We start from the raw sequence: 72,089 nt of genomic DNA, 5'->3' as shown, positions 1-72,089 counted from the left end.
TTTCCAGCCCTTTTTCCAGTAACATTTTCTTTGTCAGTAGTCAGGTTTCTTCCAGGTGAAACACAAGCCCAGGCCTGATCCTGCAAGGACATCAGTGAATGAGCATTTAGAGATAATGTGCACCAAGCCCCAGGTTGACTCCTAAGAAAGCTCCCTGTAAAGACCGTAGGAATTTAGGAAGTAGGTTTGTTCATCAGCTGCACCAAGTTAACTTGATTTTTTGGCAGCTCATCAAAGTTTGCCTGCTCATAATTTGTATTTTTTGCTGAGACATCCAGCAAGGGAGACTATCCTGTTCTTGATTTGGTTGAACATTAAACAAGCTGTCATCATTAAGGATTATAAGGAAATTATCTGCACTGTACTTGGGTCTCACATAGGTGGGATGATCTGACTAAGGCAGCTAAACGGTCTCCTACGAGCAAAAGGAAGACTTTGGTTTGGATGATGGAGGTTGTTCTTAGTCATAATTACATCATTGACAGCCAAAGAGCGGTTAAATGGGTGCATTACCTGCATTATAAAGGCATAAAGGAAAAAGGATTTCACCCTGGAAAGCTTGGTCCTGTTCTGGTGCCCCTAAACCTTCAGGGAGGGTGCTGCAAGGCTGTGACCTGTAAAGCAGGTAAATGTGCCTGAAAAGCACTTCTCTCCCTCATTTCTGTGCTGCTATCCCAGCTGGTGGAGGGACCCTCGAAACGCACGGATGGCCTGACGGGGAGGTAATGGTCCATCTCCACGAGGCCACGCGGGGCTGCTGGTCCGCTCCTGCCCTCAGCCCATGGTAATGGAGTAATTAACGATGACGTTTTAGGAAAAATCTTCTCCGGGAGCCAACTGGTTTGGGAATAGCCAAATGACGGCTGGGGCTAATTCAGCCAAGAGATGTTTCTGAGCCAGCAGCAGAGTAATAGTCTTCTCCGATACCTTCCATGCAGAGGCTTTCCGGAGCCTCCAGCTCTTTCTTTGTCCGTGAATTATGGGAGATGTAGTAACACAGCTAGCAGTCACAGAGGAACTGGGCCAGGCTTGAGTTTAGGGCTGATAGCTTAAAGGAAGAATTCTGAAAATAAAGCGATACTGTTGGTGAGAGAAGTAAAACTCCACTCAAGGTATATACAATTACTGAAAAATGGAACCCCGTACTCCTTCACTTGTGTTTACGTGCTGGAGGCAGAGGTCGTGAAATCGCACCCTATATGTTGTCACCAGAAAGTGGAGCTGTCACTCAGTTTATGCAGAGCAGAGCCCTCTTCCTCATCCAGAAACTGCTACAATGCATTTTGGTTCAAAAATTCACATATCTGCTCTTCCCTAATTGAAATAAATCACACTTGACTAAACACACCGTCTGCTTCTCGTGCATACAGCAGCACGGGAGCTCTCAATTCCCTAAACTAGCAACTCCCGCAACTTGTGTCTTTTCTGTTTTTCTTTTGCTAAATTATTCAGTTAAAATAAATGTTCTCCCCCAGGTTATGTTTTTAAAATAAAATAAAATCATAGAATGATGCAGGCTGGAAGGGACCTCTGGCGGCGATCCAGTTTGATCCCTGCTCAGAGCAGGTCCAGCTACAGCAAGTTGCTCAGAGACACATCCCATCGACTGTCAAATATCTCCACGGATGGCAATTCTACAGTTTTTTTAGCAACCTGTACCAGTGTTTGGCCACCTTCAGGGTGAAATATTTTTCCATATACCTAAAAGAGTTCATGAAGTATTTTGCAGAAAAAAAAAAAAAAGGCAGTTGTTTATTAACAGTATAAAAGCTCCTGCACCAGAATAAGTCACACGTTAAAACAGGGAAAAGTTTGATAACCACCAGCAAATGGCTGCTGACAGTATATAGTAGAATAAATGTCAAGTAAATGGTAGTGAATCTGTTTTGAAGATTTTTGTAGTTATTTTTTTAACAAAGAAAAGAGTTTAACCATAGGCAGTCAATACACTTTTAAACTCAGGCTGGTAGTTTATCAAGGCACAAAAAAATCTCTGAATTCAGAATGATTATTTTAAAAGTTGAGGGATTCAAGGAAATAAACACATATTTATATACAGAGAGATATATATTAATAGAAAACCCCAGGCAACTCTCTAGAGCACTAACGCTGCTTCTCCATGTATACTAGACACATGGATCAGTAGCTAGAGAATATCCTTTTAACACGATCTCTCTCTTACAGCACCCCCAGTGAATTTAACACCAAAAAAATGCCATTAATTCCCATGGGAGCAAGTTATACTCATTTTTCTTTTGCCATTTCTCTTCCCTGGCGTAGATCTGCGGGTTACAGCTTTCATTTTGTTATGCCGAGGCGGGGGGTCAAGGCTACAAGAAGACCCTTGTGCTCCTTCACACCACGTTCCCCAAGCCCAGGGTCAGAAATGCTCAGCCCCACCGCAGGATTTGGGTGCCGTGCTGGGGGCAGAGGGATGCCCTGCGCATCCCCACCATCCTGCGTGATGCCGAGAGAGGAGCGGGATGCGGGGAGACGCGTGGTCGGAGCTCTGGCAAAGTCCTGCCCCACACGCTTACCTCCACCTGCCAGAGCTGGAGGTCCAGCAGGCAGCAACTGCTACCTCAAATTTCCAGAGTCTGGCAGCTCAGGGACTTAAAGTTGCTTAGGGACTTTTCAGGACACCACATCTCTAAGGAAGAAAGTGCGTTCTTGCATGTTTACCTCTCAGCACGTGCATTTTTGCGCATAAGTGCACATTCTGTAGCAAATTACATTTTTGGCTTGGTTTTGTTAGACCAGCTGTTGCTTTGGAGCTCGTTTTCTTGCAGTTAGTCTCTCCCTAAAGCATCGGTTGCAACATGAAAGTTTGTTCTGGTTTCTAAGAAAAAGTACTGAAAAGCTGCATGCTGCTCATGGCCAAGGGAGGAGATTTTAAAGGAAGGAATAAACACTTGGCAAGGATAAGTGGTAGCAAGTCATTTACAGAGCTTAAATTGGTCCTTGTGACCCATTCCTCATCTGCGGTACCAGTTCCTTGTAGGAGGCTTGTCCAATTTTACAAATTCAGAAAAATGACTAACTGTTAGAATAACTCATGCTAGCAACGTTCAAATCAGGGAATAATGCTTGATTGGTAATAATTGTAAACTCTGGTCACCCCCAGTAATTAGAAGCACTTGGAGAATTGTGTCCTCATCCAAAACCTCATCCATGGGCAACGTGCAGCTGTGTGTGCCTTTGTGTTTGACAGAGCCTGACCAAGATCAGTCGAGCTGTGACATTCTCCATGCCACCAACCATACCCCATGTCACCCAGGGGCCACATTCCTCTGGCTGTGACACTCACCAGAGGTGATGGCTTCCAGAAAGACCAACATGTCTTTGTGCATAACGTGCTGCCCTCTTCCATACCACGGCCGGTCGTTCCTGGCGGGGCTAGAAATGGAGCGTGGTTTTCAGCCGCCTGTAACCGAACTGGTGGTGCATCACTCAGCAAGATGTGTCCCTGCGACCACCGGCCTGTCCTGGACCAACTCTGACACAGAGTGGCTCAGGAAGGGCATTTCTGCCGGAAAAGTTGTGCCTGGCAAGCCACTTTTTCTTCCTCCCAAACATGCCGTTTTTCACTGGGCAGCAAGGAGTTTTACAGGCCAAAACTGCGCAACTTCTTTGGAAGCAGAAGAAACCAACGACTAACATTTTAATTTTATTGTTCTTGATTTGTTTGTTCTCCGTGTGGTTGAACAGGCTTAGTGAGACGTATCTGCTTGGAGATGCAGCAAGGGCTGCCTGCCTCCAAATTCTGCAATCTCTGGTTGTATCCTGTCCTGGGTTCTATATCCACATCGCAAAATAAGAGACGGTTAAAGCACCTAACGAGCTACAGCAGTGAATGATAGCTTATACCCTGGCTTTTTGGGGGACTACTCCAACTACCCCTTTCCAAGAGGAACCTGTAGATAGAGCTAGCTCTAAGCCAGAGTGGCCAAAACCCAAACCATGTCACTTAGTCTCAGGGCTAAGCGTTGGGGTTTGGCCCTTTATCATGTGGTTGTCTTGAGAAATGTCTGTCTGAGAAGTCCATCTCCTCATGAGGGAGCGAAGAAGATAAGGAGGTCTTTATAAATCCACAACGGCCTGTCAAGCAGGACAGTACATGCAGTTCCTAAGAGAAGACGTTCCCCACTGCGTGACATCTGGAAGAAGGAAGACTTCTTGGACAGCCAGATTGTGGCAATGGTTTCCAGGGAAGTGGGCAGAGTCAAAATGAAAGAAATGTCTGAGCTGAGAGCAAGGAAAATGAAGGGAAACTAATAGCTTTGGACTGAAGTAGGAATAGATAGCGTGGGTGTGTTTGTGTGTCCTGGAGTGGCAGAGATTAGATAGGGTTGAAAAACATCATAAAAAATGTAAACTGATGTTAAGTTAGAAGCTGTCAATTGAAGGGGATTGATAAATGCAGTAAAAAGAAATATCCGTGGCCGAGTGGTTCAGGGGCATAAGGAAGAGCATAGAAACAAAAGCACCCTAATAACATTGTAGGTTAGTAGCTAGTTTGTAGGAAAAAATTGTTGAAAATGATGCAGTGGTGGCACAAGCATCATTTTGTCCCAGAAATTACTTAATCTCTGGCTTGTTTGGTCTCAGTAATGTCGTCTGGTGACAGGACATACAGAAAAGATTTGTCATTTTACCATCCATCACAAGCCAGTTGTTTATCTGAATAGCACTGTGATTGGTCAGGAATGCAGCTCTGCGGCAGGGAGGGACAGGTCTTCAGGACAATCAAGGTGTCCCAAAACCAGGGTTTCAACACGCCTGGAGAAGTTGGCTCTTCCCTTGAACTAGGGAGAGCAGACCTAGTTACAAACATACGTGGTTGCTAATGGAATTTTTTATAGTGGGCATATTTATGTAAGTCTTCATTTAATCAAATATTGACCTTTTAATGAAGAATTCAAAACTAGAGATGAAGAACTAGGAAGAAGAAATCGACTTCACAAGAACAAGTCTTTGTTCTGGTTCCTTCTGCTTTGTAGATGAAATGGGGACTCAAGTAATGGCAATTTGACAAATTACAAGCCATTAATATGCCGTAACTGTGCATTTCCACGCTCATATCCTATCCCACGTGTGTTCAAATGTCTCACTAAGAGTGGTCTAGGCTAAGTTACCTTGTCTAGCAGTTGAGGAGGGCTAAGAGAGTGCGAAGAGGGGGGGGATTCATCTCCGTGGTCCCACAAGTGGAGTTGGGCTTGGATAGTTGAGTGCAGGTGGCTCCACGCGAGCTACCTGTTGAAATTCCCTTTACAGCCCTTGGAGACCCAGTCAGTCCGGCCAGCCCCAGCTGAAGGTTGCTTGGCTGGTCAGCAGCACTGAGCTGAATCATTCCTTGGTTTCCCTGCCTGCATTGAAGGGAGCTTGATTCAGGTCTGCTGTTCTACCCACCTTCCCAAACAAACGTCTGGGAGACCGCAATGGACCTCGGGTGGCATCAGGAACCTGTAGGTGGGCACACGATAAACACTACAGGCAGCGGAGCGGTGCAGGGCATGGCTGGATTGACTAGGCTGTAGGAGGAGGTCAGACACCCAGCTCATGTTCTACATCCACAAAACCAAGGTGTCCAAACCTGGAGCTGAATTTGGCCCCTTCCAACTGTTTCTGTGGTTTGACTGACTTAACCAAGCCACGGTGGCTGGATTGCGGGGCCAGATTGTCCGTGGTTGCTGCCAGCAGACATTTCCCCTGTTCTTTTTGTTTTTATCTTTCCCATCCACAGCAGGGCACTTGCCCCTACTCTCTTGCCTTGTTTTTATCTTGTAAGCTCTTTGTAGCACTTAAGGCAGAGGAGTAATACAGACTGTTAAAGATAAGATACAAACACCTCGTGCCACCCAGTCGTGGTTACAGCAGTCTCTGGTAACTGGCTTCTGCATGGACGTGACACAAATTCCAGCCTGATGTGAAAAGAGCTTAGGACTCGAGAATTTTTGGCCTGCTTGTAGCTTAATGCATGCATTTCATGCGAACAGCTCTATGTGGCAGTCACGTACAGCCTTCCCCCACCTCCTCCCCCGCTGCTGGTGTGTCAGGAGAAATAATTCTCGCTCTGTGGCTGCAAAAGATAACGAAAAAATCTCAGTAATGCATGAACCAGGCACCCCCTCATCATTTCAAGCTCAGCTATGCTGACAAGCCATGCCATCGTGCTGCAGGATGGTCTCACGCGTGACCTGGAACACCACCTGCCATATGGACCGCTGCTCCATCGCACAATTTCATAAGGATGCTCACAGGCATGATTAACGGGAGGCAGGGGTCGTTAGTGCTCTGCCAGTTGCAATCCCTGCTCAAGTGTGTATCAGGGATGTTGGGTTTTTTTCCTGCATGCTGGAGCCTGGAAGAAACAAGCTGTTTTCTGATTATAGGGATCTGAGCTACATGCATATTGTTCTCTGTTATGCAGTGTGTTTGATTACTAACATTTTGGAAATCGCAGGCTCTTCTTCTGGCAAAACCAATTCTTTTCTGCAATCTCACAGCATGAGCATCATTGTCACTCAAAAGTGACTTTTTCAGGATTGTGTTTTATACCACAGTGTTCTTCTTCCCTTAAATTAGCTTTCATCCGTGGTTTTCACAGATGCAGCTACAGCACATGCTGGAAAGCATCAGCCAGGGCATCATTCTGTTGCTTTCAGTATTAAGCATGTTCCTGTTAACGGTAACTGCTGTGACAGGCTGGAGCCCTGACTCTGGAGCAGGTTCCCACTGAGCCAGTGATTCCACAAACCCTGAACGTGATGAGCTACACCGTGGGAGTTTACAGCTGAAGTATATGTAATAGGTATATATGAAGTACATGAGCACAAGGAAGTCTATGTAATATGGTAAAGGAGGAAATAATACAAATAAAACAACCTTACTGAACATAGCAGAGAGTGTTGTCAGCATGTGAGCAGTCTAACATTTTTGTCAAGCTTTTTTAAGGGGAGCAAGGTCCTAGTGGGAAGGTAATATTGGTTGGTAAAGCTGTGCAAAAAGATGTGAGCTTTTTGGACATACTGACTTTTTTGTGCCTGTGCTGTGTAGCCGCAGTTGCTAACAAGTGGAAAGAGAAGCATGGAAGTAGCTCCATGGGTGGTAACAGGGAGCTTTCCTCCCGCGGGAAGGGCAGCAACGAGGAGGTAGATGGTTGAAGAGAGCTGGTATCTGAGTAACGGCTGCAGGATAATATTGAATATTATCCAATTTGGGGCTTCCCAGTTCAAAAGAGCTACAAAACAACTGGAGAAGGTCCAGCAGAGCATTACCAAGGTGGTCGAGACCTAGAGCATACAACCGAGGAGGAGAGCTTGAAGGACCTGAGCTGGTTTACTCTGTAGAAGGGGAGGCTAAAGGCTGGTTTAACAGCTGCCTAAAACTGCCTACAACTGCCCAAAGGGCTACCGTGAAGACCTTGGAGTCAAACTCTTCCTACTCATGCCAGACAATAAAAGCAGGAGCAACAGCCGCGAGTTGTTGCCTGGGAGTTTTAGGTAGGACATAAAAGGTTTACCAGAAGTGTAACCTTTTTGCCGGAGCAGTTACCCAGAGAGAAGAATCCCCATCCTTGGAGATTTTCAAGACTTTGCTAGACAATGCAAGGCTGGCCTGATCTAGCTTTAGTAACAGTCCTGCTCTGAGCAGGAGATTGGACCAGAGACCTCCAGAGGTCCCCTCCAGCCAACGTGTCCATAACTGCAGCCATGCTCTGCTTGCATCCAGAGCTTCAACATAACTTTGCTGTCAAAAAATGACCGGTATACAGCAGCATCTACTGCTCATGTAAGGTGTGATCTGCCTCATCATCCCCTTCCCAAAGGTTTAGGTTTTCCATCTTTTCTCTCCAATTAACTCCACCGCTAAATAAATGAAGGGTAGGGAGCGAGCCACCTTCACCACCCACTGCCCATCATGCTTTCCTGCAGCCGGTTCTGGTAGGATGCTGACCGAGCTTCACGGGCCACCGGCCACAGAAAACCCTACACTTCGAATGCCTCAGCTTGTCCAGGAGTCCTTGGAGTCTACATCTCCTGCCAACAGCTTCAGGGGAGAAGCCCAGGATGGTAAATCCCTTGGGTTCGTGGTGAACGTATCACAGTGCAAGTGCTCAGCATCGCTCCAACGCTGCAAAGAGCCTTTGGAAAGGAAAGGTGTGATGAACGCTACAGCGTGCATCCCTCGACTTCTAAATGTCTCTGCTGTGAAAAGGATTTGGCAAAGAGGAGCCAGGCAGCCAGACACGGAGCTGTCACTGGTGGTTTGGGAGAACCTAATTACCCAGTAATGTGGAAAAAACCACCCGTTTATGGCATGCTGAATTACATGGGTAGCTGTTCAGGTGGAAGGTAGAGCATAAGCCAGCCAAAACCATATCCAAGTGGCTGTGCAATTCAAACGTCAAATACTCCTTGCTACTGGCTCTGCAACAGGCAGCTCTGATCTGGCAGAGAAATCAAACCTTTCATCTTCATAGCGTGAGCTGCCCAAACCGAAGTTTGCGGCTCAGGCAAGTCATTCCCAAACAGCTGCCTCCACCAGCTGGGCCACAAGCCGACGGTGAACCCCACCAAGTGTGGAGCTGAGATAAAACTCTGTTTTTCCTGACTTAGCTCAGCCTCTAAGTGACGGAGGAGAAAATACAAGCATGTGTGGGTAGGAGGTAACACTGAGAAAGAGAAGTTGGGATGTTGAAACCTACAGGATTGCCTGAAGAAAAGAAAAGCTAATGGGATGCGAAACCTCTGGCAGCAGATGCAGATAGACAGGCGTAGGATAGACAATTAACTGGAGGAAATTTCTGTCCATGGATATTGGCTGACTAGGGCTGGTTCTCTGAGAGGACACGGGGACACGAACTGCTTCTTGCGGAATGACAATGCTGAGGCCGCGTGCAGGATCTGAGCATGCATGGCGTGAATAACAGATTTCCACAAGCCCAATCACTCTGAATAAAGAAATGCCGTCTCTCTCATCAGCCAATTATTTATTCACTTTCAGGAAAGCAGGATGGGGGGATAGAAGGAGACTAGCAGCAGATATTGATATTCAAGAGCAGAATTAGAATTTTAATCTATGTCTGCTACTCAGGAGGCAAAATTCTCAATATAAATGCTAAGTACTGCATGCTCTTATTATGATAGCTGCATGAATATGCATTGTCGCTGCTGGCGTGGGGAGCCTGTCTGGCCGTCCTTTGGCTTTGCCACAGTCTGGGCGTGCAAGGAAGGGATGTAAGGAAACCGGCCAGCGACTCCACCTGAGGGCATCAGCAAGAGAAGAAGCCAAGGCTGGGATGGCTACAACATGGGCTTAGAATAAAGTCAACCCTGGCTGAGATTTCCCAACGCAGGGGAGATTCCTCTCCCTTCCCATGCTCTGGGAAACATGAACCCAGGGCTCACTCCCTTCCTCTCCCCTCCCATGCAGCGGTGGGGACAAAAAGGATGAGATGCTGGGGACCCATCTAGAGATGGTCCCTAAGAGGAGCAGCAGCTCTCCGGTCACTCCGAGGGGTCTGTACAACCCCGCTGGGATTGCCGCTGGAAGGGGGAGAGCTGAGCAGACTTGCTTCACTTCCAGTATTGCCCCTCTTACCTCCCGCTCTCCTCAAGTCCCTTCCCAAAGTTTTCCTGTGCTTAATACGAACACCTCTGCTGCGGGCAGTCCGTTTGCTGCGCTCACACTATTCCCTCTCCCGCAGTGTCCAGTTCAGCAGTTAGACCCTGGCTCTCGGCTGTTTGTCCAGTGTCAACAGTACGACAGCACGGCTCTGGATCGATCCCTGGCTGATGCCTTCAGGAATACGTATACTGATAATGAAGCAAGTGCCGCTCTGTCCCATCGCTTACCGTCTCAGGATCTTGTTAATTACTGCTGCTCAAGGAGCATTATTTATGCAATAAATTATTGATGAATGCAGCTCGGTGAAAATTCGAAACTGTTGTCTGTCATTCTGCTGAATGAATAATGGTATGTGGAGCACTTGCAGCAAACACCGCGTCTCCCTGACCCGAAGAAAGGGAGGGGAAAAATAGACAAAAGCACTTTCCTTGGATGACTGCAAAGGTACAGAAAATATTTTGCTTCTCCATAACCATATTTGATTTTACTAGGAATTATATACAAATTAAGGAGTGTGGGGAGCTCCCAGCAGTTATGAGAAGACACTTAGCTTGCAGCGAGGAGACACCAGTGGATTAAAAATAGTGTGCTCCCTTCAAAGGTGGTGCTGAATCCTCATCGTTTCAGTAGGTACAGGAAAGATTTCTGTTTAGGCAATATGTATAAATGGGTTCTTGTTTGCATAGATACAGTAAATTTATCTAAGAAAATAATCTAAGAGGAAAAGAAGTGCCTGCTAACTAATTAACTCAGTCCTGCCCCTTCTAGAAGCATGCACTCCAGGCACCGAGACAATTCACGGCACAGCATTACTGTGAGCGTGACTAATAGCACTGGGGGTGACTTTTTTCTTTAACACCTGCTTTCTTTCGTTACTTTGCAACGAATGACTCTGGAAGAACTTCAGAGACTGACTTCTGTATTTCAGGTATGGGTTTGCCAGCGAAACGGTTATCTCTACACAAGCATGGGAACAAATGCCAAGGGCGAATTTCCCAGTGACTGGATCCACTGAGGCTGGTGGGACTGTGCCAAGGGGTTGGAAGAGGAGCGACCCCTTGGCCGGACACCTCTCCTTATCCAGCATGAAGTTTAGGTAGAGGAAGAAAAGGTTCCCGTAGCACAGAGCGATTTCCCAGCCTGTGTTTGCTGGCGGCGTGAGGGCTTTGCTGGCGATAAATTTACTCTCCTTCAGCGTGACGCCTGCTGTCTGGCTCTGGAGGAGGAAGCAGCTTAGGAAAAGGAAGGGAAAAGGGATCTGTGCTCTGGGATTAGTCCCCAGCCGCTTTGGGGAGCTTGTAGCAGGGAAGGAGCCAAGAGCTGTGAGAAGGGAAACATCTTTTCTGCTGGAGGAGGAAACCTGGCGCCTGCTTAGAAAGGCAGCCGGAGGTTGGGCAGCCTACACAAAGGGGGCTGCGGCACAGCGAAAGAGGCTTTGCTCACCCTCCAAAATGTTTGGAAGCAGGAAGGTAAATCCATCCCTTCTACTGCTGCTGTTCATGAGATGAGAGGCTAGAGTGGTGCCAGGAGGTGCTCAGCGGGTGGTGGGGACCAGGGACGACTGAGGTCTCTGCTTGGGCTCCCGGTTGTGCGCCAGCTCGGGATGCTGATCCAGCGTGGGAATTTGGGCAGTAACAAAAAGCACAGGTTTTTTTAGGTTGGCAAATTGCTTGCCGCGGAGTGAAGGGTCCAGCTGCAGAAGGAGGGGGGCTCTGCAGACGAAGGACCCTGCCAGCAGTGTAAAACTTCCCTGGGAAGTCCTGGGAATAGTGCTGCAACCCTTTAAATAATAAATGGACAGCCCTGGTTTCTAGATGACCTGATGTGATCACACCTCCCGAAATCGGCCCGCTGAGCCACGGCTCAGCCTGCCTTGATGGCCACAAGGGACAGCAAAGAAAAAAGGAGATGAGGGCTGTGTGAGGAGGGCAGGGGATGCGGGAAGGGGATGAGCACTCGCCTGGCTGTTCCACTTTTTTCCATGGGAATTGCTCTGTGGGCTGGACTCTGCAACAGGTTGACCCTCAGGAAAGAGAAGAGAGGGGAAATGACCTGAATGGGGGAAAAGTGGAACAGAGGGATCGGGGAAAGGAGCGAGCCCAAGCAGCCAGGGAAGAGGAATTGTCAGAGGCCAGGGAAGATGTGCGAGAAGGAAGAAAATCAGCCCAAATCAGACAGCAAGATTCAGAGATGGCAGGAGAAAGGATAAAGCGTGAAAAAGTTGTCCACTCTCAGGTTAGCGTCTCCCTGCAAGGACATTTTCACATTTGCAAATGTGGGGGGGGTCCTGCAGCGGAGCCGGGGCTGCAGTGGGGGCACTGGTCTGCACCCCCAGATATCTGGGGACTGCTCTCCACCTTCACCTCGCAAGCCAAAGGGGATACCCTCTCTCTGAAGAGTCTTCAGGGGAATTTCTGTCTTGCCACCCCATCCACTGCCCAGGCGGGTGGCAAACACCATCAGCCACATCCATCCCGGTCGGTCCCCTTTGCCATCCTCTGCTGCTCGGCCAGGACACCCAAACGCAGAATACCTTTCTCAAGACCAGGGAAGGGATGATCACCATGTCTTAATCCAACTCTATAGCAAAAATCTTGATCCTCCAGGCCTGAGCACTATTTGGGTACATCCACTCTGGCCCATCAGAATGGACTGATGGAGGTCTTCATTCTGGAGGCGCCAAAAGGACCGCTTTTGGGTGTCCGGGAAAAATTGCCCCACAGTTGTACTTGGTACACACAAGATCCGTAATTTAACCTGATCCATAATATTTTTAAAGCATTTTCCCATACTTACATAGAGTTCTCACAAGCTGCAAACTATGCTTTTCTCAGCAATATATTTCTAAGGAGCCTGAAATTACCATAATTTGTTTTGTAGTGCAGAGAAAGCCCTGGGCTTATTTCCTGGCTTTTGTTTTCCTACATTATTTAACAATAATTATACTACTGTATTCAGATGACTAAAAAGTAGCCAAACAGGTTTTCATTTTATTAAATAGTATAGCCAGGATGCAAAAAGCACGAGAGATTTCAGCCCAGTTGTCATTTGCTGGAGTCAGGTGGCAGGATCCATCCCAAGGTGCTCATGGAAAGCTAGGTTTTCTCAACTACTGGAATAATGAACTCATGCTGGATTTAAGAAAATTGCTGTATTTCTAGACAAAATTTTCCAGAAGTGTAGGCTCACATTAACACACTCGGTAATGAATGATCTTTAAGCAAATCAAATATAATCTTTCTCAGGAACGCTATGTTGTTTCTTCCACTCCCAGGAGATGGAAAAGAAGGGCTGCAAATCAATGCATGTAGAGAAGTTCAAGTGGGTAATGAAGAAGTGCACGAGTACACACAGTGTAGCACATGAACTACAATTTTAAAAAGCCTGAAAAGCAAGAACGTGTTTTGTCAAAGCATAGCTCTGCTCTGTGGACCCAATCCTGCAGTCAGGAGATCCTTCAGCAGCCTCTGTGCTGTTGTAGTTACGGAATTTCCCAGAATATTCTGAAACCCAGAATATTAGAAATTAAAAAATATGTAATATGGAAAAACTGTATTTTAAACATATAGTTTCTCATGTCCAGAGTGGTTACTTGTTTATGGTTATGGAAAGAGGGATGGAGAGTTGCTTTCCTTAAGTAAAAACTGTAGGACTGTAGGATAACTCTGCAAACAGAACTGAACAGTATTTAGGCCACATACATTTTCACTCAGTCATGACAAATTTGGCATTTTTATGTAAAAGGATCCCATAATTGGATTAATCTGATCCATATTTGGACAAATAGTTATTCCTCAAATTCCGATACTTGTCCAGAAACCAATATGGAAACCGAGAATGCAAAATGCTATTATCTCCAGCTGAGTAAAATTCTGTTATGAAAATAAAGCATACTAATTCAGTTGCTCTTCATATAACATGTTTGTCTCAAAGTCGTATCATACACACTTTTCAGAGTCATGAGCAAGCTGAAAAACTTCTCATGAAAAAAGTCTACGTTGCAGAAGAAGTCAGTGGGTGAATGTGCATGGGGGACAGCTTCGGGGTCTTCTAATTTGTTTTTTCTGACTTGGAAAGCAAGCCTTTCAGCCAAAACCAGGGGTAAGAACTGCAGCCTCAGGAGTTCATCAAGAGAGTTTAAGTCATGGTTCACGGTATATTAAAGAGAGGAAGTATTAAAATGGGACTCAAATTTTCACATTAAAATTCTTTTGTAAAATGCACTTCTTTTTGTTCTCTTTTAGATGACAGTTTGCTTGTTACAGGATCCAAGCTTCCTTCCTGGGTTTTGTACAAATTGAACAAGAAGTTGGGAAAACAATCCTAATATCCTAATCCTGCTCAAACTGACCCGAGGCAGCCTCCACACCGCTGTCCCCGCTCCTCTCCCCACTCCACACCCAAATGCGTCCATACGTTGTGAAGACATGAGGCAAGGGGCAGCCCCGCCGACAAAAAACGTGTGTTGTGGAATAATTGATTTGTCAGTGCTATAGGTGACGAGCCAGGGGCTCATCCTGGGTGGGATTGGATGGCACAGAGACCGGACCTGACAGCAGCACCTTATCTTCTCATGGAGCGTGGGGACGGCAACCTCCTTCTTTGCTTTTTCGGAGAAGGTCATCTAGGAGAAGCCTAAGGTGGGAGTTGAATTTCACTGTTGTCACACGGCGCAACAAATTCCTCCTGGGAAGAACAGGAGTGGTTCCTGCTTGCACCGTGAGATCCCTCTGGCCTTGACATCAGTCTCACGCGATGTTTCTCCACGGTGTCCCGTTGGGTGTACAAAACTGTACTGTTAAATAGGTCACTTTGTCTCTCTCCATTATAATCTTAATTTTATTACTTTACCCGCTACGTGCTTGGGTGTTTATTCGGCTTGAAGTCAGACATAAATGGTAGTATATGGGTGCACCCTGCCCTCGATGGTGAGTGAACGTGAAATGCAGCTAACCCCTGTTGAGGACATATATTTGGCACTAAGAAACGTTCGGTACAAGTGGGAGATGACACTGATTGACAGTGCCACGCAGTCGCCAGCTCAGGCAGTGACCCCGACGCTTCCTCATACCCAGCCATTCCCTGCTTCACACTGGGGATGGGGGAAAACGTATTACGTCCCCCAGAGAAAGGCATTTTGCCTTCCGCTGCAGCAGTTAGGGAGGAAAGCACTGGGTGAACAGGTTTAATCCTCCTCCCTTCCAAGTCACAAAAAGCAGGGTTGGACCCAATGCGACAAAACGTCCCTGTTAACTACTGTGTAGCGTAGCAAACAGCCTGCTGTTGCAATAAAATATTTATAACTAATCATTTTGTTAAATGAAACATGTACTTTAGGGCACCTTTTATAATTAACAAGCCATGTTCCAGTTAATTTTGCACAGGATGTTTCACAGTTTATTACCAAGCACTACAAGGATACATAATAAGTACCTACAAATAACTGCCCATATTAAGCCGTAGTATTGCAAACAAAAGCAATTAAGCTCCCGGGAAGCTTCGTATTATTTGTTTGTAAACAAGTATAAGGGTAGGACCTTTGCCAAGCAAAAGATTGGGTTGGTGGGGTGATAAAGCAATAAACCTTGCAGTGCATGAACATGTTATTGTGGAGCTACGGTAAGGGAGTAATGAGGATGTTTTAGCAGACACTTTAATGAAGCTGGATTTTGCTGACAGATAATGTTTAAAGACACTGGTAGGGTCAAGCTGTACTTAATGACGCATTAGATGACCTGAGTGCTGGCATTAGCATTGAAATAATGGCTTATGATCCGAGTAAGGCATTGTCGGTGGGTTATGGCCACAGGAACGTATCCAGCATTTACCATTAAGTTGTCTAATTTGCAGATTAGAGACCGAAAGAAGACATTCGAAGGGTTTGCGCTGAAGTGAAACCTCCAACACCTGCCATTCATCTTGTTCTCAACAAGGAACTGCGAGAGATTCATTCTAATCTAACCGGAGAGCCGAGATGTTGCTTCTTAGTTCGCCGACGCGATCGCAGCGATGCGGAGTGCTAAACCATCTCCTCTTTGTTTCTGCTGTGCCAGCACAGAACAACCACTACCACCAGTTCCCATGGACGTCTGGCAGGATGAACCCGGTCAGGAAAAGGTGACAGACCGGGTTTCATCTCCCAGCCAAAAGCAAGAGTAGGCTTAAATCACCTAAACACCAACATTTTCCTTTTGCAGGTGTAGGCTGAGGAGACAGCTCCAAATGCTCGTTGAAGCATCTCCCGAGAACGAATTCTCCCTTGGTTAGAGCTACCAAAATGGGTTTCTTGCCCCATTTATCGCTGCCTGGTGGAACAAGCGGGGTGTCCAGGCAGCTGAGCGGTGTGGGGACGAGGTTCCCTGGATGGCAGAAGCACTGGGTCGAGCCGAGGAAGGTCCGGGGTCTCCGCATGCCCACCACCGGCGACGTGGCACAGCCTTGGGCCCCAGCGCTGCAGGATTAGGCCTTCCCAAGAATTAACTGTGAACGTGGCATTTTTCTGCCTTACTCTGAATGCAAAAGGCTGGGGCTGGCCCTGCTGGTTATTTGGGAGCTGGCAGTTCTTACGTATTTGTTACTTTTATTGGTGCTGCGGGTTCGATTTTTGCAAACTGCCGAGCAGCTTCGCAAAGCCGATGTGTGCCTTCGGCTCTCGCTGGCTTAATCACCGGTCCTTTGGTAACCGACGTCTACAACATGAATTAGCCATCTGCAAAACGCTGCCCTGCTATATTTGTGCCAAATCCCCACATCCTTATTTGAGATCGGGGACTGAGGGCGGAAAAACGAGTCTGTGAGTACAGTTTTCTTGCAAAACATTTCTTGGCGGTTTCTTTTTTTAAGGCTGTGTCAATATTTGGCTCGTGTCCTCTGCAGAGGTAAGCATTTACGTTGCAAATACAATGCAAAACCAGGTGAGAAATGAAGGTCTTTAACGATGCTCAGTTTGAATGCTGACAAAGTTATTGTGAATTTTCCCTGCATTTAACTTTCTTCTTTTTGTCCTATATTATCTTGGTCGGTCTGCAGGATAACTGACGTTCCCCAGACAGTCCAGCTCTGGTTAGGAATACTCATCCCAGTTGCTCTGTTTTGATGTTGTTGCACCAGTTTCTCTGAGTTTGCCCTAAAACTGGAGGCAGAACAGCCGAAGAGACATGCAACCAGATGAAAAATACCTGGTTTCCTTTTTTCATGCTGAAGCCAGCAGATGGTGCTTACTGCCTTTACAGACTTCTCCGAGAAACCCTACACTATCTGCTAGTTTATTTATGGTATTTACCAGGGAACAGCTATAAGGCTCACAGCTGCTTGTCACTTTTCAGAGAGCTGAAGGATTGGGCTCTGAAAGCAGAACACATCCCACAGTGTTGAGAGCTTTAAGGGTTTCAAACCCCTACGAGTTTAGTTGTTTTCATGGACTGTTTTCTCAAAATGCTGCTTTGCTGCCATCGTAATAATTTCGGGGGTTTTTTTTCTTTAAAATTGGAAGGTGGGAGGAGGAGAGCAAGTTGTACCATCTCCTTGGACAGGTTTCAAAGTGGAGCCTGCAGAAGGAGCCTGTAAGAGACTGTTTTCGCTCCCAGTGTGACTTATATCCGCTGGAAGGTGCACAGAGACTGGGTTACACGGCTTTTAAAAAAATAAATAATAAAAAAATATATCAGAGCTGCTCTGTCGTTTGGTGATGGAGAGCTTGAGCAGCAGTGTGCTGAAGATAAAAGGCTCAGCTACACATTACACCGTACTCCCTGGCAAAGAGCTTAACTTGTTCTTATTTATTTACCTATGTATTTCTTTTCTACAGACAAAAAAACCCCAGAAACTGGCACAGCAGACTGCACCTTCCTGTGAGCACATCTTTTATTCAATATTATTCTCTTTCTCTCATTCTTGGTAGCTGAATTATCATGACTCCATTACAGCAGTGATTTCTACCTCCAGCCACGAGCGGACAGCTTTGGTAATAGGTAACAATTTTGCTTCTCTTTAAAACCAGTAGGAATTTCTTTCAAGATAATGTGTGTCCAACCAGCTCTCCCTGCCTCCAGTCCCACCAGAGCATCAGTGCTACCTGCATTTCTAGGAGGAGCTTGAGGTTTAAACTTTTCCTCTGATGATGGAAGCAGAAGCAGTATTTTCTTTGGGGGTTCTTTTCTTTGGTTTGGATTACCCGGTGTACAAGCACAGCTGGGTTTTCTACACGGGAGGACGATTTCTAAACCCATCAAGGCTAGTTAGAAAAGGCAGCAGCCTTGCAGCTGGGCTGGACTAATTTTCCAGCCGCTCTTACCAGTTTTGGCAGCTAACCCAGGGGAGCGAGGGCTGCGAGGAACCCGTGCTGCTTCGTCCTCTACCCCTGCAGTCCGGACTTGCACCCTCAGATTTTCTCCAGGCGACATTGTTTCTTCCTACCTGCATGTTTACACTGGAAACTTGGTGAAATCTCAGAAATATAGGTGTTTTCCTGAGACTGCCAACTAGTTCTTTTTATCTCAGGGGAAATTATGCAAGATAAAAATCTCTGATGATTAATATCTGTATGAGTTGATGGTATGTGGGTAGTGTGAATCAAAGATTTTCTAAATAATATAGGAGAAGAGTGTGTCTAGGCTTGGCAGGGGAATCGGGGGGTTCTGGGCCTGGGGGGGTCTGGCCCAGTTTGAACCCTTACTGGGGAATTAGTTTGTTTCACATGCTTGGAGCTGATATCCATGGCATTCACACTTTGCATTAATCAAGATAATAAAGTAGACATATGGAATAACTTTTTATTTTTCAGCTGTGTCTAGCAGTGCTGAGCACCTCCTTTTTAATCTAACTTTCTATCAAGAACTTAAAAAATGGATATTGAAAACAAATGTCAAGTGGTTACTGAGGTATTACAAAGCTACTTCATTTTGGGGTTATGTCACGTGCAGGCTGACTAACTTTGGTCCTTAAATAACCAATCTACAAGAAAAAGGCTTGCATATTCAGTGCACTTTCTGTCCTATTTCTGGGACCACGGTGCAAGCGCAGGTCTTGTTACTGAAGGCGAAAAGCGCTCAGCAGCTCGGCAGCCCCATTTCTGCGAAGCGCAGGCAGCTGCCAAACCCGGAGCTCGGCGGGAGACATGCAAATGCGCTTCCTTGCTTTGATGGAGTGAAGGCAGAGAAAGGTCTCTAAAACCTGCTTTGCTCCCAAAGAAGTCAACTGCAGAGCTCCTATCGATTTCAATGAGAGAAACCCCCTCTTTCAAGGGTAAGTAAATAAATGTATTTCACCGATACAGAGACCAGCGCTGGCACAGCTTTGAAACGTGAAATGCCGAGCATCTCTAGCATCGCAGCGAGCCCCGTGCTGCCTTGCTTCATCACCCAGCCCAGACCTTCCCCCTCCCCGGCTGCCTTCATCTGCCCACGGGAGCAGAGCGGAGGAGTCGTGTCTCCTCCAGGTCACCTTGGGTTTCCATAGTGACTATTTGAATGCGATTGTCTTATCAATCAGAACCTCCTTTACTCTCATAAGCAACTATAAAATATCTTCTGGTTTCTATAGCAACCATCTTTAACCCATATATTTGTTTTCTCTAGGCTTAGCTGAATTGTTGAAAATAGTGCAAATTAACTGCTGGTGCAATGTTTCTTATTTTTTTTCCCCTTAAGTGATCCTTTACTGTCATCCAGAACAACAGTTATGTTGCGGCTACTGTTCCTTTGTTTCGGTTACTTAGAGATCCTCTATTGCTGCCTAACCACATGAGCAATGACTCTTAAAAATCATCTTTTTCACGAGGAACATTGAAAACCTGAAACCTCTGGAGTTCAGCCTTTCCCTTCCCCATTCAGGCCCCTATATCATTCTGTCCCTGGGCACTTAGAAGAAAAAATGGTAGTGTTTTGTTACCCCAAATCACTTCTTGTAATAATATGCAAGAATAGCACCGTCTCCCCAGAAACCTCAATGCAAAGTACAATTGTTACTTAACAGCAACACTGGGAGTTAGTCAAATATTATTATCAGTGTAGTATGAAGAATGTGCACAAGGTTAATGGCCCATCTACACTGCAGACACAATAAATGTCGAGAAGGTGGTTTGGGGTTTTTTTTCCCCAGCCTAAATGTGGTAACAGCAGACAAGGCTGATATCACATTATCTATGCTTTCCTTTCACCAGAGAGCAGGCAGACATAAAGTTATCCAAAAGAGCTGACAGTGCCACAACCACAACTATGCGCTTCATGATCTGACTGTAAACGCACATCGCTTATCGGTCTCAAAGTCCATTTTTCCTGCGTAGATCATAAGCGGAGAATGTGCTTAATTCAAGGTTAGAAAGCTAGTAATAGACAATTATTCTGCTCTGAAACTCTGTGGCAGCGTTTTAGGGGATTCTCTCAGTAGCACCAGAGGGCAGAAACGCTGGCAAAGCTGCGGTCAGTCCACCCTGCTCCTTAGGAAAAGTGTTGCTGACAAACTGGGAGAAGTTCAAGGAAAGGTGAAAAATTAGCCAGCTGGCTGGGGTTGTGTTCACCTCTTAGGGAAGAGCAATTAACTCTGTGTCAGTTAGTGGGAAACTAACTGTCATCGAGGATTAGGAAATTTTATGGGTATGGGAGGAGGAATGCATCGAGATGATAAAAAGGAGAGGAGTTAACTACTCCTAAATTTTTTAAAAATAGGAGGAAAATGTACTGATTCAGGATCATAATGCTGAATTCACGAAAAGCGGTTGGTACTGCAGGGGCTTGGACCTCTTCCAGCTGCGGGAGGTTTCCGTGTTTTTGCAGGGCGCACCGCTGGTGCTACCCCTATTGAGCTGGGGGTGGAGGAGAAAAAAAGGGGCAGGGGGAAACCTCGAGGGGAAGGAGAGGGTGGCTGGATGTGGGAGCTCCTCCGAGGAGAGCCGGAGGGGACTGGACGGTGTTCAGGGTCCACGAGGGAGTAAAAAGTTGCTCTTGATGCTGCGATCCCTTTGCTCATAGAGACCCCAGAGGAAAATCACTTCTCTAAATAAATGCTTCGCAGAAACACAAACTGTTGGCAATGGGAGCTTGGCTGGAGCTCTTCCTCCTCCCTAAACTTTCAATCTCACAGCGGTTTCTGCCCAAACAGATGCCCCTCCAGATGAGCAGGGCATTCGGCTCTGCGCAGGGTCCTGCCACGTCGCTTTACGCCAATAAGGCTCTTGAAAACCTACTTGCAAATCTGCCGGGTACTGCTCAGAGAGGGAATGCCAGGAGCCCAGCTGACTTAAGAGTTTGCAGGGGAGACGGCAGCAGGCGGAGATGGGGCCCAGGGAAGCCGTGGAGCAATACTAACTAGCAGTAAAAGCTGCTTTCTTCAGGCAAACACCTCTGCCTGCCTTTCAGTGTAGGGTTGCTGTTGCTGGCTAAACCTTCCAGAGAAAATTCGCACAACTTCGCTCTCCAAAACACAAGCGTTAATAGATTTGGGCCCATTACGTTTGACTTGGCATAATAAGAAATTCACAGATGGAAACTGCTTAACATGGAGCTGTTTTTATCTAAATTTCAGCCAATCCACACACATACTCAGAAGCCACAGAGCACCAATCTTTTACCTTCACATAACTGAAGAAGGTGCTAAAATATTTTCTATATGTCCACTGTTGAGGTCTGTAGGAGCTACTGATACCATGCTCTCATTCTTTCTACACAAATTTGCTGAAATTGTCTGATTTCTGAACGTGTAACTCATAATCTGTGCAAAATAAGCATGTGCCCTTTGCTGGCATTAGAAGAACATTTACAAATCTGAGGTCAAATACTCAAGAACTGGGAAATGCCAGAGTTGAAGCTATCTCTGTAGTCAAGTCGTACCTTGGGTCCTTGCAGTGAAACACTCCGAAGAAGCAGAGCACTTCTTGCTCGACTTCCCACCGCCCTCCCCAGGCAGGCTGAGCTTTTCTTCCTTCTCTTTTCCCTGTGGATTTGGGATGCTGAGGACCAGAGCTGCTGGGTTTTGGCTTGCCCGAGGACAAACCAGGGGCGAGCTCTCTGCTTGCCTCTATGTACCCGGCATGCAACCCCTTTACGTTACTGCGGATACGTTTGCTCTTCTCTACCTAAAATTGAGGAAAGGGGCAGCTGGGGAGAAGGGGTGAGAAAGGGTGTTTTTCATTGTGGTTTTCTTCCCGAAGCCTGTGGTCGGGCGGGTGCGATGTCCGTGAGAGCACAGCTCAGACTAAAAGCCTCGTTCTCCCTTCCTTAGTTTTCAGAGCTGCTTAAGCCCCACATCTTTCTTTCCCCTGTGTGGCTGATGTATCAGGAGACCGATGCGGAGCAGCTCCGCGTGTTCCTGCCTTCCCTGGGGTTTGCACAGCCTTGTACTAACACCCCACTCTCTACTCAGTATGTAGCTGCACATCCCGGTTGTCTTCTCAGCAGCTGCCCCCAGGAACACGACTTTTTTATTTATGCTGCTCCCTCTCCCGCTCCCATCACGCCGCGTGGGTCCAGAGCCCGCGGTGGGTTTTCCCTTGGGTGAATGACTCAAGTGGCAACAAGATCCAGGAGCTGTGCTGGATACTGCCCCAGCAGTTTCCACTAGGTTAACCCTGGAGGGCAACCAGTAAGGTAGACCAGTACCAGGGCTTGGCACGCCGCTCACTGGGCTCTCACATCCCTGCGGGGTGGGCTAAGGCCCTTGCCCTGAGACCACTTAGCTTCCAGCCCTCCCCTGAACCATCTGAGCATCTCCCGCAAAAATCAGGAGCGGCTTCTGGCAGAGGGACTGTAGGTGATCACTGGATATTGGGTTAAAAACGCGGCTGGCAACGCTACCGTCTCCATCCCTCATTTGGAGAGGGTGGGATGTGCTCTGAGCACAGGCACGGGGCAGGTCCTGCGAACGAGGTGGGGGGTGTCTTCTCCTGGGACTCGCACCAGTGTGCAGGGGATGCAGCCCGGACCCGGGCAGCTGTGTGCCCACCCAGCAGCGGCTGCTTAAATGTAGCCTCTAGGCACCCAGATCCAAATTTGTTCCAAGGGACTTGAAGTACAAAAACCCACCCGAACTCATCCTCTGGCCCCCATTGCGAGATACTGGAGATCTCAGTAAAGGTGAGCCAAGGACATGCCTTTTCCATGCTCTTCAACGGGAAAGAAAGTTGGGGCACCAAGGTCGGGATGAGGAGCGGGAATTTAAGGGGAAAATTTGAGCTATTTTTTGGAGTTCAAACCTCCTTTGTCTTTTTTGTTTGTTTGTTTTCCTTTAAAAGCAGCTGAAGGGTGGGGGTTTGAAATGGGAAAGCAGTTATTTGAGTTCACTGACGCTCACAGAGAGGCAGCAATCACCTGTTTGACTTTTGATAGCAGTGGAAGAAGCTACATTTCTTTTTTATATCGATTATATCTCTGTAAGCATTATTGCTGGTGCCTGCAGCAAGGAATGCTGCTTTTGAGTCCTGTGCTGGGCCGGCTACAAGAGATAGAGATGGATGCCTGAAGATGGGGAGTTACAACATCAGACGTTGTCTGAGTGCTCTGAAGAGGGGTAAAGCAGTCTGCAAATTTGTGGAAGACTGGAAAACATTTAAAGGACGTAAATGAGAGTGGATTGAGCTTTTTTTTCCCCTGCAGAAGGAAAGTGTGATGAGATCTGCGACCGCACCTATGAGGAGGTGAACGGGAGCAAGTAAGGTCTTCCCCAATATTGGGTGAGCTTTGTCCCAGGGCCAGATGCATTGGGTGGGAGTTTATGCTGCAAGTAACTGCGCTTTTCTGGGGGAAGTTCCTCCCATGAGGCATTCCTGAGGGATTAGTCAGATTCGTATGCCTTTGAAAGAAACCCCTACTACAGCTTCTGGGAAGAAAAGAACAAAAATAAACCCAAGCAGAGCTGTAGTGCACGGAGATGAAGCTGCCCAGCCTGGCCAAGCAGGCTCAGGCTGTCCACGGCTGGGTCTGCACATCCACAGAGCGTGTGCAAGTCGGATGGTGCTCTAAAAAAGAATTTATCTGCGCCCTTGCTCTGCTACACCAGGCAACACACCGGTGCTATTTGTAATATAGCGTCACACACGAGCCAGAGCCTATCGCGCTAAGCGTAGGACCAAGTACCTCGATGAAAGGTTCTGTGGTTTCCACGAGGAATAGTAATTCCAGAACGGAAAATTATTGCTATTCCACCCTTTTGGAGACCGGTGGGTAAATTTCCCCATGTTTGAATATTTAAACTAACCCTGTGTAAATACCACATCTCCTTCTAATTTTGGAAAAGTGTGTTGATACATCAAAGACAACCTGAGCAGTGTCCTGAATGTTGTTCTAGGTATACTGTGGCTGTCGGGTGGGACAGAAGAATAAATGTGTCTTTTGTAAGTAGAAACACTGCATCTAAAAGAGATGATCTATAAGGATAAAATAACAGGATATTGATTTAAAAGAAAACCCAAAGTCAGTGTTTAGATCTCAGTAAAAAATAAAACAAAGCAAAAATCACTTTGCCACCACTAGAATCTGCTGTCTGGGCTTGAAACCAAAACTTGCCCAAGATACACAAATCCTTGGGGATCTTTCCACAGGGAAAGTGGTGTTACACTAGCTGGCCACCCCCGCTGCCCTCCTGGAAAAGCCCCTAGTTGCTTGGCTGTGGGCCGACTTTGGGAAGTGGGAGCAATTTTGCAGAATTCAGCTTGACTAAGCAGAGAGCCAGATACGTCCGTACTTCTGTGTAGAAGCACCACGAAGTTTTATCATCCTCCGAACACAGTCTTGGACTGTTTGTTGGGAAAAGAACCCCACCTCTGTGTAAAGCTGCATTTGCCACTGACCAGAGAAGCATCCAGCTGCCTTTTATTGGGTAGGCAAATGGTGGTGGCAACGGTCAAGGTTGGATTTAAAATGTAGAGAGGAAGCATGTTTGTTACTTCTGCTGACCTGAAGGATCTGCTCTTTTCTTACAAGGTCCAGGATTCCCTTCGGAGCCCCCAGGAAGCACCAGTGACATCTTCCCACAAAAGAGGGTTTCATCATCATCATCATAAAATGGTCATTTTGTTGTCCCAAAAGTGGGTTTCGGTACCCGGTATGCGATGAGCCAATCTCACACACGGAGACGAGATACTGTTCATTACAAAGTTGCTCAAGTTTGGGTGCTAGGTGGTAACTCCACAACAGCATTCTCCACACCTCAGTATCCTCCGGAGTTCCTTGTATATACATTATTATCAGTTGGTAGGCTTCTGCAGACTTCCCTCTACTACCGATGGGTTGGTAATTTGCATATGATTACACTAGCTCTATTCTTATTACTCATGCTCTATGAGTAAGGGTCTCTGCCTGGGCCAGGGTCTCCTGCCCAGTGGGTGCGATTTTTAGTATTATAATGAGGGGAGTTTGCTGAAGGACACAGTTCAGCTAACTATCCAAAATCAAGTATAAACATGATAATTATGTTCGTTAGTTGACATATTCTCCAGGATGTTTCTCCTTCAAGGACAGTCAGCTCCTGATTAGAAGTTCTCTAACTCATCGCTTCTAACAACTTCAAGGACAGTCATCCTTGATCCCAGACATTGTGTACGTATTTGGTTTTTTTAGTATGTGCAACATCTAACTTCACTAAATTCTTCATAAATTTTTAACCCTCTGCTTGCTTAGATAACAATTTGTTGGAACCAAATGGCTTCAACAAACTGGGCAAAGTTGGGAATGGGACTGAAAGGGAAAGAAAAAGCTTGTAATTATTTGCTGGCTATTCTGGGACACTCTTCTTGCTTGCTTCCTCTTTAAAAGAAAAAGTAGCTCATTTTATCCAACGTCGGGGAAAAAAAGTCAGAAACTTCTTTACCATCAGTGAAGTGGATTTCCCATTTTCTGGCCAGCTCATTTTGCCAGTAGGGCCGTGTAGCCCGCATAGCGCTGACCTTCCCGTCCCCCGAGCAGGGAGCACGTGTTGGGCCAAGGAGGACAAAACTCTTCTATCAGTGGCCAAACCAGCCTCTCCCTTGTCGGTCTCCTCGGTCCAGGAGTCAGTGGATGAGCTCCATCGTGCTCAGAAAGCTCAGCCTTTTGGCAGGATGACATAATAAGGATCCACCTTGAGTCCGTGTTTCAAATACATTATTTAATGAGGGCAGGAAGTTATTGCATAGTGTAAGTCAGCATGGCACAACAAATAAATAGCTGGTCCTGATTTAATTCAGGCAAATGAGATTTTCATGTTAAAATAAATTCAATTTTAGATTTGCATAGCCCTCGGTCACCAGTTTTCATAGGGTCTAGGAGGAGAAGTCAGAGACAGAGATAATCTGAACTTGGGGAGAGCCAGGCTGCGTGGCTGTGAACTGAGACGGGAGGTGGAAAGTGGGTCCCACCAAGCTTTTGGCAGGGTCGGGCTTATGCGAACGGACTGACAAAGGCGAAGAACCTGCTGAATGAAAGGGAAGGGTGAATGAACGCTTTTTCTTTCGTGGCTTTTCTCTGCTTCCACCCATCCCCGTGGCTACAAAGAAGATTTCCTGTGTGTTGTTAAAATAGATTGAAATGGTTGGCTTTGACTTTTATGGGGTTACTTCTGCCCCAGATTATTTACAGATTATAAACGTAATTTGAAGGGTTTTTCTAAAGGAAAACAAAACTGCTTTTGTTCTGAAAACGCTGAAACAGCCTCTTTTAGAGACTTGCTGGACTATGTTACTAAGGTGTCGCCCCAAAGTGAAACCTTAGTAAAAGCCGTCATTCAGCAGCCTGCTTTGCATTTCAGCAGACTCAAGTTTTCCAGTGTAAAATGTTTCCATCTTTCTTTGACTCGCTGTGCTGAAAGCCGTCAGTGGTGATACCTGATACCAATAGCAGCCTTGGGAGGCTGTGGAGGGGCAGCTCCTATAAACGCCGATCGGTACATTAGAACCGCTTCAGAAAAAGGCAAAGGTGGGGGTTTTATTACTATAATTTCAACACAGCAACAGGGAGGCATCTCGCTGCGTCAACATGATGTATTTTATTCATTTAACATCATTCATTACAGAAAAGTAATTCCGAATTGTGCAATTTAAGTAATTCTTAAATTCTTTCGCGTTTAAGCTGGCTTACAGTGAATGTACAAACATTTTTCTCCCTTTTGCTTTCCAAAGAAAAAGGGAGGAACACCCGAGCGGTATTTCTACAGCCTCGCATGGCTGGGCTGGGATCTGGAGCGGCAACTCTCATTCCCGGGGGGTGCTCCAGGCAGGAATTAGCACTGGGACATCACCCACATCCCAGCATGTGTCACAGCTCTGTGCTGTACAGGTTGGTAGTGTTTTGTTGTTTTTTTTTTTAATGACCTGTACGATGTTGTTTTTTAAAAAAAGACTATGCTTAGGTGTTTTTGGAGAACAGTGAACTAGTGGCGGAGGTGCAGCCCTCCCCGGGCCGCTCTGAGGTCTCAGGATAAGCCATGCACGATTTGGGAAAACCTCCCTTTGTGCTGTTACCTTGATTACAGGTACAGTGAATTTTGGGCATCAGGGACTCTTCAGCCATACCTTGCCATCTGCTGCCTGAATTGTCTATCAGAATGACTCAGCATGAATTGTGGCCAGAATGTAAAATAACGACTAAAGCAAATCATCTTGAGACCCTATGAATAGCGATCCAAGGGGAGACCTTTGGAGCTGTCTGGGATTGCAGTGGGATGCGTGAACCAGTGTCTCCCCCTGAGCTGGGACGGACGCTTTTTGGGTGGCTTTCACTAGGATTGAGAGATCGTCCATCGACAGTTTTGTGAGGACATAAAGGCCTGATTTCGCGAGGTTCGCTGACCAGCCGTTGATGAATGCCGGCACATAAAAGCGAGTAAAATTCACGAAACTCACAAAAGGGAAATTTTAAGCATAGGCTAACCTCTGGGTCTGGGGGTGTAAAATTTGGTTCAAAACTGTTTTATCTGCGCGCGTGTGTGATTTGATTGAACCTCCATCTGTGTGTGCAACCCTGCTGGAAGTTTCAGGTGATCCTTGCCATTTTCAAATCTTTAACTAAGTAAGTCGCAAATTTGATTGTAACAAATTCCATTGAATCACTCTGTTAAATTGGCTGATGATTAAGTCCTGTTAAAATTATACAACCTAATCTTGTGATCTATCTCAAAAATATTATAAATCCTAAATTGCTGCTAACCCAAAGCCATGTAACAAAATCTCATTTGTGACAGTTGTTTCTCAGTTTGTAGTCGTAACTAATCTTCCCTCACCCTCTGCTTTTAATCTGTGAGCATGTAGATGCAGAATACTGATTTTTCAGCACCTTAAAACAAATCCCTTAAGCTGATGATGGCACAACGTGCCTCTCTCCTGTGGGGTAAATTCTGCAGGACCTCTGGCCCTGGTACGACATGGTGACCCATCCTGTGGGAGAGCTCTGATTTTCCCTGATAGCAGGACTTGCTCTAATCTTTTTAAACTGTTTTGGGGTTGTTGGGTTTTCTTTCATTAAACGTGGATATTTTATCAATTCCTCCCTTTCTTTATGTTGTAGTTTTGAATGAAAGTAATCATTTGCTCAGAAGACAAATGCCCAGAGAATACTTGAGGTGAATAATAAAAATGAGAAAGCCGCTGTGTTACAGAGCACTAGTAAATAAATACCTTGCAGGCAAAAGATGCTCGGTGGAGGAAGGTTTGGGATCGCTGCTTCTAACTGCAATGTCATCCCCTGTGTCCTCCTCCCCCAGCACTCACATTCCACCGTCACCAAGAATTGGTTTTGCCATCACCGTTTGTTTTTCTCAGGGTTCTTTCTACTTCTGGAGCCCTGCTTGGCTTCGCACCCGTAAGCTCGCCGGCCGGCGCACCCGTACCACGCAGAGCCGAGCTCTCCCCTTCGGTGAAACCGCGGGCGAAGAGGAGGGAGGAAAATCACGTTCTCTCCGACGAGCTGCTGCTGGCGCGCATCCCCTCGCTGGGTTTGTTAGATGCCCCCCACGCGTGACGCAGTGTACAGCCATTAAAACAGCCCATGCTGTATTACCACAGACTGTAAATTACCGGTTAATGACAAAACCGGCCTGGATGTCCGTCTCGGTCTGGAGCACGGCGCTGGGTACGGGCATGCCGGCACCACCAAGGGTTATGCCCTTGGGAAACTGCAATGGAAGCCACCACGACATATGTGATACGGATTGTTCCCACCTAGATAAGCTGGGGAGTCGTACGTATGCGCGTGCATCTGAGCAAACACGACAAGAGAAAATAAAGATTTAAACGAGCAAAGCCCTGGCTATGATTTGTGACTGTATTAAAAAACCCCAAACCAAACCCAAACCAAACAAATCAAAATCCCCTCTCCTCCCCTGCCTTAATCTCTTTTCTTCTCTTGTACGTTCTCATAAATCTGTCCTTGGTTTTGCAGTGGCTTGTTTTCAGCACAGCTAAGTTTGCCCCTGTGTAGCATTTCAAGTAAAACAATTTAATGGCCCATTGGCTAAATGCTGACAAACCTACTTTGAATGCAGTAGGAGGTAAGGGCTGAGCAACATCTCATAGCATAGCATCCTACGACACTCAGTCCTTGCAGTTTAGTGGGAGCTATTTACCCACACGGGTCTGCTTCGTACCCTGCATGAAAACTGTTTTAACATTTTGTTGCATTGAAACAGCATTACTGAGGCAGGCGCTTCGTTTTCATGCGTTAGGCTTTGTGCTTGGCCCTGCACAAAGCGTGGCCTCTTTGCAATGTCATTCAGTGACACATTCTTCGCTGTTGACCTATACCTGTATTACTGCGAATTGTATGGGATATTACAGAATTATTCTTTATTTTCTTTAATATTAAATTATTCATATCTTTGCTGTAAATATGCATCACGTACAGTTTTAAGTACAGTCTTACGCAGCTCAGTTTGGGCTGTGGAAATATCCACAAAGTACACAGACCTATAGCCAGCTGCTTTTCAATGACAACGTGATTAGGTTACTTAATTACCATCCTCCCAGCAGAATGGGAAACCTCAGCTCTGCCTTCCACACCGTCCAGAGGTCACCAGCAGCGATCACTTCTCCAATCATGCTAAGTGCCATTTCATGGTGCTATTTCTACTTCAGCATCGTTTGGATGCTCCTCCCTGGAGCCTCAGTTTCTCAAAACGAGGGGCTGGGTTACAGCATCAGCATCAGGCACCGGTACCCTACATGCGGTCATTGCTCCTCGGTCGGAGAGGGCTGGTGCTCCTGGCCCCGCTGTAGCTCAATTCCTCAATTCCCTTCCTCAATCTCTCTTTGGGGGATCCTTCTCCTCCTCTCTTCCCACAGGAAGCCAACATGGCTTTTCCTAATTACCCTGCTGCTGGAGCCATGGGTGAGTGAGCCCCTACAGCATAGATACATGGACTGCATTTAGTATTTAGAACTACATTTTTTCCTGCCTTGCATCTTCATCTCTATTTTAAATCACTAGGGGCTACATTTAAGTGACAGGATGGGGTTTCTTCATTCCCCAGGGCATGCCTTTGGGCTTCTTCTATTTTCCCTGTATGCATCCTAGGTTCCAAGGAGGAAGAACATGGTCAAACAATATTTAAAGTTGACTTCCTTCAGCCAGAAGAACTAGAGGCCGGCTTTTAAGACACCTCAATATCTGAAAATGCAAATGTTAAAAGGTTTTATTATGCCTGTTATGCTTTTTTTAACAAATAAAAACAACTGTGGAAAGTTTATGCTTATTTTCTTCTAAGCAGTTTTGTCTCCTTCACCACTCTGAAAGTCAGTTGAAAACTATCTGCATTAACACCCGCTGAAATCAATATCAGTTCGGGGGACTGATCAAGGTCCATGGAATAAACATCTCACTTGGAAGGTTACATAAACATGTAATTTTGGAATATTTTTCCAAGAGCTGTGCTGTGGCTTATCATGGGGAGATACAAAATACAGAAATATATGCATAGGACACAAACATTATCTGTACCAGAGCAGTAGATACCATGGTAATCAGGTGCTCAGCTGTAACAGAGAAGTTAAAACCTCCACTCAAGTTTAGTAACTCCCCTGACAGTCCAGTATCCTCATCTACAGAATTTAGAGAACCAGTAGTCCTCATTCACATGAACAGAGAGCCAGAGCAGTCATAGCAATGCTTCCAAAGTCCCTTCTTCCTTATAGCTTATTTAAAACAGTGGCACTTTGTTCTGTTTGAGCCTTCTGTTACGTGTACGTTGTGATCCTGCTTTCTGCTCCTCCTCTCCCCAGAAGTTCGCCAGACTTCCTACCAGTTTACAACTAGTATCACCCCGAGCTTTGAGATGAGTCCTCCTTGTGCACTTTTTCAGAGGGTTACCATCCCTCCTGGACCCTTTGGCCAGTTTCCACTCCTGCCTCGGGGGAACACCCCTGGGTTCCCTATGAAATACTGATTAGAAAAAGCCCCCAAAAGCCCACCCGTTCACCCAGCGCTAGAAGGAGGATCCTGTGTCCTGCAAGTCCTCAACTCAGACCAGCAACCCAAAGCTCGGGGGAAGCCTGTGCCTGAGGTTTGTGGACAGGCAGCAGCTTTTCTTTGTGCAACGGGCAAGGTCCCCAGTGCCTGCACTGGACCTCCTCCAGTTAAAAAAAGAAAATAAAATGGAAACAAGATGGTGCACTTAAGACATGTCTTTGCATTTCCTACAACAGGCTAAGGAACAAAAGGATGAAATTCAGCGTGAGATGGATTAGACTACCTTCTGCTAAATGAAAACTTCATTATATATGCAGCAAATGTATTTGGTATTCCAGAGAGATTATCTTATTTTGGCTCCATCATTCTCATCACATTTTCATCATTTTCTTTCCATGAAGAAAGTAAAACCCATCGCAAAAATGGGAGAAGCGGTAAATAATAAAAGGAACATTTCACTAAGGAGCATGATACCTGACCAAGTGCTAAAATGCACAGTTTGAACTTTAGTCAGCCTATGCACTGTTAGTCCGTCAAAACATTCTAAATCAAACCTTTGCGAGAGAGGTTATACGGTAGATAAAAGTTTGAGATTTTACCTTTTCTATTATTTATTTTGTCCTTATCCTTTTGTGGTTCTAAGCTCTTAGTGGCTTAAAACACTTACAAATTTGATTTTTAAAAAATAATTTCTCAGACTGTGCATAATTTCATAACTTTTAGTTCCACTAAACCTTTCAAAATAAAAACCCAACCCATAATGGCAAAGTAAAATAGAACAGTTCTGGTAAGTCCCCTGCATTTTACATAAGTTTGAATCATCTAAGATTCAGAACTACAGAAAGATTGAATTTCAGGCAATTTGATGTGTTGTGAGCTTGTAAACTTTTATCTTAAAAAGAGAGTTAATTCACAATTCTCATGTTGGGAAAATAAAGGCAGTTAAGGAATGTTTATATGTGTAACTACGGTTAATAATGACCCAATAAGGCAGTCCGAGTAAGTGCTTTTTGAGCATTTTCCACTCACATCCTTAAACATTTTTAGTGGGGATTTGACCTCCTTGTATACTTCAGATAGATTTTTGGATAAGAAATAAATGTTTGTATTTATTAGCTGCTTTTCTAGGATCTTAGAAAGACGTAGAATCCAAAGAGTCTCAGAACACAGCTTGAGAAAACCATACCTCAACAATAAAAATACATTGAATGCTGATGTAAATTCTCCCTATTAGTAATGCTGCTATAGCAAAACAGTTGTAATGACAGGTAAAATTGGGAACTTAAAGCAGCGCATTGTTAAGTAAATGTGACAACTTAACACACGCTATCCAAAATACTCCATCAAAAGAATTTCAAAAGCTTGTTTTAGAGTAATCAAGTTGTTTTCTTTTGGAAGAAAAAAAAAAAAGAATCAAACCTTTGTGCAATATTTAGTCAGTAACACAGTAAGGCGACTACACCCCCGTGCCAGTAAGATTAACCAGGCCAGCAATCTATGCCTTGCACTGCTGGGTGTGCTGGTGTGGGGCAGCATGAAGGAAACTGCCATCCTGAACATCCTCACCGATGACTGATGCTGATCAAGGGGGAAACACACATGATTTTCACCTATCTGGTAAAAGCTAAATTAGAAAGCAAGAAATTAATTAAATTGAGGGGAAGGGAGAAGAGGAGCAGTTGAACCACTGATTTCTGCTTTCGTTTCCCCCCTCCTAGGTTGAAGCACAAGCACTGTAAGAATTTAAATAAGCCATTTAATCATAAGGCATCAGTCACTTACCATACTATTAGCTGCTATGAAATAGTTAAAAGTTCCAGAAATCTGGAAAAAAACCAACCCCACAAAACTCCAGATTTGTCTGTTCTCCATGCAGACTTCTTTTTTGAAGGTTCATTAGAGAAAAATTAGAGCAGTACCTTTTATAGAGGTAACTGAACACATCCATCACTCCAGGGCCAGCAGAGCTGCTTTTTTTCGTAGATCCAGGACTAGATGTTCCAACAGAACTCTGCTTCAAATGTCTTTACAGAGTTTTCCTCTCATCAGGTTAAGCTTCCTCCTATGGCATCCTACCGATTTTGCAATGTAAGTTTGTATCTTTTATGGTGCTAGAACAGTAATTTTTTGAAGTCTGGTCTAACTTCCTATTCTTTAGCTCTAGGAAAAGGATGGCAAGAAATCAAAGTATTGTGAGTGTTCCCTACTGTACACAACTCTCTAATGGTAGAGAACAGGCAGCTCAACTGCAGCCAGTAACAGTAATCCAGTTGCTCATAGTCAAAGCAGAAAAGTGAGCACTACCATGGGAAGCTGCACACACTCTAGTATTGCTCCTGCCCCTGGCTGTGAGAAGACTTAGGGTGCTGCTAAAAGCACCGACTAGAAGAAAAACACTTGCCATGAGTAGGATTAATTGGCCCTAGAAAGCACCGGTCCTCTGACCTTTAATCCCTCTTCAGTAGCACCAGTGCGACTAATTTCTCTTTTCTCCTTTTGGTTTTGTTGCTGCAGACAAAATACTGCTGGAGACACACTATTTAAAAAAACAACCCCAACACTCTGCATTTAGTGACACTGATCTTCCAGCACCTGGTGTCACATACTGATATATAGGGGTCTGTGCTCCAGTCCATCAGTAGAGATAACACCCTTTGGAATATGCTTCCAAGAAAAATCCTTCCCTCAGTACACTTCAGGTGCCCGATTCCCTAGTATAATTTGATATCTAAAGCAAAGGATACAAACAATTGTTCAGCATTCTCCCCTGCTCCAAGTACCTAAAAATAAGCTGCTTCAATAGGCTACAGAGATTTACTTTAGAGGAATTCTTAATTTTTAATACTTTTACCGAGGTGTAAGCAGAGCCACTGGCTCAGCAGAACAGGCTGAAATCTCATTTTACCATTTCTGTTTAGTCTCTGCAACAAAAGCCTGGCCTAAGCATTCAATCGGATTTTAACATCTTATTCTGAACTGCTGAACTTTTGTCCTATGCTGTAAATCTGCGAAGTCTTCAGGTTCTCAGGTGTGTACAACCCTCGGAGCATAGAAAAGAAAGAGGCATTAACTCATTAAGCAGCTGAGTTACTTTCAACTCACTGCACAACTGTTCTGTGCTAAGTGAGAGTTTTAAGCCTTTTTATGACTCTCGTGTACAGGAACACAAAGCAACGGCCTGTCACAAACTGTGAAAGAGGGCAACGCTTACACCAGAAATACTGAAAACAGGTAAACCCAACAAGTCAGGAGATACCAGTAAAATGAACTTTATTTTAAAGCTCATTAAAAAGCTTCACAATAACACTAACAGAATTAGCATTTCCTTCATTTTATGTACCCCACATGAAAAATGTATTGTTTAGCAAGAGATGAAACGTAAGCGTTTCTGCATGCTACTAACACATTTCACCATCTTATTATCTGATAAGTGCTTTGTACTGCAATAATCAAAAACCTTAGAACAGACGGATTTCTTCTGGAAAGTCCTTATGAACGGGACAGACACTGGCTTTTTACTGACATACCCAATAGATGCCCAGACGAAAGAAAACTACCTTGGAATCTACAAATGCCTACGAAGGTTTCGATTACAACCTTTTGAAGGAGCAGTATATTTCAGAGCAAGGGCTTCTTTTCATCTTTAGTGATGCAAATGGTTAAATACTGCACAGAAGCTTAGTATGAACTCACAATTCCACAGGAATCTGAAAGTTACCAAGGCAATTTTCCTTTTAGGATAGTCATGACCAACACTATTACTATTCTTCCTCCCATAACACAACATATCCCAGACAAGTCTTAAGAAAAAAATATAAATAGTTCCCAGAACAATGCATTCCCACCCCCCCATCACATACAACGGCAAAAATATCTTCTGTCATGGGATGAAATAACTTGCTGCAAGTGCAGTGGTTTAGTCCAAGTCCATGCTAATGGTGTTTTGATCACTTGGATGACATTCGCCATTTTGTTGAGGCATTTCAGAATTTTTCTCGTCTTCTCCCATGTCTTCAGGTTTAAAATCACTCCGTTCATTTAATGGGTTTTCTTCCTTAGGAGAGTCAACTTTCGGTTTTGGTTGTGTCACTACAGGCTCACAGACATTGTTTAGCTCCTAAAAGAAAGGGAAAAGATGTGGTCAGAGTCTATATTAAGGACCACCAGCTTCACTAGTGTGAAGAGTCATATGCCAAAAAGACTGTTTGAAACTTGCTTCTGTATTTGTTTCCCAAGTCCAACTGACAAGTATTTATTGTACTCTGAAATAAATTAATTGGTCTACTTTCTGAAGTTCTGAGGGCAAAGTTCTTCAACTTAATATTTTGGATTTCACATGGGGTTTTTTTCCAAGACTATTTTGTGCCTACAAGTAACACCAAAAGACTGCAAGACATAAAATGTCAATAAGCTCCACAGAATTGTATACAGTATAGTACAGCTCCTCTGCTTTCTACTGAATCTCTTCCTGTCCATACTTTCTAACTACCTTTTAAGAACACTGGAGCAGCAAGATGAAATTAGGGGAGAGGGAGGGGGACAGATATCGGTCTGGCTTTAGCACCAGCCTCTAAAATTAGTTTCTTATGGTACTTACCTGTAGCTTTGCCTTAATTTCACTTGAATGCACAGCCGGATCCTGATCTAAGCTCTTCTTAGCCTGTGCACTCACAGCATTATTCATCCACTCTACCACTTCACTAACACACTTCTCTACTTTCATCATTTCCATTTCATCAATATGGATGTATTTCTCATCCTGCCCAAATACAAATGTTTTGTATTAGTTGATAATGTCAAATTTTCTGTCATCAAGTTATGCCAAAAAGACTACCCCAATTATTTACAACTTATAATCTTTACTGGGTTTCAAAATAAATGAAAGTTGGCAACAAGCCAGATCTGCTACAGCAAGAGACAACAATAAATACAGATATCAAAATAAAGCTTCTTTTGCCCAATAATTAAACAAGAAATCTAGTTCACAGAGGGAACAGAGGCTTCACAAACAGGTCACAAAAAATATAACATTCTTAACAGGTCTAAAAAAACCATCCCCTTCCTCCTGGAGGGTCTTACATGGGCTCAAGGTAGTTTAGACTGTGATTCTGCTGTACAAAGACAGGGAAAGGATCAGAGTTGTTAGAAGCATTCCCTACAATGCCACAGTTACACAGTCAACTGATATCATGAGCAGGACCTACCCAGCAACACAAGCCATGATTTTAGTCAAGAATTCTAAATACAGATTCAAGTCTTAAATGCACTATTTCCAATGATGCTAATAATTTCAAGACTGTGTAATACTACTGAATAACTTAATGACAACTTTGTGATCTATAGCTGTGAAGACATAATTGTTTCTGAGGCAAGTCTCAATCTCAAAACTGAATTAGCTTGAATGTTGTGAGTTGCCCTATTAAAAGTCATTAAGTTGAAACTCAAGTAGTAAATTTTCAAAAGCAGGAATTCTTAATAAGAAAGTAATCTTCAAATACCAGTGACAAAAAGAACCCCAAACATCCATATATAATAAAGCTGGATGTTTTAGTTTATCCTGAGTAGCTTTACATTAATGCTTCTCACCATGGCACAGTTCTTGTTCCCAAAAGAACTGGAAGAGCAGCACACTTCTAAAAAAAGTCAGATTGGCCTTTAAAAGGTCAAGAATCAGACCACACTCTAACCCTGACTCTTTATAAAAATGTTCTTTTTGGCCTGAAAACATCCAGAAGTATCAAGTGACTGAAGATATGACACACTGAGCAAGATTTTTTGAGTACTGGGAAACATTTGCGGTGTTAAATTTGTGACCTATATATCAGTAGATTGCAGCTCATCTGAGAGTGAATTTGAAGCCTCTGCCAGCTGGTGAGCCTCAGTGAAACACTATGTGGTAAAAAGAAATGTACTTCAAGGCCACTTACTTTATTCCTGAATTCCCCAGCTATTGTAGCATAATATTGGAGCCTGTGTCCCAATTCTTCTAACAGCTTTGGTCGTTCTTCTGCTTCTTGATAGCGCGTTTCAATTGGAGTACCTAATTTCTAGAAAAAGCATTTCCTGTGTGTTATGTGATTCACTAATGTTCATTAACACTGTTGTGTGGTAGTTTGGAAATTTTGCATTTTGGGCATACTAACAGACCTACCTTTAAATCCTCTAATTTGTCTACATACACCTGCTTAGCTTCATCCTCACCCTCTTCATACAACCATCCTTCTGTCTCCGTTAGAAGTGCAGAGAATCCCTGCAGATCCTATGTGTCAATATAATTCAACATGTGAAACATCAAAATACACACCAATTGACTATGTTGGTCTTGCAGTAACAGGACACTGGTAAATATATACATTAATTCTTAGTCTCCTACATAAAAATTACTTTTCTACTACAGCTTTTGCCTAATTAAGTCACTTAAACCACACCAGCTTCTGAACTGAGAAACACACAGATCTACAACACCGGCAGCATTTACAGTCTTTCATCCTTGATTAGGCCAATGCTTGGGGTGCAGCTTTAATTCATGTTTTTGGTTATGGATACAGCAACACAGCTTCCCCTTCTAGTCACCAACTTTGTTTTGAAACAAAACTTTACTCCGTTTGTGAAAAAATTTATTTTCAGGGATATATACTATTTGCTAAGCCTGAACCTAATTCCAGATCAGTCCCAGCCACCATTCGAATGAGTTATGGTTTTCAGCTATTTCCAGGGTGGCTATGAGAAAGCTTGACCAAGGAACACAAAATAGATACTTGGTATCAGTATTTTCAGAGAAGCTCCTGAAACCACAACCTACCTTTTCACAAACAAACTTTTCATATGGTCCAGACAGCTTGTCCCTGAACTCATACACATACTCCTCCACTGCATTCTTGGCATCATTTCTTTCTTTCTCCAGTTTATCTTGCATAATCATCTTTCCCTGTATAACCATAGAAATATTTTAATTAAAAAATACCTATGTTCAAACAGCATTCTACAAAGCACAGCTCCTGTAAACACAGTAATCTCCCAGAGGCCTTGATTCACATAACTGTTGGAATTCATTGCTACGCACCTGAAGAAATGGGTTGCACTTCTCTAGATTACAACAGCTTGAACAAATCTCTGATGTCACTCCATGGATCAGTGCTCTGATACTATTGCTATAAACAACGCTTCAATCTTTCTTATTAACATTTGTCAATTATGTGTTAACGTTGGACTGTATATTAGCTCACTGTAAATTATTTGAGTCCACATTCCAGGGTTACGGTAAAAGGTCAAAGATTGCCTTAAAAAGCAGATGAATGGTTAATAACTGCAATCAAGACAGCAGTCTAAACCACATTAACTCACCTCTGTTTCAATATACATATTGAGGAGTTCTTTTCCTAACTCCCAAACCAAGTTAGCTTCAATAGGTAGGTCCACGTTCTTCACTTTTATCTTGGGTTTTTTAGCTTCTGGGGGCTGATCACCTTTCTTCTCATTTGTCTGAGTTGGAGAAAAGAAAAACAGGATAATTTTCCTGACTGCCTTCTGATGAAGTAGCACTATAATGAAAGAAACATTCACAGGAAGAACATGCAGAGATTTTCCCTGTTCTTTCAGAATCTTCCAATATATAATTGAGGCACTTTCCTTTCAGGGATTCCACCTCTTATCCTAGTCTCCTTACAGTCTAATTGATGGAAAGTAAGTACTGAACTACAGGAAGGACATTTCTCAGATATGTCGTATTCGCAGGTTTTCCAAAAGTGCCCATCTACAGCTTAGCACTTCACCAGTGATGCTAACAGTGGTAAGATTTTAAACTAAACCACTTCTCATCTTATACAGATGAAAGAGCACACTACTAGCAATATCGGGTAGACATATGTTTTTCACAAAGATTATTTCCTATTATGTTCGTAAATTCCTGATCCCAACTTCTCTCAGCAAGCCTAATAAGCTTGGCCTCTAACAGCTGTTAAAAAATGGAAATGTCTGCAACCCAAACAAATCAGCTGTACAACACTGCGTAAAGACAGAGCAGTGGTAAAGAGAGACTTCTTGCATGAATTCTTTTGTAAACTCCATATGAAAATCATCAAGACATACACATTATTTGTCACAATAGAAAAGGTATAAAATTTAAAAGGTTCTGAGCACCAAGTTCCTTACTTTTTCCTGGAATATGCTACCATTTAAAAAGGCACCATTATAGAGCATAACATTTTCAACATAGTTAAAGGGTCACTCACTTTCTTGACATCTGGGGTTTTGTTTTCTTCAGAGGGAGGTTCTGATGAAGGGGGAGGCTGTGATGTTTGCTGACCATCAGTTTGTACCTGGGACTGTGTTCCAGCCTCACTGTTCTCTTGCTGGATATTTTTCTGTAATGAAAGCCCAGGCACAAAGGATGTAGAAGGCATGTGCACTTGTATTTAGTAAAAGTTATAGGGCACTTCACTTCTGATGCACATACTGTACAGAGTGCCCTACAAAACATTCTGTGCACACGCAGAAACACACACACTTTAACTAACGGAGATACAGACTAGTGCAAGTTCAGAAGGACTTGTGAAAACACTACCAGTGCCAGGCTTGCAGCATAATACTCATGTGCATGTGTGTGCACGCTACCACCTTCTCTCACAAGAAGTGGCTTTTAAGCTATTGAGTCATAGCTTAAGTTTTTTTCCCCCCTCAGAAAACTATTAAAACATCAAGTACACCATAACAGTGCTGCATTATTCCCCAGTGTTCCCCTCCCCTTCAATGCTGTAGAAAACAATCCAGCTTTCTCTTTCACAAAAAGTTTGAAAAAAACTTTACTAATATGAAAGATTACACACAAATCCTTTTACACAGAGAGCATGGATGACTAATAATCCAAACCAAGTTTTCCTATTTGGAACAGTCTGATAACTATGGCAGCTGTAAACAACCCCACCCTCAAGAAACCCACCTGCTGCTATTTGGCACTTTGCTCAATAATTGATTTTGAAATCCACACACTTTCAAGTTACCACAATTTTTCTCCTGTTCTTATGAAGGCATATTTCCTGACAGCTATGCACATCTCAAAATTAACCTCACTTTGCTGTCTTCCTTTTCTTCCAGAGCATGTAACAGCAAGACACTTTCATCAGTAAAGGACATTCACACACAAGAAAGGTCAACTTACATCACTTGAGTTTTCAATAGGCCTCTGGTCCTGAGATTCTACTTCAGTCTCAACACTGACATCTTCACTCTCTTCACTTTTAACTGGTTCTACCATGGACGCAGTGGACACACTGAAAATGCCATGAGTATTGACACGGACTTTCACTTTAACTTTAGATTTCTCTCCATCTTTCTGGGCTGCCACATTCTGGATAATATACCTTCCTAAAAACCAAAAGAATCAATACTCACACAGTGGAATTAAATAGGTAACATTACAGAGCCAGGAAAACACCTCCCTTTTTCATAGGGGACACATTTTCTAAATATTTGGTGAAGCCTCTGTGCTCATCTCATGGTCCCCAAAATGAAATGAATACCAAAAAAAAAAAAAAAAAAAAAAAAAAAAAGCAGCAGCATACTGCTTTTCAGCCAACTTTACCTTACAAAAAGGAAGAATGTTTACTTTTGTCATCTAGGGTAGGTTCTCTTGCTGCTAGTAATACAGAGTAAATACAAAAAGTGAGAGCTCACTTCCCCTTACTTGTGCTATCTGTGATGCTACAGTGGGATGAAAGACTAGACAAAGACTTACTCTAAGGCCAATGTTAAGTAGTATGTCTTTTTAATAAGGTTACTGCCCAACATAGAAACAGTATTCCTAGAAGTTTTCTTTTCAGCTTGTGACATCCATGTAAGTCTAAGTCTGCCATTACCTTTTACTCTAGGACAGAATGCAATTGTTTTGTAACTCCTGTAGTACCTGAAACAAGCATTGTGAAACTAAACCACAGACAACTAGTTTAACAGTGAATGAAAAATCAGATCTCCTCGACATTAAAAGCAGACGTATTTTTCCTGCCTACTATGTGGTTATGTGTATATCATCAGAACGGTGACCTGGAGATTATGACACTTGTATAGCTGCAAAGTACAAGTTCACCGATTTCATCACAGGCTGGATATACACCCACACACACACCCCCCATTCCTTCATTAATAGATCTAAACCACATGCATACAAGCTTTTACCTACTTACTTTACAGGCTAAAGAATGTAATCCCCCCTTCTCTTATCCAATAATACTAGAGCTGAGACTACCAGAAGAGAGGACAGTTCACATCAGAACTACTTACTCACCCATTAGGGCTACTAACAATTCTGTTCTGAGCAGAGTTAATCAGTGAGTGCGCTGAAGTCACTCTGATTTTCAGTTCTGTTCTTACCAGTTTACAGAACAGCAGTTAAACATCTTATTTGTTCAAGCCATATAAAATGAATGCTCACAAATCCCACTATCAGTCATTATGGTAAGAGTTAACATGAAAGGAAGTCTGCTGTTCCTGTAACTACAAAATAATGTGCTGGTTTCCAAGACATACGGTATTTGCACTTTGTGACTCTCAGTGAAACAACACATAATTTGGTTCAAAGTAGAGAAAATAACTGATGTTTCCTATTAGGATAATAGTTTTTGGTAACTTTGTAGTGCCTTAGGTATTAGCTGAAATATTAGTGAATCAGATGGAGATGTTTTTGCTCTATATATTCTCCCACCCATTTCAAGAATATTTATAAAGCTTATCTTTAACACTACAATTCTGGTGATAGTGTATTTTAAGTGCATTGTTACCAACAGGACAGCTGCATTGTCAAATAGTTAACCAAGATTAGTCATTTCTCCTACCACTCTGGAAAAAAGTTGAGCTTTCTAACAAAACCAAGCAATTACTTGACAGCTAGGAATAGCTTTATCTTAATTTTACATGCAAACATACAACATTTAATTGCATGCTTAGAAATCAAGAGCAATTATTTAATTGGCCTGTCTTTACCATCACAATCTTTTTCTAACCACATTGTAAACTCTGTGTCAACACTGTCAATGCTGTAATTTGTCAAAAAGGATGAAAGAACTGATTATAAATGTTACCTAGACAATTGCAATCACTGTAGTCTTGTAGCTGCCATTATTTCAGACTGTCTTGATTAAAACTTATTCAGCACTATGTCAAACCCAAAAAGTATAGGAAAAAACAACAACTAGTTACTCAAAACATGTTGAAGTTTTTTATATGCAGGAGATATCTCTCAAGTATTCCTAGCTTGCTTTAGTGATAAGCAGAAAAGAAGATTAAAAAAAGTTAAGAAGTTATCTTTCACAGTGAGAGTCCCATTCTAGCCCCGGGCATTCGGCTATAGTTTCCCCTACTTTCTTCAACAGACTGAAGCAACTATAGAAACTAGAAGAATAGAAGATCCAAATTCAGTTACCTATGGAATGGGAGAAATTAAAATTGAGTCCTTCAGACACAAAAACCTAAATATATACATCATATAACCATACTGTAACACAACACAGTTACAGAACCAATTTAAAACCGAACCGTGTGAGACAACACTATTTCCGGCACAATTACTTACCAATTTTTGACTCAGGATATGGGACTCCATTAGGATCAGAATAAAAAGCTTCTAACTCAAACGGACCTTTTCTGTAGAATGTAAGAACCTTAGAGAAAGGTGCTGCATGATTTCTACTGAAGACCTCATGAACCCTAGAATTAAAGAGAAAAATACCACTTTTAGCAGAAAGGCTTTGATCTAGGGTCAGAAATCTTCAGAGAAACATCACCATGTTTTGACACATTTGCCCTTCTGAGCAATTCCAAGAAAGATACTTCACTACTGTACCATAAGGAAAAAAATTATTGTTGTGTACTGTAATGGGAAATTGTCCTATTCCACTAATTTTTGAGTCTCAGAAGCAAAGAAGTTTAGATGTAGATGGCAATTCAGTGACAGACTATCAGCAGAACTCCAAAATTTGTTTCCTGCAAAAACTTGGAATAGCATAATTTAAATCATAATTTGCACCGTTCCTCAGTTAGTCTCAAAAAGCTAATTATAGTCCTGTTAATTCCTTTATCATTTACTTTCTGTGGCTCAGTTGAGAACCCTGACACCAGATTATTATTCATTCCTTGATATGACAGAAAGACAACCAGCTTTATTTTATGTTCTTCCTCTAGGGTCTGTCTGCTGTTATGCCAGTCTGATTCTAATTTCCATCTAAGTTTTGTCTCCTAACTATGGAAGGATCTCATCTAATAACCTAAATGTAACAAAATAAGAGCTTCACCTAGCATGTGAATCTGCAGGTTGCCCTCAAAAGTATGTGACAGAACAATTAAGTTCTGCATCTCCACACAAGACAGACAAAAAAAGGAAAGGCTGAATTACAAAGAACATGAGAAAGGTATGAACAGGTCCCTCAAACTCTAAACTTTCCAAAAGCTACACTCAGACCTCTTTACATCCTAGACAGCAACTGCATTTCCCACAGGTGTGGCATAGTTAATAGCAGAAAGGTCAGAGTCTTAAGACACTGCAATTGCAAGAAACTTCTTACAAAACCCTAAGAATTAAATCCTTGCTTCTGTTTTCAGCCAAACAGCATCTATGTAAGCTCACAATATTAGCATAATGCATAATGTTCCTACTAAAACAAGAATCCAGACAGGTGTTAGGAACACCTTGAGTTAAAAAAAAGCCAGGAAGGAAAGTGGGATCAGGATCCAGCAGTTATTCTAGTTCATTTTGTATTCCAAAACCTGACAACCAGTAAGGGCAATGCAACACAAGATACTGGTTGGTAGCTTAATCATAAAATTTTTTAATCACATTTGAGGAGTTACAGTTAAAATTTTAATGCATGCCTTTACACAGTCTCCACTATCAGCCATCTCTGGTACATGGCCTACAAGTTTTCTGCATCAGAATGCCAAGATCTTAATTTAAATGCAACCAAGAACATTATGCTTGAATTATGAAGGCCAAAAGCTTCACAAAAATGTAGTTTGAGCTACCTACCCTTCAGTGTCCTCTGCTTCTGTGTTCCACAACAGAGATATTGGGAATGGTGTAGCATCTGTCACAGAGAATTCTCTAACTTTAAAAGCTGGAGAAAGAATTGCACACTAAACAAAAAAGAGACATGCATTAAAGGTGGTTAACTGCTCTACTCCACCCGCCCCCAAGACAGCTAAACATCTTTAAACAAGAAAGAGAACTGTATTACTTTACTAAAACAGAGCTAGGCAAATTGCTTGATTTCAATGGAGTATGGTAAGAAAACAGAAGTTTCATACAGAAGTGTTTATACTCTTTCAGTTAGCAGCACTTTTGGCCTTATTCTTACTGTAGCTTGTGAAAAAAGGTAACAGTCTAAAACAGGAATGTAAAGAATGGCAGTCCTGCATTACTTAGTCCTAAAAGAAGTGGTGTTTATCTTATAAGTCCTGCTTCCCTCCCTGGAGAAAACTGATTGCTAGTGATGGAAAGCAATTAGTGAAATGGGGTAAAGAAACAAGTCAAAGAAGAGAGGGTGAGATAAGAGAATAAAGGAGAAAACAAAGAAGGGAGAATGAGTTGTTTGCTTGTAAAATATAGTTCAGTAGTTGGAAACTGTAAAAATTGGGGGGAAATAGAATAAAAGTCTGTTTCACATTGATGGAAAGTTGGATACCAGAAAAATGCAAGCTTGCAGTGTTTCGGGCGTACTTCTCATTAACTTTGCTGATTAAAAGTGTCTCTTCCCTCAGCTTGACAGCAACTTAAGTTTTTCTCATTAAAGATCCCTCGATCCTGTTCTTTTGAAGAGTGGACTGCTTACAGAATACACCCAGCATCAGCACTTTCAGTAAAGTACTGCACCACAGAGGAGTGCTCTGGACTTTTTAAAATAGCATTGTCCCATAGAAAGACCCGGTGAACGTGTATGTTCCTTTGCATACTTAAAAATGGACCACTTCTACCGTTTCTCGTAACTGCTTGGCTAATTCTTCACAGAAGTGCTCTCAAGAAATTTAACTTTTAAGTTTATCAAGCATTGCCAGAACTATACCTGCAGAGCACAGCCCCTAGCTATAGCTTCATCTGCATTCAGCGTTGTACTGACATCCTTGCCAAAGAATTTAGCAATCCTCTCTTTGACAGCAGGAATGCGGGTTGCTCCTCCCACAATCTCTACAGCAGTTACATCTTCCACTTTCAGTTGTGTTTGTTCCATTAATGAAAGCAGAGGCATCTCTATCCTTTGCAGCAGGTCAGCACACAATTCTTCAAATTGTGACCTAAGGAAGGAAATGGAATTAACCAAAGAATGCCTGTCCCACCACTAAGACTTCCTGGTATTCGTTTCCAAACTGATGCTGCCCAGGTTTGTTAACTACACTGCAAGGAGACTTAAAGCTAAACCCCTGTGAGTAGGCTGAAGTGACAACCATACATAAGGTAGTACATGAACAGCTGCTTACTGATTTTCCTATGCTGTTATCAATGTAGTTAAATAAGATAAAAGTATTGTTTGGGCAGGTGCTATATATTTCCCTACAGCAGAGGTTACAGATAAGAATACAAGAAAACATTAATGTAATTCCTTTACAATGAAAAACTGTTGCTGGAGGGAAGAAAAAAAACCCCACCACTCTTGGCAGCAGTTACAGGACTAACAGTGACTACAAATTAAGTTGTGCCTGTGAATGTGTGCAAAAGAGAGACAGACACACACAGACTTCATTTAGACTCGGGCCATAATCAAGTCATCCCCCATAAGCACTGTATCTGTCCTCCATTTCTCTGCCAATATCCAGAGTACAGTAAGAACAGAAAAAAAGGAACAAAGCTTCAATTGTTGCTATCTTAAGAGCAGTATGGGATCTAGGTTACCTAAAATACGCAGGAGGCCTACATATGCAGCCAACCCCCCTGGGTCTGGTTTGCATGCATCAATCCATGGTTTTAAGAACATGTCATTCTACAAAAAGAATCCAAGCTTCTTATGCATGCATTATTACACTGAAACATTGCTCAGGTAGCTGAACATTACATTTCACAGCCTTAGTTATTTTAGTATTACAAAAATGCCACAGCTATTCAGCACTCACGCTTCATTTTAGCACAGTAAGTTTCTTTCAAATATGGAAAGAAACACTTGTTTAAGAAATATGGTCACCAAAGCAACTGCCTGTCTTGTAGAGCACTCACCTGTTCATTTTTCCAGATACATCAGTATCATTCATGAAACACTCAATATTTAGGGGAATGTCTGTGCTATTTGAACTCATTAGTTTCTTCAGTTTCTCACATTCCTGATACAGACGAAGAAGAGCTCGAACTTTTGCTTTTGGATCCAGCTTATACTTTGATTTTATTTCTGCACAAAAGTAATCTACTAGCTTTCCATCAAAGTTTCTTCCACCTAGGAAAGGGTCAAATGCTGTGCCAAGTACCTGGTTTGAAAGAACACAATTATTTAATCTTACACTTAAGTAAAAATCAAATGGAATAGCAGCCTTCCAATACCAGCAAGCCTTTGCTTCAAAAAAGGCTGGGGACAAGTCAGCCTATTTTCCAATGCACAGGCTTAAGTACTTTAACCAACCACATCAGCCAAAAATTGCTCTTCACTTTTACAGTGGAGGTAAGACTAAATAACTCTGTGACAATCCTAAACGTTCACAATTTCAATCCACACACATGTTCATTTAGATAAAACAAACTAAATGACAGCAGTTGTGTTGTATATCTTACATTGGTGTATTGCAATGAATTTACAGCCTCCATTTGAAACCATCCTAATGAAATGAAGGACACTGATAAGAATCTTCACCTTTTGACTCACTGCCATCTCCCATACATTAAGTTATTTCAGAATTTTAAAAACAAGGGGCAGGTTTATAGTCTATGTGATTCTAATGTCTCATAAACCCTTTTATTTTCATTTCATCTTACTACCTTCAGTTTACTCTTGTTGAATGCACAGGCTGATACTTGAAATGCAGAATGTCCCATATCAACAAACACAACTATCCGTGGCTTCTCTTCAGGAGCTGGAAGGTCTTGTTTATAAATTCCATAATTCAGAGCCACTGCAAAACAAGTGTCAGATATTACCAATGCAATCTCTAGTAAGTCTCCAATTACATGCCTCCACATCCCTGTGAATATTAAGCTATCGATTGAAGAGCAGCAAAACAAATCCAGACATAAACCTATGCAAGGTCTTACCTACGTGGAAGCTTTATTCCATTAATACATGTTGTAGGACCTGAGAAGCAAAACATCCTCCCTCAGTCATTCTCTCTATGTGTTGAAGCATGCAAAACCAAAAAGCAACAACGCTGTTCAGGGGTTTTCTACTTTGATCTCTTTATTAACAACTTTTTTTTTTTTGCTTTGCATAGTTATCAAAAACACAGACCATCTTTACAACAAAACCCAAACCCAGCTTTGTATTTATAAGGAGTATCTCCCAGGCATGAAGGTTTTGCCTGAGAATGGTATAAATGGTCAGCAGAGGCTGCAAAAGGGAAGAATCTCAGTCCATACAGAGTATCAGGCAGGGACAGTTCACATGCTCTGAAGAGCAATGTTTTATAGTCACACCAACATTCTCTCACTTCAGGAGAAACAGACACTGACTCCCTCTCTCACATCAAAAGCAGTAGTTCCAGACCATCTGGAACAAGGACAGCCAAGTTTCCCACTGATCAGAGACTTGAAATTTATGGATTCTAGTGTCTAATAAAGTTCCCCTGCAGTTGGTACGCTCATTCTCATCTGTGTGGATTCTTTGGGGTCTGTGAAAACCCAGTAACAGCAGTCATTAATCCCTCCCACAAGCAGTTATTAAGAGGTAGTTAATTAAAAACAGGAACTCTATTTCACAAAATGTATCTGTTATAGCCCCAAGATCTAGATTTGACTGAAATTGTGTTTTGGTTTGTTCATTCACATAACATTCCTACTTCTGAGCAGACTGAACACATTGCCCTTGTTTCCAAGCTAAAAATAAATTTATGAACAGAACTTGTGAAACTTTATAAAAGTCACAGCATAATTTGCCTTTTCTTAAAAAACAAAACAAAACAAAAACCAAAAAAACAACCCCCTGCCAAAAAAAAAAACCCAAACAAAAAAACCCAAACCAAAACCACAAACGATTTTTCTTTTCTGCCCTATTATACCTGAGGACCCCTACCCCAAAGATACTATCAAAGATTCTTAGATTTAAAATATTAGAAAAACTTGGACGGTACTCATTAGCCTTGCAAGGTAAGAAAAATTAGAAATGCTATGTGCTACACCATAAAGAAAGGCTGCTGGTGCAATCAAGGGGATGAAAGAGCTACCTGCTTTTCCAGGGACTGTTCATCCCAATGGCAAAGCTTCCAAAGACCCTGGCTAAAAAGTCCTGAAAAGCAATCAAGGTTCTTGCACGGCCAAAGACTGGCCTGAGCTGTTCTGCCAAACAAACAAAAGGGAAGTGACAAAGCCTTTAGTTGGCTTATAACACCCCATCATGAGAGGTCATCTCTGAATCAGGTGTGAAGGATTACTTTTGCTTCAATACAGAAAGGGGTTGGAAAGGTACTGTTTTGACTGGTAAGGTTGAAAAACACTCCCCCCCCCGCCCTTTTTTCTTTTTTTTTTTCCTTCCTTTTTTTTGAGTACTAAACCAACCCTTTTTTTCTTTATGAATACAAAGTTTCTTCATAAACATTTTCAAAATGGAATTTGAAGGTTAAAAACAGAGGGCTGGATATTTGTACTTCCTCCTCCTCTCTCCGCAGTCACCCTAGAGGTGTACAAGCCCTGTAGCTCAAGAATCCAGGCATGTGGGACGAAGTGTCCTACTGTGGGGTCCACACTTACCCAGCTCAAGAATTCATGCTACCACACATTCTCTATGGCTTTTGCAACGATCCTGTCAGACTCACTCTTCATTAGGTGCAAATATAGTATTCAATGTAAAGAGCATAATACTGATGAAACAACTGTGTTTACTAGAAATTCTATGTATTACCATGTAAATACTCATCTGAAACCAATTCTGGAAAAACATTTTAAGATACCACTCCATCAGTGCATACTTAAGATTGCTTTACTCCTTAAAAAATATAAAAGAAAATATAAAATTCAAAAGTATGAATCCAGCTGATGTGCACCAAACATGCTTGCATGGAACATTCTCCCAAAGTAAACTCTTCCTTACTTATCTAACTAATGTGGGCAGTAGGAACAGAAAAGTAATTGTCTTCTGGTACAGAACTCCACTTCCCAATTCTTTTCCCAGGAAACAAGTGCTAGTCATTATGCCATTTAAAAACATGCAACAAATGCTCTCTCACCAAACACAAACAGAAAAATGCAGGAAGACAGGTTAAGAATGCTTGTTTTAAGAAAGACCAAATAAACTCGTCATTCTGCCAATGTGTTTTTAGAGTTCCAAACAGATTAGCAAAGGAGATTAATTGCCTTTTGTGTGTGTGTGTTTTAAAACCACAGTTACACTGACAAAAGCCTTGGAAATCACAAAGTGTTTGATGCTTAATCAAGAAACTTCCTTTACGAGTGCCTCAATCGCACAACTGCATCATGAGGTTTCTTCCATGAAATCTGGACGGTAAACTAAATGGACAAGTAGTCTAGGCACATGACTCCTAAGTACGTACTCAGGGAGATAACTGTCACTAAAGCTTCATCTCTTCTACCCCTTCACACAGAAGACATTAAAATGAGACTGTAAATCAAGAGAAGAGCAACAAGTTTTTAGAATGTCTCATTTCTGATTTTTCGAGTCAGCCTTCTTTCTTAGAGTAACTAAATGCACCCTCTATCACACCTTTCATTTGCAGAAATTGCTATTTTACTCTACTTACCTGCTGTCATGTCATTCATTAATCTAAGACAATTTAATCCAACAATCTGAGCTGCGTCCAGAAGGGACCTCCTTTCAGCATCTGTGAAAAATGATGGAACCTGAAGAAAACAGGTGAGAATGGAAAGTTAATTCCTGAAAATGAGATATCACATTGTTTATTTGAAAATATTCATTTAAAAATTGTATCTGTCCCTCCTCTTTGAGGAACACACTTGCTCACTGCAAGTCTTTTAATATGCAACTATTGTACTGAATCAAGACTTCAATACTCTATTCAATCACACTGAGCTGGAATTAAACGAGCACACGCTAGCATCAAACAAATGAGTTAGTTGTATACAAATGCTAGAAACCTTAATTACTGGTGCAAGATATGAAACTGGGTATTTATTGAGACAGAGACACGGAATAACCTTAATCAGAATTAGTTTATATACTCCTGTCCAAGAAAGTAAAGGGCAGGGGGGAGAAGTACAGCAATATTACAGATGAGAGATGCAAAGAAATAAGGGATAACAAATAAAGAGAATCTGTTTTGGCCAAAATTGCTTTGGGCAAGAAGTAGTAAGAAATACTGAAGGAATGTATTGTTGAAAATTTGTTACACATCTCCAGCATTGGCATTGGACAGTGACCTCTGATGTCCTCAGGGACAGAAACTACATCATTAGAAGATGCTAACTTTGCAGGTATCAACTGGAGAACAAATTCTTCTAATAACAGAACTAAATATTCCTAGATACAACATGAGACAGACTTGTTCAAAGAGTCATTGAGTACACAAAGGCAGATGTTATTTTATACTCAGGCTTTGCAATGGAATGACTGTTCTTCATCTGAGGTCATTTTCTGTGCAGTCATAAATTGAAAAAAAAATTAACTTACTGAGAGGATGAACATAAACAGGACAGAAACTAAAGTTTTCAGCTGCCAGAGGGCAAACTTTGATAAACAAAGGCACCTTTAATGAGTAATTAGTGCGCCTAGTCATAGAAACAAGCTGCAGAAGGGTATATATCAGATCCCAGAAGTGTTCTGGGTCCAAAAGTTCAGACATCACCAAGAGAATGAGTTCATGAATAGGGTCAGGGTCTAGAATACGGAAGCAGCCCTGGGATTTCTTTAAGTCAGAAGCTCTCAAGCTAGTTAGGATTAATCCTTTCGTAAGTGCTTATGCAGTGTTCTTTTTCACTCTACATGAATAGAAACAAAATGCCCTCAATAGTTGAAGACATAATGTTCCTGTACACTACAATTACTTACAGAAATAACACAGTCTGTTACTGGCTTTTTCAGGTTACTCTCTGCAGTCTCCTTTAATTTAGTCAATAACATAGCTGAAATCTGTTCTACACTGAAGATATGCTCCTCATCCATGTACATGACCTGGATAGAAGAAATACATACAATAATTACATTATTTCAACGGGAGGAAAAATTACTTACATTCAATGTTTTTGGATACACTGCTGACTAATAATACTTCATCAATCATGACATGCTTCATTATTTCATTACTGGTGCCTCACTAATGCACCAGTTCAAGGTATGGAGAAAAGCAGCAAACCAAACACACAGCCCTAAGCTAAGGTCTTCATTAGTGAAGCAGCATTGTTTGCTACACCAGCAAGGCTTCATTATCAGTATTTTTATATACTTCTGAAGATGAACACAATGTTATTAACTGCATCTATTCTAGGAAAAGCTGACATTGTATTAGCAAACTCCTTGAAACATAAGCAAGAGTCAAACCTGCAATGTGGTACAAACTGGTTTTGAACATTTCAAGTAACTTATATCAGGCAGTCCACTAAAGACAAACATGTCACTCATTTATAGCAATTATTCTAAAGAAGAGTTCCCTACTACTTTACAAGGAATTTGTAACCACATAATTAGACTGCTGCAATGCATTCCGCACAAGAGTGACAAAAAGGTTAACGCTTTGCAGTAAAACCGTATGACCTCATAATTATTTTAGCAGTTTTTCTGCCAGGACATTTCAGCTGAATGTGTAATTTGCCAACAGGGAAGCTCATATTTCAGCAATTATTTGCAAATAAACCTTAATTTGATAGTTAATATCCACTATTTAAAGATGAAGCTGTCTATTCATACAGAGCTCTAACAGAAAGGTTAAAGAAAACCTTTAGGGTAATTAAATGAAACCTGTATTTTCATGACTACGTGCTGAAATGTAAACTTTTAAATGTAGCTCTAAAACCCAAAAAGATACACTGGCAAATTTACCTTTACTCCAACTCCACCATTCTTCATAGGAACCAAATCATAGCTCAACTTTTCTTTTTCCTTCTGAACAAAAGGATCATTAAATGCACGGCCATGGAATCTCTTGAAGTTAGATACTGTGTTGTGGGCATGAGTAATTTGCTGTAAAGAAATACAGGATATTTAGAAATCCACTCTTGATTGACCTGCAATGTTCAGTGCTGTTCTGTGTGCCCCCAAGCATCAGTCAAGTTTTAAGACAACTGCTCACCCACTTGTCACATCTCTTTCTGTAACACCTGTAATTGCTATCTGGTACTTTCTATTAGCTCATTACTACAGAAGATTATATGAGTCAGTGACATAGATACTTACAGACCATTATACATTAAGTATTATAAGGATTATACAAGTCTCTCTAAAAACTTGAAGCAATCAGGTGAGCAGTAACAGGATCTATAGCTCCTACTACTTTAGTCACCTAATTTGGACAGAATTCAAACAATTAAAGATAGAAGCCAGCTTCACAAGTAGCTGCACTGCTTGTAAACTGGCCCTCCAATCCCAGCCACCTCACCTTCAGCTGTTCACTTTAAACCCCATTATATTAAGTGCAAACAACTGTTTCTGCAGTGACTAAGCCTCAAGCTGATAAGTCTCCCCACACACTTTAATAATTTTTTTTTTCCTCCGAGATACTTTTAAACCACTTCATTTCCCTGTTCATGTTCACCTAACAGCCATTCAAATTCTTGCACCAGACTAAAGAAGGATAAGAGTGCATAGACAACAGCAGGAAACATGAGACTCTCTTGTGGTAACGATGTCACCTTAAAGTATATGCTCAACTACAGTGCAAGCTCCCCACAGAACCAACTGACCAAGAAAAGCATTCTTTATCAGCAACGCAATGCAGAACAGGAATTAGACAACTAGACCAGCCTAAGAGATATACGGCAAGTATCTCGGGGTAGAATGAATCCTATTCTATTGGAGAGAAACTATAAAAGCGCATTGTTCTCTCCAGAATAGATTTAGGCAGGCACCAACATATTGCATGATAACAACTCAAATGACAAGCATACCGAGGAAGTTTTCTAGCATTCACTTCCCTCAAAGGGAAAGCATCAGTTTCTTACTGCCTGCAAAATTTTCCATCATGGAATTGAAGAATCTGAGCTACATCTTATATTAGAAAGCTATGCAACTATGACAGTTCTCCAACAGAAAAGCTCCCTGACAAAGCAGCAGGCCATACCCATAGTATTAAACAGTAACTTTCAGAAATCTCTCTGTGTGGAGAAAAAGATGTCACACCTGAATTCCCTACCAGGAATCATCCTTGGTTTATTCTAACCACCAAACAGTGCTCAGAGATTATTAGTAAGAGCACAAGTTAGTACAGGCCAAAAATCAGGCCAGGAACTATTCCAGTACTTTAATGCAAGAGAGTATTTAGGTTCTGTGTTCAAGATGGTTTTCCAGGATGGTTTCAGTTATTTGTATAGCCATAACTTCAGAGTACTTGAATGCTATGTAATTCACAGCTCTATTGGTGAAGAACATAGAAGCAAAAATTATTACCATGCAGCAGGCAGAGAAGCACAAACACTCTGGCAGCTTTTACAGCCTAATTTAGAATTAACCTCAGAGCCTTTTCTAAGAGAATAATCTTAAGATATTTTTAGAGTAATTGTATGCCATTAGGTCTGTAGCATGTTTTAATATCTTCCTGCTTAGTCACAATTAAGAAAGCTGAGAATTATGGTCTGTTAAGTAGCATACTGTTCTCATCTCCAATGCTACTAGACTTCAAAGAAACAGAAATTCTCTGAAAATTCACTCCAACAGCAGCTCCTCAAGTGTTAAAGAGAGCACCTCCGAGTATTACAAGCTCTCTCACACATAAACACATTGTTGAAGTCGCCAGTCAAAAACTGTTGTATTCTCCAACCCCCCCACCCCCCCCCCCCCCCCCCACCTTGTTTTGTGGTGGTTTTGGAGTTATTTTGTTGGTGTGGTAGGTTTCTGTTTTGGTTTTTTTTAAACTAAGAAACTCATTCAAATGAAAGAGATCATTTTACTCCTTAAGTAGCTACTATACCCCAGGACACTGGAAAATATAACTCTCAGTTGTCTGTGTCAAGAAACTTGCACATTTACAAAAGAAACACATTTTACATCTCAGTTGGTCAGCCACACTAGACTGCTTACAGCAAGAGAAATTAATGCTCTGACATCTTTTATCATTTTAAGTACCACATTCCTTTTTTTTTTTTTTCTTTTGGCAAAAATATCTAGTTTCAACTGCTAGGACAACCAAGCATGAAAGACTCACTATAGTAAGTCTGAAGGCAACTGAAGTCACAGGAGTTCATCACTGCAAATACATGCTTTTTAACGCAATTCAACGGACAAAATCTACTTCACTTTTAGCTTGCTTCACATTTTCAGCAGCGTTTACTGGAATAATCCAACAATACTGAAACACACTTGAGAGTACATAGGATTCATATCACTTGCAGTTTTGAATAACAACTCATTTCTGCACACTGATGAATCATACTAGTTCCCCAACTTGACACAGTAGAAGCAGTCAAATAAACAAAAGCAATGCTAAAATGAGATTTAAGAAAAAAAAACCACAAACACATATATATTTACTTTATTACTCCAAATGTTAACCTGTAACTGAAAGTGTATGTGTACTTATGAACACGTAACCTACTCTTATTTCCTTGGTTGTTCAAAATTAAGAGAGAAGCTATTACAAGTGGGGAAAAAAGTCTCCTTTAGTCCTCTCTCCATGGAAACCCACTGCAGTCCTTTTACTACACGAGAGATCTTCTGCACAGGCCAGCAGAGGCTGCACGCTTGGTCTCCACCAGCAGCAGTTATGTAACAACCTACAATGCAATACCTAAAGATTTTTTTAACCATTACATTTAGTTATTCTAAGATTTGTCAGAATTAAACTCTCCTAAATTGAAAAATACTACTTGGATGAAGAAAACATTCAATCTTTCAGAGCACCTCAATAAAAAAAAAAAACAAACTGAGGACTTACACCTTCAAAAACACAGGTATTTACCGTTCAGGGAAACCAAAGGTAGCAAGGTGCCTAAATAGCTTTAAGAATCTGAGCTGAGACTCTCCCTTTGCATCTAATTTTAAGAAACCGTACACAGCATTTAAAAGGTTTTCCAACAAGTGCAAGGAAAACCCTACATACAACCATTAGGAAAAAAAGCCTGATGGCCGTGAGTTGTCAGAAAAGGAACACGTTCAACTGGAAAATATTACCATTAACGAAAGAGAGAGCAGTAACATTCTAGCAAAAACATCCTGCATTTCTCTGAAGCTTTAAAGCATGGCAGAATAGCACAGCATTTTTAAAATAAAAGGCTTGACACGGAAAATAAAGTTTTTCATTTTAACTACAGCGAGCCAACTCTCTTTACACCCACTGGTACCTGAACGGTTTGCACTGGCTGATTTACTGTTACGCACAAATGCCAGGAAACGACCTACCCGACCTACCTGGTTTTTCGCGGAGACACCAATAGCTCTGTTTTTGGATCCAAACGAAACCACCGATCTGAAAAGAACCAACAGGCTAATTAACTCAGTACTGACAATAAACGCGGCCGAGGACCCGTCACAGATACGTTTTCTACGATTGCAAATAAACCACCCGAGTCTTTCTGTTGAAGTGGCATTCTTCCAGCTTGTGGTAAAACACAGTAAGACGGCTCTTATCCGTGTTAAGGACTTGGCTCCAACCCAGGACCTTTCACAACGGTTCATCCAGTTAAACACGACGATGGCAATTAAGAGCTCCCATTCCCGACTACACCCTACCCACCCGCGTTTGGCTGCTCGGTAACTTTACAACTAACTCCCGCTTTGAGCCTGAAGCTTTCTACACCTGACCTCAGACTAAAGGAGAACCGTTCTGGGGCAGTTTTAACAGTCTGCCCGACCCCAGAGAGAGAGAAAAAAAAAAAAAAAAAAAATAAAAGAGTGTGCCTGCGTGTGTCCCATTTAAACCGGCCTGCCCCGTCTGGCAGCTGCCGGCTTTCCCCGCCTGTCGCCCCATTAGCCGAGCAGCCCCCCCCCACACACACACCGCGGGCTGGTCTCCGTTTCCATCTCGGTGACCGCAGGACCCGCTCAGGACCCCCGGTCTCGGGGACGGGGGGGACACACGGGGGACGGGGGGGGGACACACAGACACGCACGCCGCCGTGTCCCCCCCCCCCTCCCCCGCAGCCTCTCGGGGGGTCCCTGACCGCCCTCCACGGCGGACACCCCCTTCCCCCCCCCCCCCCCTCACACAACCACCCCCCCCGGTGGCTTCCAGCACTTTTCAGCTCGGGCCCTCCGCCGGCCACTGACCGGCTCCTACCTGCCCTCCACCGCCCGGGAGGGACCGCGCTGTCCCGTCCCCCCCCCCTCCCCTCCTCAGCCTCCGTTCTCCTCACTCACGGCGTGCACCGGTCGCTGAACTCGTTGGCGACGGTCTCGATGCCGCCGGCCCGCGCCACGGCGATGTAGCAGCTCTGGAAACCCAGGTCAAAACCCACCACGGCCATGATCCCGCCGCAACGGGGAGAGCGGGGGGAAGGGAGGGGGAAAGGCTCCCAACCCTACCCCGGCTAACGATCCCGGCGCTGCGGCCGCCGGCCCCGGTACCGCGCCCGCGGCGGCTCCGTGCGCAGGCGGGAAGGGAGGGGAGCCGGCGCCGCCGCTTTAAATATGACAATGAGGCGAAGTTTCCAGAAACTGCGGCAACCACTCACCGGCTCCACGTGCGGCTTCCGCTTCCGCCTTCGGTGGCGTTCTCGAACAATTCCTACCAATCGGCGGCGCCGGGGAGCGGTGACGCGATAGGTGGGTGGGCCGTTCTCATGGCGACGGCGGACGCCGCCGCAACACCGCGAAAGGGGAAGAAGGCGGGGCGGGGATGCGCGGGGCGGGGCCGGGAGGGAAGGGGCGGGGTCGAGCAGGGAAGGGTCGTGGGCGGTGTCTCGCGCGCGCGCGCGCGGGCGGGCGGGCGGTTGGCGGCTGTTAAACGGCTTCTCCGCGCGCGCGGCGGATAGCGGGCCCTGGGGCCGTCTCCTCAGCGCTCTCCTCGCGTCTCCTCCGCTCTCTCCTCGTATCTCCTCGCCTTTTCTCTTCCCTGCCCTTCTGCTCGCCGCCTCCCCTTCGCTCCTCGGTTCGGCTTGCCCGGGAGCTGTCGCGGGAGCCGGGCGGTGCGGGCTGCCCGGTGTTTTATAAGCGCTGTAAATGGCGGTCCGCGTCTGCCGGCGTTTGGTTTTGTCGGCGGCGGGGCGGAACGAGCCTGGGTTTAGCCGGAGGGTGTGGGGGAAGGAAAGGCTGCCAGCCGTGGAGGCCTGGGTAGAGCGGCCCGGGAGGCGCTGGGCCTGCCGGCCACGGAACGAGCATGGTGGTGGGGGCTGTGTGAGGAAACTGTTGGGGTGCAGGTGAAGTGCAGCGGTGCTCGGCTGTCCCAGTGTGTGACTCGGCTCTGCTGCTCAGGGAACTCTGTATTTTGCTGAGCCTGTGTGTGGGGGAGAATGGGAGACAAGCGGCTATCTGTGACAATATCCTCACTCCTCTAATAAACTGGGAAACCTCTCTGTAGACTCAGCTATCACATTATTGCAAGTGTCTCCCCGCTATGCTGTTGGGGTGCTCTTAGGGCTAGCAAAAAGTAACAGCACAGGTTAAATAGAGTAATGTAACCAATCACTTGCTCTCCATAAGAGAGCTTTTGTGTCCAGTGCCATAATCCACTATACTATTAATCTCCTAGCTGTCCAGCTCTAGCTGTTTGTTCAGGACCCCATCCCTTTCTACAGGCTGGCCTTAGCCTCCTGCATTCCATATGGAGGCATGGCAGTTACACAGATCTTGATTTTGGTTGTCAGGGGTACATCTGTTAGATGCTGCCCTTCTAGTCCTGGCTGTTACGAAGGGTGCGGAGAGATGGTCGTGTTCGGAGTCCTGAGTGTCCCTGTGTGGAAGAGGCAAAATGTCAGTATTTTGCCCCTGTTCCCTTTCTAGATTCTGTGCTGCAGCAATGTTACCTCTGCTAAAGCTTCGCTTCAGAGTTGAGTAACATTCAGCTCTGTGTTGGATCTTGACTCCTCCTGAGTACTATATGGGGAGGAACTGGTCCCCTAAAATAATGCTTGCAGGTTCCAGAGGAGCCACATAGCTGAAAAATCCATTGAGACAGTTGCGTGACTAGCTGAGGATGCAACTTATATCTTCAGAATTAGCTGACAGTTTGGCCAAACACTTAAGGTGTACGTTGATGAAGTTTCCTGTCCCTACTTCACGTGGTAAATATTCCTGATAATGCACTTCTAATTTTAAATGAGGAGGTAGACTTCTTCAAAGTATTTAGGAGCTTAAATATCCTGCTTTCTCTTGAGTGATACAGAAATGCTCAAAATACTTCTGCCACCTTCATGAGCGTCCAAAATCCTTGCATCCTGGGTAATACTTCTCTAGAGCTTGAAGGTGAAAATCCATTCCCTTTATTACCAGTTCATTTGCATGTCAGCCATCGCCCTATCTGACAAGAAGCTGGGTGCCTGCTATTTTCAGTGATTGTTTAGAAAATTCGGTTGTGGCAAATGATGAACATACAGCATACCTGCTAGTTTAAGTGTCACCGTAGATGATAAAAGTAGACACCAAACAGCCCTTTTGCTTTTTCTCCTTTGTTGTAAATTGTTTATCCTTGAATAGAAATCAGAAATACGAAAAACTTGACTGTTTGCCCAGATTTGCAGCTGGGCTCTAAAGGGAGAAAACTGTTATGCTCAGCAGTGAATTTGGAAGTTACTCTGCTGGCACCATCTCTCTGATGTGCAGTGCAGCAGTTGAGCTATGGCTTCAGTGGACTGGGTTCCCAGTATAGGAATGAAGTTTTTCTTACTTGGGCTAGAACAGAAGCGCATAGTGATAGTGACTGGCTATCTGTGAGGTGAATTCCCACTGTGGAACTGTAAGTGGTGTTGGGAGGAGTAGGGGGAAGATAAGAATGGCTGAGGGAAGTAGTAGTGGTAAGATGCTTGCTCGAGATGGTCCCTAAGGCTGGGCCTGGGGCAGCTGAAACAGGGGTGAGGGCCATTCTCAAAGGGTAGCCGGTGCTGAGTGTTGCCAGCGTTCTGTAGGCTGGAAACCCTGTGGTGGTGGATGCAGCCCATGTACCACCAGGAAGTGCTCTGCGGAGGAACAAATTTGACGCTTATGACGTGAATAATAACCCCCTGTTTTTCATCACTGATGAAAGCCAACAAATACAAGATCAAGGAGCCATCAAGAAATGATATGACTAAGATTGGCTAAGGTTGACACGCTGGTGAGGCCTGACAGTGAGAAGACTCACATCTGTCTGGCTACACTGATGCTCTGGATAGAGCCAGCAGGATTGGTATCATTGAAACTGTGATTTACCAAGGGCTGTAGAGATGAGATGATAAACGTTATTTAAAAACTCAAGAAAGCCCCCATTAAAACACTTGGTTCTTTCTTCCAATGATGTAAAGACTCTGGGTGTCTCTCCTTTCTGAACTAGAGATAGGAGGGTTTACATAAGGACAGTTAACTGGCTGAGGTGGGGGTTGGGGACACACTGTAACTAACTTCAGCGGTTTACTTGTGTTGGAAAGCTTGTGAGTTTAGGAACTGAGAATAACCACTGTGCTGCCCTTCCCTTTGGTTGTCACATGAGCCTTCAGTGGATGGCCGTGTGGATAGACATGCTGGCCTGTTGCAGAATTTCTGTTAACGTTCTCCTTTGTACCTGTCAGGTAGTCTGGGATCTTAACGCTGCTGGGAAGGGAAGAAGGTTCTGCTGTTCCTGCTTTCTCATTGTTCAGTGGGATATTGGATTCTTACACATGGATGCTCTATTTCAACCTTTGTGTTTTTGCAATGCACCGACTATTGCAGCTTGTTACCAGAATATAATTATTGATTCATGTTTTTCAACTTTTTAAGGTGGCCTTGCACAGTTAGTGTGAGTGTTGCTCAGTCTACCCAAATATCCTATCTACTTAGGTGTTTAGCTTATGGTAAATAAGGAGAGGGTTTGGTGACAAAAAAGTATCCATTATGGATTTTCATTTATTCCTCAGCATGTGCAGAGTGTTGAGCTATGTAGGTGCTCTTATTGTCTGTGACAGTTAAGGGCTGCTTTAAACATGTCCACATTCTGACTTGGAGAAAAGAGGAATCTGGCCTTCAGCAATGCAGGTGATGCTTTAAAAAGGTAGCTGGTTAGCCCTTTAAAGAATTATTTTCACATTTAGTACTGGATGTTCTACATTGTGGCCTCTACCAGAGCATTAATAAGGGTGTTAAGAAACTGTTAAACCTCATCTGTTAAACCAGTCCTAATGTTGGTAAAGTGTCATGGGGTGTGGAGGTAGAATGACATTAGTGTCTATAGAGGGAATATTAGCATTATAAAACATGACCTAAGTGAACTAAAGCTAATGTCCCTGTGGAAGGCTCCACATCAGAGAACATAACGTAGGAATCTGTTGAGTACTTAGGATTTCTGCTATGTTGCCTGGGGCCCGAACAGAGATGTACAGGAGGTCTGCTAGGACAGTAGAGGCAGCATTCTTTGTACATAATCTTCATATTTTGTTTAAAACAGAAAACAGGAAAGCCCATCCTGGCATAAGCAGGCAACGTCTAAACATTGCATTGCACTAAATAGGTCTCTGCATCATTTCTCTGGGGAGTTTATTTATGTTCTCACTTTCCATTTGTGGGTTGAGCTGCATTCCAGCACATGCTATCGTTCTAATCTATTTGGAGGTTGCCTATGCCAGCTTTACTGCAGTTGGCTCTTATGATAGTGCATGGTAGACATGCTGGTCAATCTAAGCTTCTGCACCGTTTCTGTCTCTCATTGTTTGAGAAGGCCTTTAATGCAAACCTAATGCGATTAGGGTTCATTTGTTCTTGGGTTCCAGGCTAAGTTTTAAAGGGTGTTTGAGATCATTGCTTACTCCAAAGAAAGACTGATGTTCCTATCAAGTCATGGTTCTCTGGAAATATGAATTAATTCACTAGATAGCTCCAGTAGTCTCACCCTTGCTGTACAATGCTGTACTGCAGCTCTTTTTTTACACTGATTTTCATACCACTATGTTACCACTGTATGACATTTATGTATAAAAACAGTTATGTATATAAACATTTTGTAAATTGAGTGAAAACGAGGATAGTAATAAATAAAGTAGTATGAAATGCCAAATGATTATTCAACTATATGAAGCAATAGCTAACATATTATGCTTGTAAAATAGTTAAGTATTTTCATTTGGCCTTTTTTGGTCTCTTCTGTGTAGGAACTGTTAATGATAATGTTCTATAGTATTCTGTTTGTTAATACCTCAGTCCATATACTTATCCTGGAGAAAGAAAGAAAGAATGAAGAGGATATGTCACCAATGGAGTAGGGTAAGCCGTCTGAAGCATAGCAACCAATGGGCGCTGCTTTCTAAAGGTTTGAAGCTGTACTGTTCAGAGCATCCCTACTGTGGGGAATACCCACTTCAAACAACATGCACAGCCTCTCAGGTAAGGCAAATAAACTTCACATGATAGATTCTTGCATGCTTCCTGACAAAAGCCTCAGCACTTGGCAAATTCTTGTGTGACTTCACAGCTCCGCCCATGTACCAGCTTACTTTAACACACAGCATAGCATGGATCCAAATCCCAGAGCAACCAAGGGGGTGATGCTCTGTTTTCCTGGTACTCTGCATAAGGCTCTTAACCCAAAAGTAACTTTTTAATCCGAATATAAGGATGTCCTTTTTCTGTGATTTTTTTTTTTTATTTATTTTCACACCTATTAATAGATCTGTATGCTTATAAAACATGAATGAAAAGGGAGCAGGCTTGGCTTTTGAGGTTAACATGAATTCCTCAAAAATCGTAATTGAGAAAGTTTGCTTTGATTGCTGGGAAACTACCATTACTGTCTGATGTTGATTAAGTATTCTTTGGATTTGGAAAAACACAAAACTGAGACTGAAAATAAATAATGCAAAGGTGAAGAAAGTAAATTAAGAGTTATAGTGCCAAGGTTATTGTAGACTTCTTAGTTCTGTTCACTTAGGTGTATAGATGTTTTCATCCTTTCACTTAAACAACTGGATTGTCCTAATGGAAAATATGAAATTTTAGGAAAATGAACACTTAGACTTTATTTACTTTGTATTTAATAAACTTAGTACAGTCAGGTAAGTGTACCATAAATGCTTTAAGATACAAAGTGATGGAGTTCAGGAACATTCAAATAATACTAAACCTTAAGTGTTCATGAATCTCAAATACTTTAACTTGAGTGATTATGTGTTGAGAATTTCCTCATAAACTTTTTTTTTTCCTTGTTGCTTAGACACAAGAAGTGTTTTGAATAAGGAAATCGGACAATAGTATTATGGCGCAAAACAAATTTAATGTAGGTGACCAGCTGCACATCACTAATTGGAAGTAGTGAAGAGTTGAACAGTTTTTAAGTAAATATGGAATTAGATTGCATGAACTCTCTGATGCCTAAGTGCAATTAATGAAATAAATACACTTGTAAAAGCAAAAAGATTACAAAGCAAGGAGGCAGTCTCTGGATTAAAAAAAAAAAATCAGTGTTTTTTCACTGGTTTGTGTATATAATATCAAAGGAACTGAATGTTATTTTTAAGTAGAGAAATGAAAATTGATATAAATGAAAATCAGGAGGTAGGGAATAGAGAAAAAGAAGCTAAGTTACTACTATTTGATCTGATAGCAAACCATCTGGCAATATGCTGCCAAATCATTATGTATCATTTATATGACTCAGTGCTAATTAGATGTGCACGGATTATGCAGACTCCGTGTGCTTTCAACATTGGTAGAATGTTTTAAAAATAACACTTGTAATATTAGTATGACATGTACTTGTTATGAATTTCTGACAGTAATCCAAGCCATTTTTCACTAGAAAATATCCCAAGGACTTCAAAGACTGTTCAAATTTTGACTTATGTAAAAAAAACCCACCACCCCCCAAATATAGTGTCACTATCTTCTGTACAGACACTAAGAAATTAATTTCTTTCTTTTTTTCACTTACGGAAAATATATTGACTAAGCAGTTAGGCCTGAACGGTATGAAAAGATAACTAACTAGATCGATATATCTATACTACAGGTTACAGTAAGCATGCTATGAAAGAACATGTAATAAAACATCTTTTAAAAGTGTGTATGCATGGTACTGTGCCTATGCATACACAAAGCCAACACTTGTATATTTTTTCTGAAAAGGAAGGTAGGTATGTTATTTCTCTGTTTGCATTGTCACAAAGTCAACAATTGCCACAAATGGAGCACTACAGAAGTTTCCTTTAAGTGTTTATAGCATGTCTATAGCTATACTTAGTCATACATTTAGAATAGCTAATTTATTCTATCTTAAACATGCTGCCACAGAAATCTGTTAATAAAATGTATTTTGAGAATTTAAAACTTCCAACTGTCTTCATATGAAAGCTACAAAAATCTGTTGGATAGAATATCAAATACGGAAAGTTAAAAATTGACAGGCTGAGTGATTAACAGCTCAAATTGCTCCCTTCTCAAAGGTGGTACATACAAAACTATGGAAATGATTCTTTTGAAGAAAAAAAAAATTGAATATGCTCGACTAAGAAATATTATGTGTATTCTGGAAGTTAAGGGCCTATGAAGGGAGCTTATTTATTTGTTAGGTAACCATAAGGTTCAGTTACGAATCTGGTGAAAGTAAGGCAGCACAAACCCATAGTTGTATAAAGGACTAACAAGCGGGATGAAAGAAGTAATATTTTAAAAACTATTAGAACATTCTACTACAAGGATATAGATCTTAACACAAGACAACTTTCTGTGATGTGGATGCTTGTGTAAATGTAAGTGTGGCTTCCTGTGTGTGGTGTCTTATATTTACATTTATAGATGATTTGGAAGAGTTGAAGATAGCTCCAAGAGCTGGTAGCATGCTTTATAGCATAGAAAGCGTGTTCTGCAAGGTGGTATAAACAATCCATTGTTTAGATTTACTTATAGACTTAGAATTACTTACACAAGAAAGAGGTATATGCTTATCAGAGCATTTTTTTTATTTTGGACATAGTCATGTAATGTTCCTCTAGTAGAAGGATGAGAGCAAAATTCAAAACAAAAACGAGATGTACACTTTTAACAGTGACTGTCAGAAATGATCTCCTGGTAAACTTTTCCAATATGATAAACTTGTTTGAATTCCAATAATACGGACAGTTACCATTCAAAAAAGTTACTGTCCTTTGAACACGGGCTAGATTCAGGGCTCTGTGGATGAAAACTGGATTGTTGTGCGAGAGATTTGATTTTAGTACTGTTGTAGTAAAGTCCATGCTCTCCTTAGAGCATGCTGAAGACCAGTCCCTGTGAGAGGCCCCAACTGGGTGGGCCCAAAAAGTAAGAAACTAAAATAATGAGGACCTTAGGAAAGTGCTGGTAAATGTCTTTTGACAGCTTGTCTGGATTTACCTGGGCTATGGTAATATCCATTTTACAGAGAATTCAAGCTGAAACAAAAGAAATACGCAACATTTGCCTGTTTTGAAATTTACCACATCAGTTAATCATGTGTCTGAGCCAAGCCTTGCCTTACAGATATGATTACTAATAAGCAATAAGGTTTGTTGGGTTTGGGGATTTTTTTGCTTGCTCTTTGAGCAATAAACAAGCTTATGTATAACTTCCGGACATTGGGTGGCACCATCGCCTCATGTAAGCCACCAGATAGATGCCTTCTAGTTTAAGTTTTACAGTGTTGGCTCAGCTCCCTTTTTTACTTTAGCAGAACAATATAAGGTAAGTCAAAAAGCAGAACTAGCAACTGCCTTTCTTTTATGTTTTTTTTAGCTTGATTTTAAGTAATCATCTTGCTTTAAACAGTCATGGAGTTTTGACCAAGAACTGATCTTGCTTAGTTTAAGGAACTGTTTGATTTCAAGTGCTGATCTACATATCTTCTGTGAAGCTCTTGACTGAACTAGAAAGATACTACAGCCAGTCTGCTTTTGTGTGTGTGTGTCCCAGCCAGCCTGTTGTGAAGCTGTGCACTAAATGTAAAAAGCAGGAATAGCACCTGGGTGTTTTATTGTCTTTAATAAAACTTCAGTGTAAAATGATTTTTTAAGTAAGAGCTGATTTGCATCAGTGACATGGCTGACATATTGGATACCATTATATGTTTCTGTAAGTGCAAGATCTCTTCTAAGTTTACTTTTAAGATGTATTTAGGTCTTTGTAATTGGATCTTGTTCTCCTTGCTGGCAGGTACCAAGTTTGTTCCAGATCAGGAGACGTTCGTATGTATGCCACTTTCGAATTTAATGTATTACTGGTATAAAAGCATATGACAAATACCTCTTTTAGCTACTGGTATAATTCTTTTTTTTCTGGGCTTCATTAAATTTGTTGTACAGAGCAAAATACTTGTATAGTAGGTAACAATAGATAACTAATAGCATTTTGCTATTAGATTAATTAAACTGTCAGAGACTGCATTTTGAAAATTGACTGACCACTTACACAGTATTTACTACTGTGGAACAGAATGAGCCAGCAGAAGGGAATTCAGTATTTGGGTTAATTTTTAGTTTATGGCTGTATTTGAGACAAAAGTACAGAATTAAGTTTTGCAGTTGTTTCAGAAAGTCTCATAGCAGAGCAATGTCACAGTTATATAGATCAGTGTTAGGACTGACTTAGCTGAGGGAAAACATTCTGATGACAGCTGAAAGAATAACAGTGATTTTTTTGGATTAACTCCTCCCAGCCCCCACCCCCATTTGCACGTATGTTGGCTGTTCAACCTAAAGATACCACAATTTTAGCATAAACAGAAATCTGCACAAAAGTATTTCTTATTCTTTGAAAATGTTGCCATCCATTTGAGTTATCAGAAACACTAACAGATTATGTATCAGTAGTATCTGCTATAAACTGCTTATGAACCTGCTATCTGCAAAGTTTGCACTGTTAAGCCCTATAAGGAATGCGTTTGTTAGAATCTGAACCAACTACAAAATTCAAGAACAGATTATTAAAGTAAATTTCTTGGATTATCTCTCTGTAATGCATAATCTGACCAGCTCTATTTGTTTATACTGCTGTAGAACTGATTGCAGTGCAGCTCTGCAAGTTCAAGGTCTTCCATTCTTCAGACGTTTAGAGACTCGCAAGTAAACTTGGAGTAACAGACGATCCAGTTTCAGAGCTGAAATATGCTATGAGAACCAGTGAGGATCAGTGATTTAACATTAGAAGAATCCTACATTTTTATTCCTTTTAGTGGAAAAAGAAATTGAAAAGAAACTTCATACTATTTCTCAAGTACTGAAAAATTAGGTAAGGACTTTCTGTAGGCCCATGAAGGATATGATGAGAAGTAATGCCCTAAAATTAAAACAAGGAAGATGTAAGTCAGACATGAGAAAGAAGCATTCTAGTCATGAGAAGTAAATACTGAGGGAGGCTTTTGCATAGCAGCTTCTAATGATGCGGCTTTCAAACAACTGTCAAAATGGTTTAGACCCAGTTCATTGTGTCTTCTGGCTGGAACTGGGAAGAAGATAGAGGAGGACTAGCAACTGGTTGAAGAAGTGATGTGCTGGATTGTATTTTTCTTTCCATAGGGGCTGCTCAGCTGATACTGTACCTTTTGGCTCCCACAGGGTTTGGAGCTCAGTGTCAGCCAGGAACTGGGAGTCAATGCCTTGCTCAGCTGAAAGGTACTTTTGATTTCAGGTGTCTCCATGGTTTGAGAGGCAGCCTGGGTCCTGCTGTGAGCAGATGTGATTGAAATGACCACTTGAGGTTTCTTCTAAGTCCTGTCTCATCTCACCCCATGATTTTAATATTGTACATTCTGTAGTAGATTAATCTGCTGGAAACAATACTTTGTCTTTCAAACTTATTATTCAGACCAAGGTCCCTGATCTGTTGCAGTAAATTCACTGCCAAATAATGGTGATGAAAAGACAAAATTGTTACTGATTTAGACAAGATCATTACCAACCATTGTGGGTTGACCCTCCACAACAGCTGAGCACTCACACAGCTACTTGCGCACTCTCCCCCCTCCCCCAGCATGACAGTGCATAAAGGAAGAACAAAAGCAAGAAAACTTGTGGGTTGAGATGCAGACAGTTTAGTAAGCAAAGGAAAGAGAGGGGGAAAGACCCAAGTGATGCCAATTGCTCACCACCTCTCAAAGCAGAGCAAAGTCCAGACAGTCTTTAAGCAACAGCCACCTTGGAACTCAACCCTCCCACCTTCTTCCAGCTTTTACTGCTGACCATAACTTTATATGGTATGGAATATGCCTTTGGCCAGTTTGGGTCCTAGCTGTGTCCCCTCCCAACTTCTTGCTCAGCTGGAGGGAAGGATAGCACCATCTTGGCTGCTATGCTTGAAGGTAGTTTACAGACCCAAAATTATAGATTGATTTTTGTCTGTAGGTATGTGCCAGATAGGTGTCATGCCATTTTCTATTCTTCTTCCTGTCATCTCAGAATAAGAGAATAATTTAGGCTGGGAAGGACCTCTTGAGGCCATCTGGTCCAATGCCCAGCTCAAAGCAGGGCTACCTCTGAAGTTGCTCAGGGTCCTGTCCAGTAAGTTCTGAATGTCTCCAAGGATGGAGATTCTTCAGCCTCTCTGGGCAAACTTGTCTCAGTGACTTTTTTGTTATATTCATTTAGAATTTCTCTTACTGCAACTTGTGAACACTTATTCTCGTGCTCTGCACTTACTGAGAAGAACTTTCTAGCTTTCCCTCTCTAGGTAATTGGTGACAGCCATTAGATTCCCCTTTAGTCTTTTTTCCATCTATCTTGAGCAATCTGTTACTTCAGACCTGCCTGGTACACCACATGTTCCAAGCCCTTAACCAACTTGGTGGCTGTCCATTGTCTTTGCTCCAGTTTGACAGTCTCTTTTGTGCTGGTGGGCCCAAAATTGTCCAGAGTACTCCAGGTGCTGCCTCCGAATAACAAGCAGAGGGTATTAATCACTTTTTTTGTTCTGCTGACTGTAGCACTGTTGTATAGTTGACCTTCATTATCACAAAAGGGCACTACTTTCTCACACTCAGCTTGACCACCAGAACTCCGAGGCCTTTTCCAGCAAAGCTGCTTCCTAGCCAGTCATTCCCCAGCCTGTTGGTATTATATGAGGTTATTCTGACCCAGGTGCAGAATTTTACATTTGTTTTTGTCGAACAATCTGAGGTTTCTATCAGCCCATTTTTAAAGCTTATCAGGGGCCTTTTGAAGGGCATCCCTGCCCTCCAGGGTTTTGACTGTTCCCTGATAGCTTGGTGTCATCTGCAAATGTGCTGAAGTGTGCCCTCCAGGAATTGTTTGGGACAGGGGTAAAAAAGGCCAGCAGCTGCCTGTATAGTCTGGAGTTGTTGGTGTGAAGGCAACTGCTGTATTTTATCACTCTCTGTCAGGTAGCTTCAGATATGAGGGCAGAACATAACACTATGACATCATTGTCAGAAGCTTTTTGGGGGTCTATAAGGTTTGGACTTGCTCCTGTTTTCTTACTCTACACCAGGAAATGTTCCTGGCTGATGATAACCATGAGAAGATGATTTGTCAATGTACTGGCCCTCTGTTAATCAGTCCATGCAACTTACTAGCTTTTTGACACCCTATGTGCTGGGATGCTGTGAGAGTATCCATGTTTGAAAGCTACTCCTATAGCAATGGCATTGGCATTTCTAATACCTCAACAAGACATGAGATTTCTCTCAAGTGTCATTAAGATAAGAACAAAGTATTTATCATACATAACATAGCTACAAAGGTTTACGGAGTCACAGATGACGAAATGAGAAAACTATGCCCAATCTAGTTATACTAAAATAAAATGCAGAGGTCTACCAGCTAGCGGGGATTTTCCAACCCTGCTTGTCCAGGGACATGATTATTGTGCACACCTGAGTTGGTTCACAGGACAGCTAAAGAAACTAGCTGTTATGTTCCTGCCATTGCTTAGAGTGTTCTTATCTAATTATAACCCCCTGCACTTCTTGGGATTACTGGCATTACAAGCTGTAAGACAGACATACCCCAAAGTCTTTGGTGTCGCCATCTTACAGGACGGATTTTTCCAGGGTCTAAAACCTAGTTCAGATGTTGCACACTGTTTGAACATCTCTGGATGTTTCTGTGACTACTTGTCTCTTCTACTCCCAAGGATTTATTTTTTTTTTATTACTGCCAAGTTGGGATGCCGTGACAACTTTTGAGTTGGTTCCTGAACTGTCATAGTTTGCAGTGCAGCTGTAATAAGATAAAATAAAATATGTGGAAGCCATTTGTGAGATATGGGACATTTTGAGGCAGTAATCCCAACAGCTGATGCAGGTTAGTCAATGCTTGAGTGATCACATCATTTACAGCCCATGAAAACAGCAGAAAAGTTACAAGACAAAGTCAGAGGACAGTATTTGACCATCCACTCCAGTGTTCCTTGAGCAGTTCAACTTGTTTTTTTCCTTGCCACCATGACTTAATACACAGTGGAGAAGGGTAGGTGATTATTTATACTGCTATTTATTTTCCTGTAGGGGGAATAGAAGCAGGGGAAAGTAGTCAATATGGCCACTAAGCTCTTTAAAATACATGGAAGCATTCTGTTCCCACGGTTTTGCTCAATTAAATCTCTTGCTGTTCATCTATACTTTGACTCTCAGTTGACAAGGTAATATTTTCATTGATAAAAAGACACTATCAGGTAGTTTAGGACTAATGTTTTGTATTTTCAAACAGCTGCACTTCAGCAGGGAAAATATGAAGACCTCAGATATGCTTGGTAGAGGCAGTACTGTGTCAGATGGAAGCAGCAGGAGACAAAACAGGAGAGTATCAAGTCTGACAGTTCTTTTAGGCAAGCTGTTCATTTGACCAAAGGAGTGGGCAATATGCCTTTGGCTTATAATTGAGACTGAAAAGCTTCAGTCCTCTGCATCTGCCTGTGGAAGTATTACCCTTGTTTCTCCTTGACTGTGTGTAGTACAAAGATGGGAGCGTAAATCATCTTCTGCTTATCACCCGACAGTTGCAAGAAATCAAAATAATGCATTTTCCCCTTGGTTTTAACCTGGCAGCTATTTGTCTGCAGATACCAATTCTGAAAAGAGTTTATACTATAGCTTTTCAGGAGTGTTGTACTAAAAATAATTCATAACTGAATCTTCCTGTCAATATCATATGGAATTAAATAATTTCAAGTCAGTTCTGAACTAGATAAATTTCCAATCAAATTCTTTAATTTTAAAAGTAATCTGATAAAGTAAAACTGGAGATGACACTAAGCTTCCAAAAGTAGAAAAGGAAAACTTTGTAATTGCACATAATTGAATGTTACAAAATATTAATACTAACTTAGGGATAATAAGGTCCTTTCCACAGGACTCTGACATTCTGAATTCCTTCTCTGATATGATAGGTTAGTATAGTAATTTTCAGGTAGACTGGATAATCTTGTAATAGTGGGGTTTTTTTGACAGATTAGATATACTGTAGTTAGAACAAAGCCAAAGAGGAGGTAGAAGTTTAGGAGTGCAGAATGACTAAAGCCAACATGGTGACTTTGTGGGGAGAATAAAGACCTGTAGAGAACATCTGAGAATGTTCTAAGATCTCGTCAGTGAAATTTAATGTCTGAACCAATATGGCAAGAAAGAAGAAGAACCAGATTCTGCAACTAAACTATGATCCTGTGGGAAGGAGGAGGGATAGCCAAGTTACTGACTGAAGTGGAGGAAAAGAAGTGGGAAAGGTTTCAGGCAGGGTTGGGGAGAGGGAGGGAATTTAGTTCCTAGGCTCACCTACCAAAGGATTCCAGATTCCAGGCTTGCATCTCCCCCACAGACCTGTTGATTTACTACTTCTGTGTGGTTTAAACCACAAATTTAAGACATATGAACTTGACAAAGCTGCACCTCTAGGTTATATTCTTTATGCTACCTGAATAATAAGCATAACCGTTTTAGGTTTCCTTCATGCTGTTTCTTTAAGATTATGCATTTCAGAAGGTAAGCTACACCTGGAATCTGGCAATCTGGAGGCAACAGATTTTCAGTGATGCCTACGAGAATGATCGGATCAGAAATTTCAAGCTGTGGTCTATAAGGGAGATTGAAGCACTGACATCGAAGTGGCTCTTTTAAGGCACTCTGGGGGTCTGTGTCAAGTTCCACAGTTTGATAGATTTCCATGGCTTAGTCAAAGATGGTGAAATACCTGTGAGCTTGCCCCTCCTCTGAGTGTATATACTCTGCCTCTGGGACAATCCTATCATGAACTCCAGAAAATATGCCACATAAGGTATTTTCAGTGTTTCTGTGCCAGATGGCAGAGAGGGGCTGTTAAGCAGGCATTATTTGCCCCATAGGAAAGGAATTGTCTTTGATCCATCTTTACAATTTTCTAAGAATCTGTGACTGATCACTTCATGCCCAGTGTTTTTCCAGGTCCTTTCTAAAGAATGTGTAATCTAGTAACAGCAGTGCCTATCATGAGAAATTGCTTGGTTGAACTCTATCCCCGGGACTCTCTGCTAGCCCCAGGCCAATTTTCTGTGAAGCTTTGATTGAATGCCCTAAGACTTACGTCAAAATGGAGTCCTCAAATTTTAATTACGAGCAACTGCTTTCCACATTAACCCAGGAAGGAGAGAGCCTAAGCTCAGACTACACTGTGGGCTACCCCAAGGGTTGACTGGAGCACTGATCTCCATCAGTGGTTTGGCTGTCAGGCTTTTACAGCATCTGTCTGCTCTGATACTGCAACTTTATCAGTTCTTCTGAACAAGAAGGGGCAAGTCCCAGGCCACGTGTCACTGACCGAGTCCTGTCTACAGCGCCCAG

The 72,089-nt window shown here is 42.6% G+C and overlaps 1 protein-coding gene across 2 annotated transcripts; it reads right to left on the bottom strand.

The window, feature by feature from the left end:
- Positions 1 to 34,245: 34,245 nt before the first annotated feature.
- HSPH1 (heat shock protein family H (Hsp110) member 1) lies at positions 34,246 to 56,883 on the bottom strand. Of its 2 annotated transcripts, XM_049822922.1 has the most exons (18): positions 56,576 to 56,883; positions 55,628 to 55,685; positions 52,109 to 52,249; positions 51,122 to 51,244; positions 49,857 to 49,956; positions 46,930 to 47,063; positions 46,180 to 46,424; positions 45,038 to 45,266; positions 44,005 to 44,111; positions 42,556 to 42,689; positions 40,150 to 40,355; positions 39,224 to 39,355; positions 38,337 to 38,474; positions 37,795 to 37,920; positions 37,144 to 37,251; positions 36,920 to 37,039; positions 35,590 to 35,751; positions 34,246 to 35,109 (listed from the first exon to the last, which is right to left on the bottom strand). In XM_049822922.1, the coding sequence occupies exons 1-18, from the start codon at positions 56,680 to 56,682 to the stop codon at positions 34,909 to 34,911; spliced, it is 2,571 nt and encodes an 856-aa protein (XP_049678879.1). In that variant the 5' UTR covers positions 56,683 to 56,883; the 3' UTR covers positions 34,246 to 34,908. The 2 variants fall into 2 exon arrangements, with proteins under 2 accessions (XP_049678879.1, XP_049678880.1); XM_049822923.1 differs by lacking the exon at positions 39,224 to 39,355.
- Between the last annotated feature and the right edge of the window lie 15,206 nt (positions 56,884 to 72,089).

Source organism: Accipiter gentilis, chromosome 19 (genome assembly GCF_929443795.1).
Source record: "Accipiter gentilis chromosome 19, bAccGen1.1, whole genome shotgun sequence".
NCBI classification, from domain to species: Eukaryota; Metazoa; Chordata; class Aves; order Accipitriformes; family Accipitridae; genus Astur; species Astur gentilis.
This window is presented reverse-complemented; position numbering and strand designations above follow the sequence as displayed.

What these genes read in the sequence shown, in the direction of transcription:
- HSPH1 (XM_049822922.1), bottom strand. Translation starts at nt 56,682, where the DNA reads ATGGCCGTGGTGGGTTTTGACCTGGGTTTCCAGAGCTGCTACATCGCC. An exon ending in TCAACAAGAGTAAACTGAAG is followed by an intron (nt 46,425 to 46,929) that starts GTAGTAAGATGA and finishes CTTTCAAACCAG; the next exon opens with GTACTTGGCACAGCATTTGA. An exon ending in AAATTAAGGCAAAGCTACAG is followed by an intron (nt 35,110 to 35,589) that starts GTAAGTACCATA and finishes CCTTTCTTTTAG; the next exon opens with GAGCTAAACAATGTCTGTGA.